General features: G+C 43.6%; 1 protein-coding gene, 1 non-coding gene and 4 pseudogenes across 2 annotated transcripts; 4 read left to right on the top strand and 2 right to left on the bottom strand.

Annotated features, from left to right (window-relative positions):
- Nucleotides 1-5,798: 5,798 nt before the first annotated feature.
- On the top strand, nt 5,799-10,230 carry LOC123081999 (DNA-directed RNA polymerase subunit beta''-like; annotated as a pseudogene).
- Nucleotides 10,231-11,340: 1,110 nt separating this feature from the next.
- LOC123082000 (ATP synthase subunit a, chloroplastic-like) lies at nt 11,341-12,264 on the top strand. The gene has a single exon (XM_044504463.1). The coding sequence runs from the start codon at nt 11,521-11,523 to the stop codon at nt 12,262-12,264; it is 744 nt and encodes a 247-aa protein (XP_044360398.1). The 5' UTR covers nt 11,341-11,520.
- A 2,253-nt stretch (nt 12,265-14,517) lies between these two features.
- LOC123081997 (ATP synthase subunit alpha, chloroplastic-like) lies at nt 14,518-52,433 on the top strand (annotated as a pseudogene).
- A 456-nt stretch (nt 52,434-52,889) lies between these two features.
- Nucleotides 52,890-55,537, bottom strand: LOC123081996 (photosystem I P700 chlorophyll a apoprotein A2-like; annotated as a pseudogene).
- A 2,842-nt stretch (nt 55,538-58,379) lies between these two features.
- LOC123081995 (photosystem I assembly protein Ycf3-like) lies at nt 58,380-60,441 on the bottom strand (annotated as a pseudogene).
- Nucleotides 60,442-61,000: 559 nt separating this feature from the next.
- Nucleotides 61,001-61,087, top strand: TRNAS-GGA (transfer RNA serine (anticodon GGA)). The gene has a single exon. It is a non-coding gene; the product is annotated as a tRNA-Ser (tRNA).
- Nucleotides 61,088-72,089: the final 11,002 nt, after the last annotated feature.

Below are 72,089 nucleotides of genomic sequence, written 5' to 3'. Positions count from 1 at the left end.
CCTTGACCGGCGTGGGTTGACCCACTGCCCGGTTTGACCCTCCCCTCTCTCTCACTGACGTGTGGGCCCCAGGCCATTAACTAAACCTAATTAGCCACTAACACTGACCAGTGGGCCCCGACCCCCCCTAATCCTTTAATTAAGCAGATAACCCCCTGTTAACTAACTGTGACGCTGACATATGGGTCCCACAGGTCAGTTTGACCTGGACGGCGCCCGTTGACCTGCTGAGGTCAGCATGAGGTCATGCTGACGCAATAATTCCTTTCTGGAATTAAAATAAATTAGGAAATGATTTATAATTCCAGAAAATGCCTAAAACTTCTAAAATTCATAGAAATTCAACCATAGCTCCAAATTAAATAAATTATATATGAAAAATTATCAGAAAAATTCAAGGAATCCATCTGTACCATTTTCATGCATGTTAGAACAACTTATAGCTGCTGTTTAGCACAAATCAATTAAATGGCATTTGAATAATCACATATGGAGTTTGAATTTGAATCTTGTATTCAAACCAACTTCATTTAATCTGTTGCTAGTTTCATTAGCTCAAAACACATTCATATTGCCATGTCATGATCATGCATCATATTGTGCATTGCATTGATTGTGTTCCCTTCTGTGTTGCCGGTATTTGTCCCCTCTCGATAGACGTGATACCGATGATGTGATCGTTGACACTGATGAAGACTCAATGTTATCTTCAGAAGTGCCAGGCAAGCAAAACCCCCTTGTTCATTCCGATAAAATCCCACTCTCTCGCTCCTGCTCTCCTTTACTGCATTAGGACAACAGCGACATATTTGTTACTTGCTGCGGTAGCTGAACCCCTTTATCCTTTGCATGACCTGTCATTGCCACAGTAAATAGATGAAACCCACTAGCATGAGTAGGAGTTGTTTGAGGCCTGTTGTGCCTACTCATTCATGTTTGTTTGTCATGCCTGCTACTGCTTAGAGTTGAGTCAGGTCTGATTCATCGGGGATGAATCAGAGGCATGTGAACATGTCCTACCGTGTGTGAGCTAAGTGTGTGAACACGATTTGGTAAAGGTAGCGGTGAGAGGCCATGTAGGAGTACATGGTGGGTTGTCTCATTGCAGCCGTCCTCAGGAACTGAGTTCTGTGTTTGTGATCCATGATTCAGCTACTACCATACATTGGGCCCTGAAATATGACCCCGCTCGACTTCTTATTCACCCTAGTCCTCTGTCCAGGAGTTGCAAGTAGTTTCTGGTGTTTGTAGCTTACTGGAGGCCATGGACAGCGCTGACCGTAGGGGTGGGCTGTGATGCGGTAGGTACGTGGCACGGTGTACCGTTTGGTATCTCGGGAACCCTGTTCACATCGTTTGGGGCTGTGAGCGAAACTCCGGCCGGATCTCCTCATGGATGGAACCCGAATAGGCGATAAACCTGGACTAGAGACTTGAGTGTTTAGGTAGGTCGTGGTCTACACCCACGTCGGCTTTCGCTTGAAGTCTGCCGAGCACATGTCGTGTGCAGACGCTAAGTGGTGGAAACATGTATGAAGAAGTACACCCCTGCAGGGTTAACATCATCTATTCGAATAGCCGTGTCCGCGGAAAAGGACTTCTGGGTTGCTTATATCAGTTCATAGACAAGTGAAAGTGGATACTCTAAAATACGCAAGATAAGCGTGAGTGCTATGGATGGCGTTCTCGTAGGGAGACGGGAGCGGATCCATAGTGGTGTATTGATATGGTGAATATGTGGACTCGTGTGCGCCACCTCAAAAGAGTTACATTGCAGTCGTAGTTCAGGATAGCCACCGAGTCAAAGCTGGCTTGCTGCAGTTAAACCCCACCATCCCCTTTGTTGATAATGATGCATCTGTAGTTAGTTCTGATGTAAGTCTTGCTGGGTACATTTGTACTCACGTTTGCCTATTTTATGTTTTTGCAGAGAGACTTCGGTCTCGCTAGTAGTTCCGCGTGGACTTCGACGTTTAGCTTGATACCTCAGCTACGATCTTGTGCCGTCGGCAGGATCTGATAGATAGTCAAGCCTCTCAGCCTTTTTCATTTATAGATGTCTGTACTCAGACATGATAGCTTCCGCTTGTGTTTTGACTTGTATGCTCTGATTGTTGGGTCATGAGACCCATGTTTGTAATATCTCGCTCCTCGGAGCCTATTGAATAAATACTTGAGTCGTAGAGTCATTTTGTGATGCCATGTCGTATTGCACATATCGAGCATATTGTGTGTATGTTATTGAAATGCTTGGTATGTGTGGGATCTGACTATCTAGTTGTTTATCTTTAGTAGCCTCTCTTACCGGGAAATGTCTCCTAGTGTTTCCATTGAGCCTTGGTAGCTTGCTACTGCTCCGGAACACTTAGGCTGGCCGGCATGTGTCCTTCTTCGTTCCTGTGTCTGTCCCTTCGGGGAAATGTCACGCGATGAATACCGGAGTCCTGCTAGCCCAGTGCTACAGCCTGGATTCACTCGCTAATGACCGACACGTTCGATGCTGGGTCATGGATGCCTGTCCCTGTAAGTCTGTGCCACTTTGGGTTTACGACTAGCCATGTCAGCCCGGGCTCCTTATCATATGGATGCTAGCGACAACGTCATATACGTGTGCCAAAAGGCGCAAACGGTTCCGGGCTAAGGTAAGGCGACACCCGTGGGAATACCGTGCGTGAGGCCGCAAAGTGATATGAGGTGTTACATGCTAGATCGATGTGGCATTGAGTCGGGGTCCTGACAGGCATGTAATATTAAGTTAAGACAGAAAATTAATAAGAAAGAAATCTTTTTTGCCAAGTGCTTGATTGATCCTCATCCCCCCATGCCATGTTGTCATTGCAAGCTGCATCCATCTTGCAAAACATATCAAACACAAACAGTAAAGAAGATTAGAGGAGAAGACATAATTGAAAGATTAGAGGACAAAACATACTTGAAGCAACATGGAGCAGCAGCGCAAGCATTCAACCCAGCAGCACAAGATAGCAAGCAACATCCAGGATCCAGCAGCTTAATGGTAGAAATATGATGAATCAAAGAGGAAGAGGTTGAGGAATAGGAGAGGCTGTTGGGTTACCTTCGAGTAAAGGCTGCTGGTGCTGGGGCTAGCGGTCGCCGAATCCAGGCGTCGCCGGCAGCGGCGTCGATCCAGGAGGCGGCGGCTCGTGCAGTACGACCTGGGAGGGAGCACCTCGTTCTCATGACAGAGAAGGTGCGGGAGACATATAGGGTTTCGTATTGGGTTGGACCGAGGCTGGTTTTGGGCTGGGCCGTGTCCCAAACGTGTCCCAGACGTGTCCCACCATATCCCTATAATTTTTTCCTTATTATTAATCGAAATTCGTGGGACACGGCTTAGTTCGCGTATCCCAGCGTATCCCGGCGTATCCCCGTATCCCGCCGTATCAGGACGGCAGTTCGGCTGATTCTGGCGTGTCGGTGCTTTTTAGGTAGAAGGATTCAAATGGATGAACTGAGCGGTGAAATCTTCCTGGTTATTATCAATCACAACATCGACCAGAATAGGCGGCGAGGTTGAGACTCAGGGGGGTTGGGAGCGGCAGGGCGGCAGGGCTGGTTTCTTGGACGGGGCGTCGGTGTGGCTGTCGAGGAGTAGAGGCCATATCTTAGAACCTGTGAAGGACAGAGAGCTAGCGAGGAGATGAAGGCGAGATGAATCGGCCGCTCACTGCTACCAAGTCGCCACCATCGCCTACCTGTACTCGGAGGCGCCGCCGCCGGCGGCTGATTGCTCTCTCCTTGTCAACCCCCCTCCTCCTCTCTCGGTTAGGCGTCTAGATAAGGTTGGGCGAGGGAGGGAGCGGCGAGGATGGTGGTGGTAGATGGCGGCAGCAGCGAGGGGAGGGGGGTCCGACCTACCACCGGCCGCCTCCGGTGCGAGGCGAGGCGAGTCGGGCGGAGGGTTGGCCTGCCTCCGGACGCCTCCGGTGCGAGGCGAGGCTAGTTGGGCGCGGGGTGGCCTGCCGCCGGTGAGGCGAAGCCGTCGGGGAGATGCAGGTAGGCGTGCGTGTGCGAGAGGATGCGGCGACCCTTTTTTTCATGGGAACCGTTATTTTACTTAGGGATGTGACTGCGGGTTAATTCCTAAAAAGCACAGGGATCTTTATGCAAAAACACTGCGACGGTGAACCCGGAGACCCAATCCGTGCTTTATTATTAGGGAGAGATTATAGGGAAAGATTATAGAGAATTCTTTGGTCGAATGGAAGGAATTACAAGACGAGGGGTATAGTGGAGATGAATGGGAAGATAAAAGGACAAATAAGAAAAGTTTTTTTGATTAGACGCATGCAATTGGCGAAACATTTTATTCAAACAAATGTAGAACCATAATGGACGGTTTTGTGCTTATTACCGGTTCTTCCTCCCGAATTGAGACCTATTGTTTATAGGTCTAGAGATAAAGTAGTGACTTCAAACATTAATGAAATTTATAAGAGAGTTATCCGTCGGAACAACAATCTTGCCTATCTATTAAAAAGAAGTGAATTAGCGCCAGCAGATTTAGTAATGTGCCAGGAAAAATTGGTACAAGAAGCCGTGGATACACTTCTTGATAGTGCGTCCCGCGGGCAACTGACGAGGGATGGTCACAGTAAAATATACAAATCACTTTCAGATGTAATTGAAGGTAAAGAGGGAAGGTTTCGCGAGACTCTGCTTGGGAAACGGGTCGATTACTCGGGGCCTTCTGTCATTTTTGTGGGTCCTTCGCTTTCATTACATCAATGTGGATTACCTCTAGAGATAGCAATAAAGTTTTTTCAGCTATTTGAAATTCGCGATTTAATCACGAAACGCGCCACTTCTAATGTAAGGATTGCTAAAAGGAAAATTTGGGAAAAATAACCCATTGTATGGGAAATACTTCAAGAAGTTATACGGGGACATCCTGTACTGTTAAATAGAGCACCTACCTTGCATAGATTAGGCATACATGCCTTTCAGCCCACTTTAGTAGAGGGGCGTACTATTTCTTTACACCCATTAGTGTGTAAGGGTTTCAATGTGGACTTTGATGGAGATCAAATGGATGTTCATCTACCTTTATCCTTGGAAGCTCAGGCAAAAGCCCATTTACTTATGTTTTCTCATATGAATCTCTTATCTCCCGCTATTGGGGATCCTATTTGCGTACCAACCCAAGACATGCTTATCGAGCTATATGTGTTAACGATTGGAAAGCGTCGAGGTATTTGTGCAAATTGATATAATAGTTGCAGAAACTACCCAAATCTAAAAGTAAATTACAATAATAATAATAATTCTAAATATAGGAAAGATAAAGAACCCCATTTTTCTAGTTCTTATGATGCACTAGGAGCTTATAGACAAAAGCTAATCAGTTTAGATAGTCCCTTGTGGCTACGATGGAACCTGGGTCAATGCGTCATTGGGTCAAGAGAAGTTCCGATTGAAGTTCAATATGAATCTTTGGGGACTTATCATGAGATTTATGCCCACTATCTAATAATGGGAAATAGAAAAAAAGAAATTCGTTCGATATACATTCGAACTACTCTTGGTCATATTTCTTATAAGGATTTAGTCGGGCCTATTCATACACTACCTAAACAAGAAAGTTAGATTCGGCAGTGCCCCTCCCCTTTCGGGGGGCACTCCGATTTCCCTACTATCATCATTATTTGCCACGCGAATCCATATTGAGATTGAGGCAATTAAGTTAATTAAATTTTCGAATCACTAACTCAGGTCCATTGTCGAATCCTACTCAGCAATTGTCGAATCCTACTCAGCCGAAAAGGGGGTACTTATGTATGGTGGAACGGGCCAATCTGGTCTTTCATAATAAAGAGATAGTTGGAACTGGTATGAAACGACTTATTAGCAGATTAATAGATCATTTTGGAATGGGATATACATCCCATATGCTGGATCAACTAAAGACTCTGGGCTTCCATCAAGCCACTACTACATTGATTTCGTTAGGAATCGAGGATCTTTTAACAATACCCTCTAAGGGATGGTTAGTCCAAGACGCGGAACAACAGAGTTTTCTTTTGGAGAAACACTATTATTATGGGGTTGTACACACGGTAGAAAAATTATGCCAATCTGTTGAGATATGGTATGTGACAAAGTGAATATTTGAAACAAGAAATGAATTCAAATTTTCGGATAACGGATCCTTCTAATCCAGTCTATCTAATGTCTTTTTCAGGAGCCAGAGGAAATGCATCTCAAGTACACCAATTAGTAGGTATGAGAGGATTAATGTCGGACCCTCAAGGACAAATGACTGATCTACCTATTCAAAGCAATTTACGCGAGGGACTTTCCTTGACAGAATATATAATTTCCTGCTATGGAGCCCGCAAAGGGGTTGTAGATACTGCTGTGCGAACAGCAGATGCTGGATATCTTACACGTAGACTTGGTGAAGTAGTTCAACATATTATTGTGCGTATAAGAGATTGTGGTACTATCCGAGGTATTTCTGTAAGTCCTCAAAATGGAATGACGGAAAAACTTTTTGTCCAAACACTAATTGGTCGTGTATTAGCAGACGATATATATACATCGGTTCATGATGCATTGCCACGCGAAATCAAGATATTGGAATTGGATTAGTCAATCGATTCATAACTGCCTTTCGAGCACAACCATTTCGAGCACAACCAATATATATTAGAACCCCCTTTACTTGCCGAAGCACTTCTTGGATCTGTCAATTATGCTATGGCCGGAGTCCTACTCATAGTGATCTGGTCGAATTGGGAGAAGTCGTAGGTATTATTGCAGGTCAATCAAATGGGGAGCCAGGGACTCAACTAACATTAAGAACTTTTCATACTGGCGGAGTATTCACAGGGGGTACTGCCGACCTTGTACGATCCCTTTCGAATGGAAAAATAAAATTCAATGAGAATTTGGTTCACCCCACATGTACCCGTCATGGGCAGCTTGCTTTTCTATATTATATAGACTTGCATGTAACTATTCAGAGTCAAGATATTCTATATAGTGTGAATATTCCCACAAAAAGCTTGATTCTAGTGCAAAATGATCAATATGTAAAATCCGAACAAGTAATTGTGGAGATTCATGCCGGAACGTCCACTTTACATTTTAAAGAAAGGGTACAAAAGCATATTTATTCTGAATCAGACGGCGAAATGCACTGGAGTACTGATGTTTACCATGTGCCCGAATATCAATATGGTAATCTTCACCGATTACCAAAAACAAGCCATTTATGGATATTGTCAGTAAGTATGTGCAGATCAAGTATAGCGTCTTTTTCACTCCACAAGGATCAAGATAAAATGAATACTTATGGTAAAAAAAGATAGGGAAATTCTTGATTATTCAACGTCGGATCGAATCATGTCCAATGGCCATTGGAATTTTATCTATCCTTCTATTTTTCAAGATAATTCAGATTTGTTGGCGAAAAAGCGAAGAAATAGGTTCGTCATTCCATTACAATATCATCAAGAACAAGAGAAAGAACTAATATCATGGGTTGGGATTTCGATTAAAATCCCCCTTATGGGTGTTTACGTAGAAATACTATTTTTGCTTATTTTGATGATCCTCGATACAGAAAAGATAAAAAGGGTTCATGAATTATTAAATTTAGATATAGGACCCTAGAAGAAGAATATAGGACTCGAGCGTAAGACTCAGAAGAGGAATATGAGACCCTAGAAGACGAATACAGGACCCGAGAGGACGAATATGAATATGAAACCCTAGAAGAATCTAAATATGGAATCCTAGAAGACAAATACGAATATGAAACCCTAGAAGACGAATATGGGAGCCCAGAAAACGAATATGAGAACCCAGAGAACGAATATAGGACTTTAGAGAAAGACTTAGAAGAGGAATATGGGAGCCCAGAGAGCAAATATAGGACCCAAGGGGACGAATATGGAACTCTTGAGGAAGACTAGAAGACGAACATGGCAGCCCCGGGGAAAGCGCAGAGGAAAAATATGGTACTTTAGAGGAAGACTCAGAAGAAGATTCAGAGGACGAATACGAGAGCCCAGAGGAAGATTCCATCTTAAAAAAAGAGGGTTTGATTGAGCATCAAGGAACAAAAGAATTTAGTCTAAAATACCAAAAAGAAGTAGATCGGGTTTTTTTTCATTCTTCAAGAACTTCATATCTTGCCGAGATCTTCATCCCTAAAGATACTTGACAATAGTATTATTGGAGTGGATACACAACTCACAAAAAATACAAGAAGTCGACTAGGCGGACTGGTCCGAGTGAAGAGAAAAAAAAGCCATACGGAACTCAAACTATTTTCCGGAGATATTCATTTTCCTGAAGAGGCGGATAAGATATTAGGTGGCTGTTCGATACCGCTAGAAAGACAAATAAAACACTCTTAAGGAATCAAAAAAAGGAAAAATTGGGTCTATGTTCAACGGAAAAAAATTCTCAAGAGCAAGGAAAAGTATTTTATTTCCGTTCACCCTACAGTGGCATATGAAATGGACGAAGGAAGAAATTTAGCAACACTTTTCCCGCAGGATCTCTTGCAAGAAGAAAATAATCTTCAAATTCGACTTGTCAATTTTATTTCTCATGAAAATAGCAAGTTAACTCAAAGAATTTATCACACAAATAGTCAATTTGTTAGAACTTGCTTAGTAGTGAATTGGGAACAAGAAGAAAAAGAAAAGGCTGGTGCTTCCCTTGTTGAGGTAAGAGCAAATGATCTTATTCGCGATTTCCTAAGAATTGAGTTAGTCAGTCCACTATTTCGTATACACGAAAAAGGTATGGTAGGACAAGTGCAGGTCCAATTCCCCATAATAGGTTAGATCGCACCAATATCAATTCTTTTTATTCCAAGGCGAAGATTGAATCACTTAGCCAACATCCAGAAGCTATTGGCACTTTGTTGAATCGAAATAAACAATACCACTCTTTGATGATTTTGTCGGCATCCAACTGTTCTTGAATTGGTTTATTCAAGAATTCAAAACATCCCAATGCGATAAAAGAATGGAATCCTAGAATTCCTATTCGAGAAACTTTTGGACCCTTAGGCGCTATTATAGCTAGTATATCGCATTTTTCTTCATCTTAATATTTACTAACTCATAATAAAATCCTGTTAAAAATATTTGTTCGTTGAAAATTTAAAACAAACCTTCCAAGTACTTCAAGAACTTAAATACTCTTTAATAGATGAAAATAAAAGGATTTCTAATTTCGATAGTAACATAATGTTGGATCCATTCCTTTTGAATTGTCACTTTGTCCATCATGATTCTTGGGAAGAGACATTGGCAATAATTCACCTTGGACAATTTATTTGTGAAAATGTATGTCTATTTAAATCGCACATAAAAAATCCGGTCAAATTTTCATTGTAAATATGAATTCCTTTGTTATAAGAGCAGCTAAACCTTATTTGGCCACTACAGCAGCAGCTGTTAATGGTCATTATGGAGAAATCCTTTACAAGGGAGATAGGTTAGTTACGTTTATATATGAAAAATCGAGATCTAGTGACATAACGCAAGGTTTTCCAAAAGTGGAACAAATCTTTGAAGCGCGTTCAATTGATTCATTATCCCCGAATCTTGAAAGGAGAATTGAGGATTGGAATGAGCGTATACCAAGAATTCTTGGGGTCCCTTGGGGATTCTTGATTGGAGCTGAGCTAACCATAGCCCAAACTCGTATCTCTTTGGTTAATAAAATCCAAAAGGTTTATCGATCCCAAGGGGTACAGATCCATAATAGACATATAGAGATTATTATATGCCAAGTAACATCAAAAGTGCGGGTTTTCGAAGATGGAATATCTAATGTTTTTTCGCCTGGGGAATTAATCGGACTATTGCGAGCGGAACGAGCAGGACGAGCTTTGGATGAATCGATCTATTATTGTGTAATCTTATTGTGAATAACAGGGCCTTCCCTAAATACCCAAAGTTTCATATCTAAAGCAAGTTTTCAAGAAACTGGTCGAGTTTTAGCAAAAGCTGCCCTACGAGGTTGCATTGATTAGTGAAAGGCTTGAAAGAAAACATAGTTCTGGGGGGATTATACCTGTTGGTAGAGGATTCCAAAAATTTGTACATCGTTCCCCACAAGAGAAGAACCTTTATTTCTAAATAAAACAATCTATTCGCGTCAGAAATGAGTGATTTTTTGTTTCTCCATACAGAATTAGTTTCTTCAGATTCTGACGTAACAAACAATTTTTATGAGACCTAAGAACCCCCATTTAACATTTAACCCTATATCATTTAAGGATACATAAAAAATATTTTTTTTACTTTACTAGACTTTTGAACTTAGAACACTAACATGTTAAATTTTAGATTTTTAAGATTTTTATTTTAATAAGTAAAACAAGTCAGTTAATTCATTAAGGTGGTTATGTTTATACCATGTATCAATGGCCAACTCTTATCTTAGTACAAGGTTCTCCCGGAACAATTATTATTTATTTCAAGCTATTTCGGATCTTTCTTAATCTTCAAAAAGAACTAAATTCCGTAATGGAATGGTAGGATTAAAAAAAGGAAGTGTGGAAAAAATGACAAGAAGATATTGGAACATTAATTTGAAAGAGATGATAGAAGTAGGAGTTCATTTTGGTCATGGTATTAAGAAATGGAATCCTAAAATGGCCCCTTACATTTCGGCAAAGCATAAAGGTACTCATATTATAAATCTGGCTAGAACGGCTCGTTTTTTATCAGAAGCTTGTGATTTAGTTTTTGATGCAGCAAGTCAGGGAAAAAGTTTCTTAATTGTTGGTACCAAAAAAAGAGCAACAGATTTAGTAGCATCAGCTGCAATAAGGGCTCATTGTCATTATGTTAATAAAAAGTGGTTCAGTGGTATGTTAACAAATTGGTCGATTACGAAAACTAGACTTTCTCAATTTAGAGACTTAAGAGCACAAGAAAAAAATGGGAAAATTCCACCATCTCCCAAAAAGAGATGTGGCAATCTTGAAGAGAAAATTATCTACCTTGCAAAGGTATCTCGGCGGGATCAAATATATGACGAGATTGCCAGACTTTGTGATCGTGCTTGATCAGCAAAAAGAGTATATAGCTCTTAGGGAATGTGCCATTTTAGGGATTCCTACTATTTCTTTAGTCGATACAAATAGTGACCCGGATCTCGCGAATATATCGATTCCAGCCAATGATGACACTATGATTTCAATTCGATTGATTCTTACCAAATTAGTATTTTCAATCTGTGAGGGTCGTTCTCTCTAGATAAGAAATCATTGATTAATAATATATAGTCAATTCTTGGGCAACTGCGTGAATTTATGGAATCACTTACTTTACTATATCTTTTTTTGCATAGAAAAAAGAAGGGGAATATTGATATATATTAGAGGGTATTGATATATATTATGATCTGATGTGCTTTCTTGGTATCCTAAATATAAGATTAATACTTCAAGTTGCTGAGTTGAGAAAGAGATGGTTGAATCAAAAGAATTCCTTTTTTTAAGTTCAATTTTTATCAGAGGACAATATGAATATTATACCTTGTTCCATTAAAACACTCAATGGGTTATACGATATATCAGGTGTAGAAGTAGGCCAACACTTCTATTGGCAAATAGGATGTTTCCAAATTCATGCCCAAGTACTCATCACTTCTTGGGTCGTAATTACTATCTTGCTAGGTTCAGTTGTCATAGCTGTTCGGAATCCACAAACCATCCTGACTGACAGTCAGAAATTTTTGGAATATGTCCTTGTGTTTATTCGAGACTTGAGCAAAACTCAGATTGGAGAAGAATATGGTGCCTGGGTTCCCTTTATTGGAACTATGTTCCTTTTTATTTTTGTTTCAATTTGGTCGGGTGCTCTTTTACCTTGGAAAATTATAGAGTTACCCCATGGGGAATTAGCAGCGCCCACGAATGATATAAATACTACTGTTGCTTTAGCTTTACTCACGTCAGCGGCATACTTTTATGTTGGTCTTAGCAAAAAAGGATTGAGCTATTTCAAGAAATATATTAAACCAACTCCAATCCTTTTACCAATTAACATCCTAGAAGATTTCACAAAACTATTATCGCTTAGCTTTCGACTTTTCGGGAATATGTTGGCGGATGAATTAGTCGTTGTTGTCCTTGTTTCTTTAGTCCCCTTAGTAATCCCTATACCGGTCATGTTTCTTGGATTATTTACAAGCAGTATTCGAGCTCTTATTTTTGCAACATTAGCCGCAACCAATATAGGTGAATCCATGGAGGGTCATCATTGAATTGACTCTTTTTGGAAATAGTATTTTTTTGAAGCTTAGCTCAATTCATGCATGGTTCCAGATAATCTGCTTGGTTGCAAAAAAATAGTTAGAAGTGCGTATGAATATATAGCCTAGAGTTGTAGGAGAGAGAATAGAATAGACTATATTATGGAATTTTCGAAGTATATATGCATTAAGGAGGGTGGAGTCAGGCTAGATCTATACTATAATATCCTTAATGTCTATAAGTGGAGTCCTCTTTTATTGAGGTTTCCATTTTAGGCAATGATTTTAGAATCCGATTCAATAGAAAAATGAGAAAATATGCAAATAAACTAGAAGAAACAAATGTATATATAGGATATTATATTATATATTCCTAGGTTAGATTCATTATCTAATCTGGTATATGGATATGGAATTCCCTTCCATGTAGTTCGGACAATTCACATTATCATTTCAATTTGATTTCAATTTGTACTTTTTAACTACTTTACTTCTCCCCAATAGAGCTTGGAAGTAAGAATTTATTGGTTGATTGTATCCTTAACCATTTCTTTTTTTTTGACACGAGGAACTGCTCAACATGAATCCACTAATTGTTGTTGCTTCTATTATTGTTGCTGGATTGGCCGTAGGGCTTGCTTCTATTGGACCTAGAGTTGGTCAAGGTACTGCTGTAGGACAAGTTGTAGAAGGTATTGCGAGACAGCCAGAAGCGGAAGGTAAAATACGAGGTACTTTATTGCTTAGTCTAGCTTTTATGGAAGCTTTAACAATTTATGGACTAGTTGTGGCACTGGTGCTTTTATTTGCGAACCCTTTTGTTTAATCTTAAAAAAAATTCTTTCGATTTCGATTAGATACTTTTTTCTTTTTTTAGTAAATTGGTATTTGCTTCCGCAATTCCAATTATATCAATACTTTAATTAATTTACTCCTATTTATTACTCCTGGAATTATCTATTTATCAGGACAGATAATACCCCATTCTAAGAAGGGCTGAGTTGAGTATTATTAATTTGGAAGATATGCTCACCTTCTTATTTCCCGTCCTTAGTTTAGGAAAGTGGAAAATTTTTTCCTTTTATTTTATGAATTTTGGAACAGAACATTTCAACAAAGGAAGTCTTTCACCGATCAAACAAGACATAAGACTTAATCTAAAAGAAATTACTAGATTGAATCTATTTGCATTAAAAAAATCGATCAAAAAAGGGCGAGCGAAGTAAGTGATCGAAAAACTTTGTTCTTTGTTCGTCCTATCTATAAGAGGAGACATATGAAAAATGTAACCCATTCTTTCGTTTTTTAGCTCATTGGCCATCTGCTGGCAGTTTCGGGCTTAATACCGATATTTTAGCAACAAATCTAATAAATCTAACTGTAGTGGTTGGTGTTTTGATTTATTTTTGAAAGGGAGTGTGTGCGAGTTGTATATTTCAAGAATAGATTGGATCTATTCGGCTGCACTTTATAATATTTTTTGGTATTTTTCAGATAAATAAGAAAAGGGTGCACGATCTTGATGAATTACTTCTGAATAAATTTAGAAATCATATGGAAGAACCATAGCATTTCACGACTCATTGGTAAATCAACTTTGATTATCTATAAACCAAGAATGTGATACCATTAACACGGTTAAAGCTAAACTGCTTGAAGTCCAAACAAAAAGAGGTACCCTTTCTACAACTATATTAGTATTAGTACCGAATTTAAACGGGAAATAGCTAATGTAAAATTTATCTGATATAGAACACTCATATCGATAAAATGGTTTGAACTATTTACTAGAAAAAGGGGCACCCTGCCCTTTTTTAACCAATGTTGAATCGACGACCTATGTATAAAAAAGAGAAATTTTTTGGATTTGAAGAAAAAAAAAGAATTCTATTAATTTTCATTTTCCATTTATTTAGTTAGTTTTTCTTAATGAAATTGAAATTATTAACTAGAGGGCAAATAAAAATAAAGAAACAACTTTGCTGACCATGATATATTTTTATCTAGGCGGAAGAGTCCTCTTAATATTTATCTAGTCCTATATAGGTTTCGGTATATTGAAATATAAACATAAAAAAGAAGATAGAGGATAGGCTCATTACTTAAAAAATATGGAAATAGCTATAGAAAAAAGGAGCGTGAGAGCCAAATTAATCGAATGGTTCATGTTTGGTTTGGGAAGAGATCATAAAAGTTGTAAACTTACAAAATATCTACTTTCATTAAAAGATTTATTAGATAATCGAAAACAAAGGATCTTGAGTACTATTCAAAATTCATAAGAATTGCGTAGAGGGACCATTGAGCAACTCGAAAAAGCTCAGATTCGATTACAGAAAGTCGAACTAGAAGCGGATGAGTATCGAATGAATGGATACTCTGAGATAGAACGAAAAAAAGCAAATTTGATTAATGGTATTTCTATTAGTTTGGAACAATTGGAAAAGTCTTAAAACGAAACCCTTTATTTTGAAAAACAAAGGGCAATGAATCAGGTCCGACATCGGGTTTTCCAACAGGCCGTACAAGGAGCTCTAGGAACTCTGAATAGTTGTTTGAATACCAAATTACATTTCCGTATGATTCGTGCTAATATTGGAATTCTCGGGTCCCTGGAATGGAAGAGATAATTAAATTAATTAGGCCTTGAACTTCTACTTTCGTTTAGAATTTAGGCATTAGTTTTCCCCTTGCTTCCGAAAAAAAGAGTCAAGAAACACTAATGGCAACCCTTCGAGTCGACGAAATTCATAAAATCCTCCGGGAACATATTGAACAATATAATAGGAAAGTAGGGATTGAGAATATAGGTCGCGTAATTCAAGTGGGGGATGGGATTTCTCGTATTATAGGTCTTGGTGAAATAATGTCACGTGAATTAGTCGAATTTGCAGAAGGTACTAGGGGTATTTCTCTGAATTTGGAATCCAAAAATGTTGGGATTGTATTAATGGGCGATGGGTTGATGATACAAGAGGGAAGTTTTGTAAAAGCAACAGGAAGAATTGCTTAGATACCCGTGAATGAGGCTTACTTGGGTCGTGTTGTAAATGCTCTGGCTAAACCAATTGATGGGAAAGGCGAAATTATAGCTTCCGAATCTCGCTTAATTGAATCTCCTGCTCCAAGTATAATTTCCAGGCGTTCCGTATACGAACCTCTTCAAACATGGCTTATTGCTATCGATTCGATGATCCCTATAGGGCGTGGTCAGCGAGAGTTAATTATTGGGGACAGACAGACTGGCAAAACAGCAGTAGCCACAGATACAATTCTCAATCAAAAAGGGCAAGGTGTAATATGTGTTTATGTAGCTATCGGTCAAAGAGCATCCTCCGTAGCTCAAGTAGTAACTACTTGCCATGAGGAGGCGGCCATGGAATACACTATTGTAGTACACTACAAAAAAAAGACACATCCATGACATTTTGGGCCGAACGAATTTTTTTTCTGTCATACATATGACTCTTCTATGACGATAATTGTGACAAAACCCGATATCATCATAGATGTGGTGGGCTCCTACTTTTATGACAAAAAATCATGACAAAAAATGGGCTTTTCGTCTTGGGCAGGCCTAAGACGCAACTGCATGACATTCTTTGGGCCGTCCATGACAGAAAAACCGTGGTAGAAGCGAGGGGGAGGAAAATTTTGGGGAGTTCCCGGTTACGGTGGGAGGTCGGGGGCCGAGCGATGCGCGTTTATCTCGTACACGTACGCACGTGTGCGCGAGGCGTTGGCTCTAACTGAACCCAAGCAAGGCATTGGGCTCTAACTGAACCCGAGCGATTGCACTACATGCTACACGTTACTGAACCCGAGCGATCGATCGATGGCTGTTAACTGAACCTGATCGAGCGATTCCTTCGCTACTGCTGCTAACTCAAGCCGATCGATGCTGCCTCTGGGATGAATAGTGAGCGTTGTGGGGGGTTTGGATGAACAGTGAGCGATGGCATTGCCTCTGGATGAACAAGACCGCGTGGTGTGGTGGAGGGTTGGATGAATAGTAGATGGTGGAGGGGTGCCCGTGTAAGGGTGGTTGAACAGGACCCGGCGGTGTGGAGGGCTGGATGAACAGTAGACGGTGGAGGGGTGCCCGTGGAGGGGTGGTTGAATAGTAGCCGGTGGAGTAGCGCGCGGTGGAGGCTGGATGAACAGGAGCCCGTGGAGGCTGGAGGAGGTCGACGGTAGCCCGTGGAGGCTGGAGGAGGTCAACGATGGAGATGAACAGTATCCCATGGAGTCCCGTTTTGCGGTACGCCACACCCCTCCCAATGAACAGGACCCCCGCTTCGACCGTAGCGCTCCAACACAAGTCCGTTTCGTCCGTTTTGCGGTACGCCACACCCCTCCCGATCAACAGGACCCCCGTTTCGACCGTAGGATGTCCGTTTTGTCCATTTTGCGATACGCCACACCCCTCCTAATCAATAGGACCCCCGTTTCGACCGTAGGAGGTCCGTTTCCTCCGTTTTGCGGTATGTCGGACCCCTCCCGATCAACAGGACCCTGTTCTGAATGTAGGAGGTCTGTTTCCTCTGTTGTGCGGTACACCAGGCCTCGTTTCCATCGCCTGTTCCGTCCAAGCCCTCTCGATGAACACGACCATGCATTCCGTTCCGACCCAGCTGGTTGGCTCCCACGCGTTCCGTTGCCTCCCGATGAACACGACACATTCCGTTGCCTCCCGATGAACACGACGCATTCCGTTGCCTCCCCATGAACACGACACATTCTGTTGCCTCCTCATGAATACGATGACGACGTTGTTTCTCCGTTCTGACCTAGCCATGTACACGAGCCCTGGCCGTACATATGCGTGAGTAGGCGTTTGAGACCCCGCCCGTATGTACACATACGTGCCCGTATTTTCTGTCTTGCACCCTGGCCGCTGTACGTACGTGTACATGCTACGTGCGCGCCTCTACTACGACACGTACGTGCCTCTACTACGACACGTGCGCGCCTCTACATCCACCAGTATATATGTATGTACACGTTCGCGACCAGAATGACAACGCTACGTATGCTTCGACCAGGTGGGTCCCGACTGTCAGGCACTTCCTTGCCTGCGAAGATGTAGCTGGTGGGTCCCAGCAGTCAGAGGGGCGAATCATTTTTTTTGCCCGGATGCACTTCCTTGCGTGCAAAGATGTAGCTGGTGGGTCCCAGCAGTCAGGGGCAAATGTTTTTTTGCGAAATACGGTGGCCCGTCCGGTGGGTCCCCGCTGTCAGGTGGAGGAATAATTATTTTGCATGTAACAAGGAGGCACTTCCTTGCTGCGGCCGTGGACCCAGCTGTCAGCCTCTCCACGTACAGTCCACGTCCGATGGAAGCCGTTCCTTGACCACATTGACCATGCCGTGCCGAGAGCACCAGGGCGATGGACGACAGCGAGGCCTAGGAAGGGGACGACGCGGAGCCGGGGAAGACGCGATAGTGGCTGCCCACACATAGAGGAGTATGAGGGTTCACTAGTTCGCTGCGGTGTGAGGCTGCCGTCGCCGTAGAATAACAGGGGGTGTGGGTGAGTAGAGGGATGGCCTGGCCAGTGGTGGGAGTAGTAGGGGGCGGTGAGGCCTCCGCCGCATCGTAGCCGGCCACGGGAGGCAGGAGCACGAGGCATGACCGGCGCTAGTTTGGGCGGCTGGAGCAAGAAAACTAGAGGTTGAAGAAGCACTACGGCCGTTGGATGGACATCGTACGATCACTAGAGCTAGAATCGTGCATATTGACTAAGTTGACAAAGCCCTCCGTCCCCGTCAACTTAGTAGGCCCACAAGTCAGCCTGCCACTATAGTGGGTCCTAGCTAACAGGGGGAGTATTCATTTTTTTGTGCGTAATAAGGAGGCACTTCCTTGCGTGCGAAGATATAGCTGGTGGGTCCGAGCTGTCAGCGGTGGTAACATTTTTTTCGCGAAATACAGAGGCCCTGTTGGTAGGTCCCTGATGTCAGGTGGAGGAATCATTATTTTGCATGTAATAAGGAGGCATTTCCTTGCATGCGGCCATGGACCCAGCTGTCGGCCTCTCCACGTACAGTCCACTTCAGATGCATGTCGGTCGTTGACCACGTTGACCAGGCCGCGCCGAGAGTACCAGGGCGGTGGACGATGGCGAGGCCTAGGAAGGGAACGGCACGGAGGCAGGGAAGACTCGGCAGTTGTTTCCCACGCGGAGGGGAGTACGACTGTATGAGGGCTTACTGGTTCGTTTGCCGTCGCCGGAGAATAACAGCAGGTGTGGGTGAGTAAAGGGATGGCTAGGCCAGCGATGGGAGTACGGTGGGACGGTGAGGCCTGCGCGGCAGCACAGCCGGCCGTGGGAAGGAGGGAGCAGGCAGTCCGGCGCTTGTTTGAGCGGCTACAGCAGGAAGAGCAGAGATTGAAGAAGCACGACGGCCGTTCGATGGACATCCAACAGTCACTGCTTGTGCGTCAACATTTTTTTAGGAAAGCCTCAAATCTGTGGAAAACAGCATACAACCCATCTGCCATTATTTCTAATAATTTACAGCTCATTTGCTAATTCTTAAGGTTTTTTTTGGAGCCCATATTCTTTTTGTTAGCATTACAGCCCATATTGTGGCCACGGTTAAAAAATTATATGAATTTTTGCATATTTCGGTGTGATTCGAACTGTTTTTAATCCCGAAATTTCGACTCACATTCAAACTGATTTTAAAAATAAATGTATATCAATATAAAATCCAACAAATTCTCCACGCATAAAAATTAATGTAATTTAAAATGTTGAAATGAAAAAAAAAAGATATTTGAAACTAATTGCCGGTTTGATCTGTTTTAAGAATGTACAACCCATTTCTCATTACTGATGGGCCATTTTCTCGGCCAGCCAAATGAAAGCTCTCCTCGTCTTGAAAGATTTGCAGCCCAACAGGCTTGACAAAGCGACTTACTTGGCAAATCACAAAAAACTGGGATGTGGCCGTGCACCCAGCTGTCAACCTCTCCACGTACAGTACTCTTCCGATGGAAGTCGTTCCTTGACCTCGTTGACCACGCCGCGCGGAGAGCACCACAGCGGTGGACGACAGCGAGGCCTAGGAATGGGACGACGCGGAGCCGGGGAAGACGTGGCAGTGGAAGCCCGCGCAGACAGGAGTACGAGGGTTCGCTGGTTCCGCTGCGGTGTGAGGCTGCCGTCGCCGCAGGGCCTTTCCAGCGGTGGGAATAGTAGGGGGTGGTGAGGCCTCCGCGGTAGCACAGCCTGCCACGGGAGGCAGGAGCATGCGGCACGACCGGCGCTACTTTGGGTGGCTGGAGCAAGAAGACCAGAGGTTGAAGAAGCACTACGGCCGTTGGATGGACATTGTACGGTCATTGGAGCTAGAATCGTTCATATTGACTAAGTTGACAAAGCCCTCCATCCCCGTCAACTTAGTAGGCCCACAAGTCAGCCTCACACAATGGTAGGTCCCAGCTAGCAGGGGGTATTCATTTTTTTGTGCGTAATAAGGAGACACTTCCTTGCGTGCGAAGATATAGTTGGTGGGTCCGACATGTCAGTGGGGGAATATTTTTTCGCGAAATACAGAGGCCCTTCCGGTGGGTCCCAGCTGTCAGGTGGAGGAATCATTATTTTGCGCGTACAGTCCACGGCCGATGGATGTCGTTCGTTGACCACGTTGACCAGGCCGCGCCGAGAGCACCATGGCGGTGGACGACGGCGAGGCCTAGGAAGGGAACAACACAGAGCCGGGGAAGACTCAGCAATGGTTTCCCACGCGGTGGGGAGTACGAGGGTTTACTGGTCCGGCTGCCATCGTCGGAAAATAACCGGAGGTGTGGGTGAGTAGAGGAATGGCCTGGCTAGCAATGAAGTAGGGTGGGGCGGTGCGGCTTGTGCGGCAGCACAGCCGGCCACGGGAGGCGGGAGCAGGCAGTACCACCGGAGCTGGTTTGGGCGTCTGGAGCAAGAAGATCAGATATTTAAGAAGCAGCACGGTCGTAATCCAACGGTCACTGCTGCTAGAATCGTTTGTGGACTAAGTTGACAAAGCCAAAGTACACGTCAACCTAGTAGACCCACAAGTCAGCCTCCAAATCTGTCCCAAATAGCATACAACCCGAAATTTATAGCCAGATTCAAATTAATTTTATATCTAAATATACCTTAATTTAAATTCAATGAAATTTTACCCGCACAAAAACAATGAAATTTAAAATATCAAAATCCAAAAGAAAACAATATTTTGGAACTAATTGTCTGTTTGCTGTATTTTTTCATTTTACAGCCCATTTATTATTACTTATAGCCCATTTTCTGGGCAAAATGCATCCCTCCTCGTCTTGAAAGATTTCCTTCCCAGTAGGGCGTAGAAAAGCAAGTAGGCCTATGTTGGTTATTCTGCAAAAAACAAAATAGCTGGCTAGCCATTTCAGAAAGGAAAAAAACAACTGGTCTGGTCATGTGCTAAACATATGAAATAAAAGCCTGGGCTAGACGGGCCATGGGTCCCGCACAACCCAGTTGATACCCTTCTCCGTCCCGAAAAAGCAAAATTACTGCGCGCACTGCTGGGTCCCTACTGTCATCCTCACCATGTACAGTCATCTCCTTATTCCTCTTGGTTGTTGACCATGTTGACAACACCAGAGGGCGGCGCCGTGGCGAGCGAACCAAGGTGGATGACGATGGTGAGGCCTCGGACGGGAACAAACAGGAGCCGGGGAAGATCACAGCCAGCCATGGGAGGCGGGAGCAGGCGGTCCCGTCTGCGCTGGTTTGGCTTTGGCGGCTCGAGGAAGAAGAGACTGAAGAAACGTGACAGACATTGAATGTCAATCCAACGGTCAAGGTTTGCACAATCGTTTGTTGAGTAAGCGGACACCAAGTAGCATACTTTTTTATATATAGAAAGAAAATCAAAGACTTGTGAAGGCGTACAGAACAAGCTAGTGTACCAGTAAAGAGACGTTGTCTAGTTTTAGAAAAAAGAAAGACGTGCTCCTGTAGCTGGTTCGAATCCAAACCTAGACTATGACTATATATGGTGCTATGCTACTTTGCAAGTAATGAAACTAACATATCTAACGTTCGCTTCTCCTCTTCTCTACTTACTCTCCCTAGCATCAAAAGCTCTGGCCACAGCAACTATGTCCGCTGGCTGCTCGTCCACCTGCTCTTCAGCAGGCAACAACCAGATATGCGCCAAGTCGCCACCCGTACCATCGCATGTGGGTCTCGTCACACCCCTGCCGGCACGCGCACCGCAGCCGATTGCTCATCGCAACCTGCTGTTGTTGGTGTGGTGCCACTGCTGCAAATCACGCAGAGTCATCCGTCGCGTCTCAACCACAATCCGCAACCCTGGCCGAGTCTTCTACAAATGCCCGAATCATGGGGTAATAATATGTTTAAGTGTTGTTCTGCTGCTTTCAGTTGCTATTTTTTTAATAGTTTGATTGATGATCTTCCAATTTGATTCGTGCAGAAAAGGGAAGATTCATGTGATTTGTATTTTTGGGAAGTTGCTGATGTGGGGGAATGCAACTACGTTGATTATTTGGTTAGCCGAGGAATCCCAATACCAGCAGGTTGGGGTGTTGGACAAGTAACTGAAGGAACGACAGAAGATGAAGATGCAGAGCAGAAGGTTAAAGATGCAGTTCCTCTGATCATGGCCAAGCAACAGCTGCTGAACGGCCTTGACAGCAATGAGGAGATGAAAGAGCTTGTGAAGATAATGGGCAAAATCGGTGTGCTCTATAGGATGATTGTCTCTTTATTTGCAGTGTATGTAGCACTCGTGATGTATTCAGTGGCTATGACATGAGCACTTTGCTGAAACTAGTAATGAATGAAATATGTGTAGCAGGCTGGGTGTAGTGTTGTGAACATCTAATGATTTCTATTAACGGAAATCAGGGGGTATCCCCCTTTTGCTCATATAAATAAATAAATAGCAGAGGCCCTGTCGGGTCAGCTTTGTTCTCATTCGAAGACGTCGAGCAAATTGCAGTCCAACAGCAAACTATGTCATCAAATTCAAGTTTCACAGCCAAATATGAGTACAACTAAACAACAATATCATCATGTTTTAGTTGTCATACAATCACCAAACACAAATCAGCATACATAACAAGTGATGTTCTCAGAGCAAAATACTAAACAACATGTTCATCAGGTTTCTGTTGTCATAGCAAACACAATTTCACATAGTAGATAAAAAACGTCTTCTGACAGGCAAATACGACAAAAGCAATGTAATCATCATCCGCAGTAGCAGCGTCAACATCTTCGCCATGTGTATCAGTCTAAATAGTAATTCCCCATGGTGTCATCTTCTTCTTCGTCCTCAACGTCCTCGAACATTGGCCTCTTCTTGATCAACTCTTGTATGTCCACAACACGACAGGCAGTCTTTTCGCCGGTGTCATTGACGTGATGGTTCTCAAAGATATTAGGAACATCTATGTTATCTTGTACATCAGGAGCAGTGTAGGCATCATCTTGTTGTGCAACTTCATTAAACGAACTCCTCTGGTCAAACCTTTGCAATACTCTCCAGTCATCGCTACGTGCAAATGTGTCTTCTAAGAAAAATATCCGTGTTGCTTGATTTGCCAAAATAAAAGGCTCGTTGGTCTGGTACACCGCCTTGACATTGATGGATTTGAATGAATCATCAGCTCTGGGTTTTGCGATCCTGGAAAACAGGTTATACCAACGACAACAGAACAGAACCACACACCGATGATCCTCAAAACTGGAGATATACTACAACTGAACAATGTCTGCTATGTTAGCATACATTTCAGTTGTCTCTTTGTCATCAGTATCCGTGCTCATGATGGCACTGTTTTGTGTCTTCCTGCCTTCGTCTCGTGCAAGGGTGTTGTAGCGCACATCTCCAACAATGCAAGATTCATAATGTCTTACCCGAGTATTAGGACCCATTGCTAGTGAGTAAAGGGCATCATCAACTGCCTGCCCATCCTCCCGCATCTTCTTAACCTATGGTTATAAAATAGACAAGATGATCATGTTATGTACTCAATATATTAAAAAACTGACAGAGCACACAGCCATCGAACTTTCGAAGGCCATCGCAACAACAAAGATCGAGTATAAAACGGTGTAGAGCTATTTCACCTAACAGATTAGCTACTAGACCATGGCAATCTACGTCATAATAAATGTATGGTAGGATATTTTAGCAACTAATCGGCCTTGGCATGCCATCTCAGCTAAGCAGATTGAGTGCAGAACAGGGCAAGGAAGCTTCTTAAGCAGAGCATATTGACAGTAAACTACTTCGACAAACAGTGAGATTAACAACGTCTATCAGCTAACATTCAGTGCTACACCGACATGAACGGGGCCTCAGTCTAGAATGCGCGTGCCATGGGAGAAGCTGACCGACGTGCGTCTCCACACGAACATCGCCAGCGGTGGCGGCGCTGACCGTCGTGTGCCTCCACAAGAACATAGCCAGAGGTGGCGGCGCGGCTAGAGGACGGCAGTCTACGAGAGCGTACTGTGGGAGTGAGAGGATCGCTGAACCGTGGCGCCTACATATCGGCGCGGCGGGGAGGGCGGCTTTGGCGAAGCAAATGGAGTGGAGGGCGACAGGGGGGAGGGGGATTTGGGGAATATTATTGTCTAGTTGGCCGAAGGGCCGTTGAATTGGATTTCGGGGGAATTTTTGGGTGTGGGGGGGGGGAGGATTTTCGCGCGGTGGGTGGGGGAAGTTTGGCGCATGGTCGGTTTCTCCAAGTGCAGTCCCACATGTCAGTGAAGAGGCATGTCGAAGCGCGTTCCGTTTGCGTGAGCCGTGTGCAGGACCGAACGTGTGTGGGGTGCAATGCGACCGCGACAGGAGTGCTGTGAGTGTACCTCCTTTTTTCCTTTTAAACTAGGTACTTCGCCCCCTCAAAAAAATTGTTGCTTCGTGCGATCCATCGATACTACTACTAGTAATCCGGTAATCCCAACTAAAACGGCGCAGCAGGGTCTTTTCCTGCGCGATATGCTGGGAGGTTAGCTTAGTTGGGTTTTTAGGACGAGTAATGCTACACCTACGTAATCCTAGTTACGTAATTAACGTAATGTGAAATGTGTGATCTGTTGATTTTAGATTGGGGGGAGGGAGGGGCCCACCACCATGAAAATCAGGGAGGAGAGAGAGAGGCAATTTACGTTAACCCTTTCATAGGTTCCCGTAGATGTAGAAAGATGTGAAATGCGTGAATGTGTAGTAGACGTGCTATTGGAGTGCCTAAGATAATTTGGGTATGTATAGACCCTATGTGTTTATTTTACTTTGCATGTTAGATTTGTCTCGGTTCAGTAAAAAGCAGAGTTGGTGATGATGGTGTGCCTGTCATCCTGCAATATAGGCCGTCCGATCTATATCTAACGGATAGGAAGGAAACTATGACAATTTACCCGCACTCCTCTCCACATTTGCAGATAAGGCTTTCCCTCGTTCATCCTTTTCTCCCACAAGATCTTGATCTTCCGTGCAATGCACCGGCATCTTGCTAGTACTCCTACAATATGTATATTATTGTGAAAGTTCATATACACCGGCCGAGATTAATGCAAACACGACAGATTTTCATTACATTTCGAACTTTTATAGGACAGAAAAATAAAAGAAACCCGACCCTAAACCTATTCTGCGGCAGCGACCAACGTCGTCCATCTGCGATCTCTATGTATAGGGGTGGGGTTCAAGACCCGTGAAGTGAAGGTGCGGTCTCCGGCGAGGAAGAGTAGAACACGAGATACGGACCGTCCAGTTGGCACACCATGCCCTGCCACCTCCCATGCCCTACTCATCCTCGGAGGAGTCCCCGACCTCGGCGGTGCCGGACGTTGGACAGCGGCAAGTAGGACGCGTGGCTGACGGTGCTCCCGTCGTCGGCCGCTAGCGTGGCCACCGCTTGTGTGGTCGCGTCCGCGTCCGGCTACGCCGCTATTGCGTCGCGAGAGGCGACTTGAGCGAGGGCGGCGACCTTGAGCTTCATCCCCGAAGACAAGCTCTCCCGTAGAGCGTTCGCACTTGCGGTCATGGAGGATGCGGTGCCAGGTAGGAGGACGATGCGCTATGGTGTGGAGGTTAGCTGGGCGTTGCCGCTTTAAGTAGCACATTCCGGTGAGGCCAATCGTCTAGGTGCATCATTAAGTAGTCGGAGTTGGTTCCTCGGGCACCGAGCCTCTTAACGACGACATACGAACGGACGGCATGAATGCGAGCAGATGGCGCCGGCTGGGAACGCACCGCGCGACGGCGCGAGGGACGAGGGTTTTGGTGTGCCAGGGTAGTCAGCTGCGGTCGTGGCAACGTTGGAGATTCCCTTTTCTCACATGCAATCCCCGCATGTCATTGAAAAAGCAAGACGACCCGGCATGGTCTCAGGTCCAGAGGATGCAGTTGGCCGCGCTACACCACTCCGCGGATGCGTCGCGGCGCCCCGTGCATCCTTGACGAGCCGGGTGTTGGGGTGTGTTTGGATTGTGGCCAAAGTGCACCTTAACAAAATTTTGGTCATGACCCAAAGATTGGTCTTTGTTTGGATGGTTGCCATTTTTTGGCATGCCAATGAACTCTAGCCAACTCTAGTTCATTTTTCTTGCCAATGTCGGCCAAATCATGGGCAACCAATACCTCAACCAAAATTTTGGTCATGACCCAAAGATTGGTCTTTGTTTGGATGGTTTCCATTTCTTTGGCATGCCAATGAACTCTAGCCAACTCTAGTTCATTTTTCTTGCCAATGTCGGCCAAATCATGGGCAACCAATACCTCAACCATAATTTTGGCTACCCAATGCTTTGATGGGGCAACCTTGGGCACAAACCAAACATACTGTTGGTCGTGCCACAGCACTAACGCCACCCTCGACACACTGAAACCGACTGTGTCTAGCTACGATATGAGCGTGTCGCTCACCGCGGTCGCCGTGTCCAGAGGCGGTGCTGGAGCTGCGCCCTGTTGTTGGCCCCAACGACCCACATAAACGGTTGTCAGTGGCGAGGAGGTCATGGGCCAGCTCCTCCATTGGACTAGTCTACGCTACGTCGTCCCGAGGGGTGTGCCCCACATGTCGGTTTCCCTATTTTCCCAGCCATATTCGAGCGTTAGTGCTCCGCGTTGTGCATTAGGCCTTTCACTATGTAGACCAAGCGAGATAACTTATTGTTTATTTGAGCCGTTCAAGTATAATCATGTGGAGTTTACTTATTTCTCATTCCTCTCCAACCCTCTTCTCCATTGATCCTGTCGCCCTCCAGTCGAGTCCATCCTCCCGCATGCCTCATTTGAACATTCCGCCGAGTATCATTCGCATGTACCCACCCTAGTCCTCTTTCAATAGATCTTCGGACCCCGAGATGAAATTGAGAGCGAATGAGTGGGGGCACGTGATACCTAAGGCGGATTCAAAATTTTGAACCGGTGATCATAGCATCTGCAAATCATATATAAAGGGTATTCAATGTTTGTTTCATTTTTGAACGTACAATATACTCCCTCCTATCCTTTCTAGTTTACATATAAGTTTTATTTGTAGTCAAAGTATCTCTACTTTGATCAAAAAGGTATCAACATTCAACAATGCCCAATCAATATTGTTAGATTCGTACGTACTCCTAGATTTGTACTCGAGATGGTTTCCAATTTGACTATTGACAATATTAATCGTACATGAGATGTATAATGTGAAAATTATATCATTGGAAACTCCTTTCACATACGAATTTGACCGTATGCTTTGTGTAAGTTGCATGTCATATATTATTACTCTAACATTTGGTCAAAGTTAGCCTTGAAAAACGCATTAGACCTGTATGCTTTGTGTAACATGTCATATATTATTACTCTAACATTTGTGTAAGTTGCATGTCATATATTAGTACTCTAGCATTTGGTCAAAGTAGTATAGTGGAAGTGGATCCTCTGACGTAGGTATCCCTACCTTACCCTCCCTTTTGGTCACTTACTGGCGGATCCCATGCTTTCTAGGCCCCACATGTCAGTTACTCAATGGGTTCGGCCACGTCAGGGATCCTCATCCGTAGTATACTCCCTCTGATTTTATTTACTCCGCATAAAACGGAGGGAGTGGTGGTATAATAAATGACGCAGGCGGGGGAGGGGGAGGGGCGTCGGTTTTCTCTCAACTGCGGTCCCACAAGCGAGCGAAAACGCAAGACGAAGCGCGTTCCATTCGGCGAGCGACGTGGAGGGTCCAGCGTGCCGGGCTGCAACGCGAACACGACAAGAGCGATGTATAGTCAAAACCGATTGACCGGTCGTCACCAAAACCACTATTCACACCAAAACCTTCGTTGCTTGGCCTACGCCAGCCACTGCCCTAAAACTACAACAAATCTCCAGCCCATTCCCCCACCTTTCGATCCCCTAGCCCGCATCAAGCGTCCCCTAATTCACCGGAAAGCCATGGTGCGCCACAAGATCACTTACTACAAGATGCTGATGCCGGAGCGCCGCGCAGAAATCGTGGCGGCGGTCGGCGCCATAGACCGCCGTTCCCAAGCTCACTTTGCGGCGGGCCAATCCCCGAGTTCTTTGGAGCCAAGCTACGAGGAGGAGGAAGCCGATCCAATGTTCATGGCGGAGGTCGCGGCGCAGAAGGCCCCCAATGGGTATGAGACGATGGACGTCGACTTCGTGCCGGCGTCCGAGTCCCCCATGGTGCAGGCGGACCAGCGGTTCAACATGGAGGAGGACCGGGAGGCAGAGGCTCAACTCGGCGCAGAGCACGCGCATGCCACTGCCATCGAGGCTCTCCTGCAGGCAGAACCGAATGTCGTGGATGTGAACCGGGCGGCGGAGGCTCAACTTGAGGCGGAGCACGCGGATGCCGCTGCCATCAAGGCCCTCCTGTAGGAGGAACCGGATGTCCTGGACTTGAACCGGGCGGCAGAGGCTCAACTCGACGTAGAGCGCGCGGATGCCGCTCTCATCGACGCCCTCCTGCAGGCGGAACCGGACGTCCTGGACTTGAACCGGGCGGCGGAGGCTTGACTCGACGTGGAGCGCGCGGATGCCGCTGCCATCAAGTCCCTCTTGCAGGCGGAACTGGACTTCCTCGACTTGAACCGGGTTGTGCTCTTGTCCTCGCAGAGCGCCCGCACGCTCCGCTTGAACGAGTAGCTGGAGGCCGAGGACAACCACGGTGCGGAGACACACGTCGGTAGCGACAGCTGGTTCGTGCCGGCAGCCAAAGACGACGAGGCCGTCTCTTCCGCGAGTACTGATAGTTTTTCTTTATGTTGTTGTTTTTATGGATCTTTTGCTGTGTAAAAACATATATTTGTTATGCAAGTTGCCTGAATTGGGTCAGTCTACCATTTCAGGCGGTTGGATGAATATCCTACGTCTCCTAACCCTTCTTTCCTTCTTCCTCACCTCTTCTTCTTCCCCAACAGACCACCGCACAGGCCATACTGATACTCCCCAACATGCGGTTGAATAAACATACTCTATGAACGAAAATTATGTGTCAGCGATAGGATGGCTGAGTTTGGTTTGTTCACATGCGACAACACGTGTCAGTGAGGGTGCGTTCCCTTGGTTGGGTTTGCGGCGTGCAGGAGCGACTGTGTGAGGGTGCGGTGCGACCGCGGCGTGCAGGAGCGACTGTGTGAGGGTGCGGTGCAACCGCGACAGCCGTGCGCAAGTGTACCTCCTTCTCATTTTGAAAACTTTAGGCAAGCTTGGCAAAAATGTGTGGCGAAGTTTGGCAATGCAAGGCCTAGACCCAAACAGGATAAGTACGTACGTACTAGGAGTACTAGTGTTAAAAAAGAAAGGCGGGGTTTTCCTTCGCGGGATTTAATCGATACAAATCCTTGTTTCACATGTCAATTAATGCATATTTTTTTCTCCAAAGACCAAAGAGCTAACCATCTCACTCCTCATCGCTTGATTAATGCAGTGCCATGCAAACCAACTGTTTCACTTCCGCATGCATGCATGTTGTCTCTCTCTCTCCCATGTCCATTTCTCTACACGCATGTGCCTCTCGCTCTCTCTCCTGTTTCTGCATGCAAGCAGCTCTCTCTGCCTTGGGAAGATGCGAAGCACATGGGAAAGAGAGATGGGATTACTGCAGGCATGCATGCAGTGGAAAGGGATGGAGGGCCCAGTTGGAAAGAGCAGCGAAAAAATGCCAATGCACAGAGCATTGCATGGAAAACGAAATTTCTTAGACGCAGACAAAAAAGGACCAGAGGGAGTACTACTAGGAGTACTAGTGCGGTGAGATGGTTGCTTGAAGAAGACGATGGAGAAGCGGAGTCAGCGAAGAGTGAAATGATGGTTGCTTCGTCCATGCTTTTGTGATTTGACGCCTCACTGCTTTGCGATTTGTGATAGAAGGGACAGGGGAGTAGACTCTGTGCTCTATACTGTACTACATGTGTCCAAGGATGGGAGAAAGAGGAGAGACGTTGCATTTTTCTATTCCTTCAGTCAATCAATTAGGGAGCTTCGGTTCCATCTTTTTGGCTTTGGCAACACTGTCCACAATGGTTCTCACGATGCCAAAAACTATTTTCACATTTGGCTACACATTGTGGATGCCCTTAACCGTACCACTTGGTTTTGCTCCTGTGTGCTATCTATACAAATCTCAATTATATTGATCTAAAAAATTATAGAATCAAGATTAGTAAAAAGGAGGTGATTTTGCTGCGCGGATGGCGGGGGAGGTTTCTTATTTGAGAAATGCTACATCCACGTAATGGTTTACATAAAGTTACAAACTGATGTGATGTGTGACTATTTGATTGGATTAAAGGAGAGGATTAGGCCCACCCCACCTGAAAATCAGGGGGGCATATATAGATTAGATGGAAAGTATACGTAGCAGCTACGTAGACCTTTGTAACTCTAGGATTAGGCTTCTTATTTTCGGAGGACGTTGTCCTGGCGGTTTGCTAACATGTAGTCCCACATGTCAGTGCTTTACCAAGCCGATCCGCGTCCCACATGAGGCAGAACAACGACAGAAGCAACACGTGTTTAAGTTGAATAATATGAGGAAGAAGCGGATTCAGCAACGAGTGAAATGATGGTTGCTTCGTCCCTCCAACTTAACTGCAGAAAAGGTGCAACTTTGTGATTTGACGCCTCATTGCTCATTACTACACCGGCGCCATGACTGGGGTGCTTCACCTCGGCTGCTCTGCACTGTATTCCGGTATGGCACGTGGACCCGGTAGCTTGATGTCCCACATGTCGGCGAAAGGGACTAGAAGATTTATGAAAGCAAGCACTCCACTCTTACAACGGAGGAGTAGACGACACGACGGCCCAGTGAACTGTCACTTGTACTGTACAGTACTATAGTTTTGTTGTTTCGCACGATCCATCGATACAAACCCAATTAAACAGGAAAGGGCGGGATTTTTCCCGCGCGGTAGATGATACTGGCCATACATTTCAAAGGCAATTTTAATGTATGCAAACTGAATAATTATAAGTAACAATATGATATCTAGTAAAACTAAAAACACATATGAATTATTGTGTTAGAGTGTAGTAGTAGTGATGTATTGCATACTGTAGTTGTTAGGTGTAACATGCGAGAACGTGTAGAGATGTAGTTTTGGAGGGCCTACAGAGAGAAAAGCGTAATACGGTCACCGAACTTCAGAATAAGCTGATTACGGTCACTATATACGTTTTGCGGTGATTATACGGTCACTTGCTCACAGTTCAGCATCGGATTGCACTCTGTTGACTGGCCAAATAGTCTGCGTGGCGCCATGTTGACTAGTTAAATTGACCACGTTCCTTGTGGGTCCCACCTGTCAGTTCGCATAGGCAAAAGGTTAGATAAACACAAATTTACGCAGGCGCGACAAGGCTCCAACCCGTGCGCGGGAATCACCTGGTTGTGTATGTGTCTGTCGGGGCCTGATGTGTGCGCATGCACGTGTAGGTTGAGCACTTGAGCGTGAGAGTGTGTGTTGGTCGTGTGGTGTACTGGTGTGTGCATGTAGTGGCGGAGCCAGAAAAATAGGATGAGGAGGGCCGAGTATTGTTCAACCTTGTCGGGGTGGGCCAATCCATCAAAAACATCCATTTTAGCAAAAAAAACACTGCTACTATTCATCTATTAGGCCTAAATCACAGATGTTAGGGGGGGGCAGGGCCCTGGCTGGCACCCCCTGTCTCCGCCACTGTGTGCATGCATGTGTGCGTGTGTGCGTGTGAGTGTTGCGTGTGTGCGTGTGAGTGTTGCATGTGTGCGTGGTTGCGTGTGTACGTGTGAGTGTTGCGTGTGTGTGTGGGTGCATGTGTTTGTGTGAGTGTTACGTGGATGCAGTTCGTGTGCATGCGTGCATGTGTGTATAATCACCACACCAGCTCCTGTGTGTTAAAACAGACGGCTCAGCATACCAATACAAGGCCACCTTGTCCGCTGTGCCCGCGGTCATGACTTCGAACCACCGTCCAAATATATTTTTTATTGTTTGTTTTCATTCTTACTAGCAAGATGCCCGTGCGTTGCACGTAACATCAAGATGCATTTGTATGACTTGTTTATCTTGTGAGAGAAAAGGATGAACGAGGGAAGGCCTTATTTGCAAATGTGGAGAGGTGTGTGTGTACCTTTTTGTAAAATTGCCATAGTTTCTTTCCTATCCGTTATATATAAATCGGACGGCCTATATTGCAGGATGGCAGGCACACCATCATCACCAACTCTGTTTTTTTATAAGAGTGTATTTTATGTATTTTATAAGAGTGTAGATGTAGAGTAGATACAAGTCGACAGGTGGGCATGATGGTAGTGAGATAATGTGATGCAACACTAGAGGTGCCACGTGGAGCGTTTAACTGGTCAACTAGTCATGTCATGAGCAAATACAGAGTTGTACAGTGAGCCCGTGACTGTATAATAGCCACTAAACGTAAATGGTGACCGTAATGAGTGGATTCTGAAGTCCAATGTACGCATCGTGCTTTCTCTTCAAATACAATGATCGTCATTGCATATATCGTGAGAGAAAGATGAAACATGCGTGAATTTTCTGGGGGCTTACTTTTAGAGGACCTGGAGATAGTTTTGTGTGCATACGTGAAAGGGGCGTATAGGGGGGGTATGCGATGGAGAGAGATATGCTCTTCGTTTCTCTTTATTATGACTAACTTTGTATATAGTATAAAAATATACAAAGTCACAGTGCGGAATAAATATCATTGTGGGCACCATGCAATGCAAATTAGCGTTCGTACTCCTCCATATAACTTTGTAATGTTGTATATATGTAGAAACTCTAAAATAATTTTTTGGCCACACTTTATTCAAAAGGAATTTGTATGCGAAATAAACGTGAAGAGAGGGCTTTTTAGATCAATGGGGTACGTGATGTAACATGTGTGAATGTGTAGTTGATGCATTTGGCAGGGCCTAGAGAGGTATGTGTGTGTATTACATATTCGAGAGAGGCCTGGATAGAGGGGCCGATGGGGGGCGTGGGAGAGATAGCACGAGAAATGAGAGTGGTCTAGAGAGAGAGAGATGAATATGACGTCATGACAAGATATTCCATTCCCTTGAGTGTGTATATGCAAGGGGGGAGGGAATAGAGGCACCAGGAGAAATTTTCTCTGTGTGTGGTGTTTGTGTTGGTATGTGTGGGTGTGAGAAGATAATGAGACATGGGGGCAGAGGGTGTGTCACCGTGTGAGTTCCGGTGGGTCGTGGTGAGGCCCTTCGTTTGGTTCCGTCCTGCGCCACATTGGTTGGCCCGTGACGCATTTAGGAAGACCCATGGACGACTAGTCATACAAGACAAAGATAGCAGAATTGTGAAGGACTCTGTGTCCACTGACAAAGCCGGCTTGGATTTGTAACCCTAGGTTCTCGGACTAAGGTAACCCCTTTATCTTTGATATTACTATTCATCCAACCTAACTTTAAGGGGCATCCTACAGAATGCTCTGCTATAATCATACTCGTTGATTAGGAAGAGAGGTGTGAGACAATGCGTGAGAGACAGGCGTAAAGATAATGTGTGTACATGAGACACATAGGCAGGTCCATGAATATAGAAAGGGTCGATGAGGATTGTGCGTGTGTATGTTTGCGAGAGGAAGAGTGCTTGTGATAAAGGTTAGTGGAAACAGTTGTAAATGGTTACGAGAGGGAGGGAAGGTTATATCTAGAGCATGTGTGCGAGAAAGACACCTCGGGAGAGAGTGTGTGAGCATGTGTGAGAGACCACTGATGGAGAGTGAAACTACACGTAAAAGACTGCTCTACACATTGATTAAAGATATAAATTGTATCCAAATATTAGGATGGGATCATGATATTTGCAATTCGCGTAAGGAGCGGTCATTGATCCATCAGACATCTAGATTCTATTAAATTTTGAGCATGTCTATGTTATTATTCGACACAATTGATCCACATAGTTAGCATTTTGAACTCTAGACAATGCATCACTTTAGCAATCGAATATAAACGTGAGTATAGTTCATGTTGTGTGTGTAAAGCACATTATACATACGAAAGTTACACAATGGACATTATAAATAGCTACCTATGAACTAGCATACATTTGAATTCAACTTAAGGTGGTTTAAAAAAAATCGAATTCAACATGAAGTCCATTCAATTATTTGAATTTGATATCATGGTATTTGTAAACCATACCTAAATTATGGGAGCACCAATCTTTGTTCTGATTTTGTACATAATAGCATATGTAGTCGTGTACAAAATAGATTCAAATTTAGCTCCTCCATTCCAAAATAATCATAGTTATAGGATTTTCAAGTGTCAAAATTTCAAAAAGAAGCGGATAATTTAATGAGGTTTTCAAACATACAAGGTCAAATATAAAGTTGTCTATTTAGGTCAATCCTCATAGTTCAAGAGTACTCTAAACATGAATGCTTGTGTTTCAAAATTTCGAACGAAGCACCAAAAGAGCCTCTACTCGCCCGAAACCGCGTGGGACCAATGTTTGGTAGTACAAGGAAATTACTTTTCTAATAACTCCAACCCGTGAAACCTACCGGTCCGACGTCCAAAGGTCTAAACCGGGGTAGGTTTGTAGCTTCATCTAGACGCCACGCAACCGCATTCGAAAAACATTCATACACAATGGCCGGCTAAGCACACATGCGCACGGCCGAAATCGCTCCCGCCCACTATTTGGGACACCTAGGATTACCATCCTACCCCCAACCCGCAGTAGGTCCGAAATTTAAGAGGGGGGCAAAGTTTGTACTTTCCCCAAATTTCAAACAAGCGCGTCCCATCTTCTGTTCAAAAAAGCCAAAAACAAGCGCGTCCTAGACCGAAACATGGTTCCCCCCAACCGTCTGATTCCCCATTCGTACTCCATGGGCGCCAAAACTACCTCTCCACCAGCCGCGAAACCCCGGCGTCCTCCGTCCGCCACCCCATCCCACCCATCAACCGCCGCCCTCCTCCATCACGCCGGAGCCGATACCCCGACGTCGTCGTCCACCGCAACCTCAATCGCAACGCCCTCCACGGCTAGTAGTTGAAGCCGAGGTCGAGCCGTCCGTACCCGAGCCAGTTCAACCACGCCGTCCTGCGCCTCACCGCTGCTGCTCCAACTTCGCCACCCTCCACCGCACCAGAGTTGTTCCTGCTACGCCATCCTTCGCCGCCTCGGATCTGCTTCCCCTCCGCCGACATACGGCCACCGCAACACAGTCAACAATTTGGCCATGGGTTCGTCCAAGCCTGCACCCTCCAGAACATCGGTTTCCCCGGTATAAAGAAGAAGATCGGCGCAACATGTGGAGGTGACCACATCGGCAACCGAAAAAGGTACTCTTCTTCCCTTATTCGTGCAAAAATTACATCTCTGCTTGCATGGTATTCATCCCACAGAAGACACTAGTTGACCGCTTCTTCTTGATACTAGATGTTCCTAGTAACTCGTGATGCACAAGGTTTCTCCTCATATACTATTTCACCTTAGCTAGAGGTCAGTCGCCCCCCTGAATTTCAATTTCTGGCCAGTTGATTCCCAATTAACGGAAGCATTCCCCGGCGTAACAGGCACTAGTACGCCTATTACGCCGGGGAAGCAGTGCCTTGGTGTTTATCTTAGGGGCGTGTGCGGCCTAGAGCTACTAGCACCCGATCTGGAGGTCGGCCGGGATTAAAGGGATGGCCTGGGGGCGCTGCCAAGCACGGTGGTGGTGTGAGGTCGATCGGAGGGCGGGGCGGCGGAGGCAGGGGTCTGGGCCGGTGGTCGCTGGCGGTTCGAGAAAGATCGGTAACAGTGACTGGCAGGAGGTAGACAAAGGCTACCTGCCAGTTCCTTATAGATCGGATGGTTCATTAAAAAAACGACTGACCTATTTATTTTTAGTCGACTGTTATCTTAGATATGACCACATGTGGTGGTGTGCTGGAGGAGTGCCTGCATTTCCTGTGCTCATATATTACAAAATCATACGCAGTAGAATCTAATTTTGTTCGCCATGCAATGTTGTAGAGCTATCATATGTCTCCTATCATTTATTTTTCAGCCACGTGTTATCTGCTACTTTTACAGTGCACTAGTTCTGCACACACTTCACCCTTACTCTCACTATTATGTTTTTATGCAAGGGTATTTCAGACTCTGCTGCCATGAGAGAAGCCAAAAAGAAAAGAGAGAAGTCGCTCCAGCTTCGTATGCGGGTAGGCAAGACACGTTACAGCACTATAAAGGGTGCGGTGTTAGCAGATGGAGACGGTAAACGTAGCTCTGGAGTTGATGACCTCGCTCGCAATGAACCACCATCCCAGGTGCTTGCTTTAACTTCGCGTTGTCATATGTGGCTAGATGTTCCATATGGTGTCTAGCTTGTATTCGAAAGGCCGAAGTCGGTAAGATAAGGAAAGATATTTTTTTACATGAACCACCATCCCATGAGCACCAGAAGACAAATTGCTAGTCAGGGCACTGGCCGAGCCAGTGACAAGCCCAGCAAAGATAGGCATCACCTGGAAGCCAACTAAAAAGCTGCGATGGTGGCGAAGCAGCCCGCCTCCCACCAGGCTCTCAGGTCCTAGATGATCATGCTCACCACTCCAGCTGGATGTCTAGCTTGTATTGCTTCGAATTTGGTTAAATTGCATCTGCTTAGCTTACACATTATACCTTTGAATATGACATGCCTTTCTGTTTTTGGTACATACTAGTACATTTGTGTATTAACCATGTTCTTACATCAAACTAATGTTCTTGTGTATCCCTCATCAATCACTTATGACGAGGCAGGCAGGCAAGGGGACTACTCCTCATTTAAAGAATGCAGCGTCAGCCTCCCGACATGATTCTCAAGAAACAGAAATGCTAGATGAAGATAGTGAGCGTAGCTCTGTAGTTGATTACAGCATTACCCCTACACTAGCATCACAGGTGCTTGCTCTAACTTGGCAGCGTGATATGTGGTTGCATGTTGCATATGGTGTCTAGATTGTAATTCTTCCAATCTGGTTAAACTGCATGTGCTAGTCTGCTTAGCTTATACATTATACATGTTAATGTGACATGCCTTCATGTATTTAGTACATAGTACATCTGTCTATTAAGCATGTCCTTACATAAAACTATTGTTTTTTATATCCCGCATCAATCAACATGACGAGACACCTTTAGTATATGCAGTGCGATATTAGTTGCATCTTTCATATGATTTATAGCATGCGCTGCTTCTAATTTGCTGAAATTCCATTTATGATGGTACACTTTTAACTTGGCAGAGTCATATTGGTTGCATATTTCATGTGGTGTCTAGCTTGCATTGCTTCTTATTTGCTGGAATGGTTTCTGCTTAGTTTACACAAACAGTTGTGAACATGCCATGCCATCCTGTTTTTTGTACATATTCCATCGTGGTATCATGTGTTTGCCTTACATCAAAGTAGTGATTGTCAGTATCATGCATGAATGTGTTCTGAAGAGAGAATTTTATTGCTTTTTCTTGTCGGTTTTACTTGACAATTCAAAATCAATAAAGCGGAAGGAAGTTAGCAAGGCAGCGGATAAAGGTGCTCCTTCCGAACGGAGGGCCTCTACAGTTTCTACTCCTCCACACCCCTAAGATGATTGCCAAGACAACACATGCATAGACACTCAACAAAGTTGTGTTTATGATGAGCACATCTCCCCTAGTGCAGCATCATCGGTGCTCCCTCTAACTTGGCACTGTTATATGTGGTTGCATGTTATGTGTGATGTCTAGCTTGTATTGCTTCTAATTTTGTTGAATTCCATCTGCTTACTTTACACATTATACTTGAATAAGACACGTGTTCCTGTTTCTAGAACATACAATATTTGTCTATCACACCATGTTCTTATATCAAATTACTACTGTTGTGTAACCTACAACAATCACTTGTCATAAGACACGTTTGACTTTGGAGTGTGATATAGGTTACATCTCACATTCTTTTCTAGCTTGTACTACTAATTTGTTGAAATGTCACTTATGACGAGACAGTTTTAACTTGGTAGAGTGATATTCGTTGCATCTTTCATATGGTGTCTAGCTTTCATTGCTTCTAATTTGTTGAAATGCCTTCTCCTTAGTTTACACATCATAAGCTGTTTATATGCAATGATGTGAATATGCAATGGCACTAATGACGAGAGACCTCTAACATGGTAGTGTGATGTTGTTTGCATCTTGCATATGATTTATTTCTTGTACTACTTCACATTTGTTTAAACGCCATTTATGATGAGACACTGTTAACTTGGCAGTGCGATATTTGTAGCATCTTTCATATGGTGTCTACCTTCCATTGCTTCTAATTTGGTGAAATGTCTTCTTCTTAGTTTACACATCATACTTTTGGTTATCTCTTCCGTCCTGTTTTTCATACATATTACATCCTCCTATCATGTGGTTGTCTAACATCAAAGTTTAGTTCGTCTGCATCACGCATCAATTTGTTCTGAAGAACTAAATTGTTATTCATTTTTCTTGTCGGCTTGACTTAACATGGCACAGAGAAAGAGGAAGAAACACAGAATGGTAGGGAATTAGAAGCGCATGAATCCTGGAGATTCTGCTGGTATTGATGGTGCAATAGAAGGTCAAAGTCTAGCGGAAAATTCTACAAACACGGCATCCCATGCTACACGAGTTGCAAAAAAAGCCAAACAGAAACAAATAGCTACCACCAAACAAGCAGAGACAACCCTATTTCTTGCAACACCTACCACAGTACTACTAGCTACACGGCTTACTCGTGCGTCAACTGAGCTAGCAGCACGTTCCCAAGATCCCTTGCCACCTGACACTACTTCCCAAGCACTCTTGACACAAGACGAGTTGGCAATATAAGATGAACCTTGTGAGCTTCAACAGCAAGAAGGTAGTTGCTGGAGTCAAGTTACAATTGCATGCTTCTTTATATGTAGTCTCACAGTTTGATGTACACTAACACTTCCTATGTTTGTTGTTGGACTAGCACCTAGGCGCAAGAGGAAACAAACATCAGGGATAATGCTCGATGGGTTAACTAAATCTAGAGGAGGAAGAATGGAGATCCGTTTCGAGGCAGGTTTAAAAAGGCCACGTGATGCTACAGAGTCAGCCAAGTTAGTATCAGAGGCAGCGGTTGCCGTTAGGTGTCATGTACGTATCCTCCCAACATGGATTCAGTACAGGAATGACAAAGACGAAACCCAGTTCAACACCTTCCTCGACCATTTATCTGTAAGTATGGTTATGTATGGAAACTAGTAATATCGTCTTGCTCTATCCCATACTTTCTAGGTTGCTGATAATGAGACTCCCATAATTTTCAACAGATGAGGTTCAAGTTGGATAGCCAAGATGATGCAACCAGACAAGCTTGCACCCATGTTTTCAAGTCTGCTCTGCGACAGTATCGGTATAACTTGAGGAAAACTCACTTTGAAGGCAAGGCTAACAGTGAACTTTCCCAAACATCTCCAGTGGAAAATATATCAGATGAAGACTGGAGGGGCCTTGTTAAACACTGGTCTGATCCGAAGTATCAGGTACATTATATATATGTGATCAGATCACATGTTGAAGTCCTATTTACGCATGTGCCACATAAATCTATCTTCTTGTAGGTGAACTGTTCAAAGAACAAGGCCAACCGTACAAAAGTGAAATTCCAGCAGACGACAGGATCTCGTAGCTATATTGCACACTGCGAGGCTCTTGTAATTAGCTGTTGTTTCACTCTTTTCGCTGTACCATATTATCAGATCTATATTCACTTGTTCGAAATGCAGAGGAAAGCCCGCAAAGACCAAAAAGTACCTGAACCAAATGTTGTGGAAATCTTCAAGGACTGTCACACCAGCAAGAAGAAGGGCATGACTACGCCAGTCAAAGCCGCTATTGTAAGTCCTTAATCCTCATGCCTTTTAACTACTACTTACTCTGACTTGTGCCTTGAACTGCATGGTTTGCTGCCAATGTCTATTACTCTTTTCAATTTTATACACAATTGTCTTAGTGTATCATTGCACCTTACAAGGTTTAAAAGAGAGGAGTGATGTTCCTTTGATCTTGACCCGTAATCTAGTTCCGTGCTGGACTTGCCCACACAACGTTACAATTGCCTGTTTGTCTGTTCTAAGTTGGTTTGCGACATGAATGATGTCATACTATGCTTACCGTATTATAAACTTCATCTCTTTATCCTTAGCCCTCAATATAATGTGAAGAAATAGACAATACATTAGCGATGGTACATGGTCATATGTTTGGAACCTGGTTTTATTATGTACTTTGCAATAAAATACAACTGATATTTTACATGGGTTCACCAGAATAAGTTCTGTATATAGACCAAAGCTATTTTGTTTGGTTTTGCTGCCTCCTTAATATCTTCTGTTCTGGTACTACTAATATAAAACCTCAACTTTTCAGCGAGCTCTGGAAAAAATGGTGGAACCGTCACCATCTAAAGGTGGTGAGGCAACTATAACCGCAATGTCAGTTCTTGCTACAGTGGGTCAGTACATGTTCACTAACAGTGCCAAAAGCATGTTCCTGCGTAATACTGGGTTGGTTGTTAAGGCAATATCATCCAAACTGCCTCATGATCAAGATATGCAAGCTCAAAGCAATGTTGTATCTGCGCTCCAGACACAAGTCCATTCCCTAACAGAGACCCTTTGTGAAACAAGGAGAAACATTGCTCAATGTCGTCAAGATATGCATGGTTTTGAAACCAGACTATCAGACATTTGCTATGTTGTTTAGGAGCCTAGGGGAAATGAAGGCAAGGGTTATGGTGCTCCATCGGACAATACAACATGAAAACGTAATAGTCGGATCAAATGAACTGAGCTTCTGAACTTCTGGTGGTGCATTTATCTGCTAGACTGTTAAGTTTTATGCCAACCTTCCTTTTGTTATATAGTTATAGTTTGTTTTGGTGCGATACAAAATTTATTCTTAACGTGCAGCCACCGGCTGAAGAAAATAGCAAGCCATTTTTGTATAGTGTAGGGTGTTCCCTATATTTGCACTGATGGCGATCTTTGCTGCCGAGTGGATGTAATCTGTGCAATCGCCTTAATAGCCTAGCGTTAGTTTCAGCCTTATTTATTTCCTAGTCTTCTTTTTCCCTGGTTTGCTAGTGGCCGCAACTACCATGGGCCATATACGGGCCGTAGGATCCATGGGTCTCCTACGGGCCGTCGATAAATGGGCATGTAATCGGTGGGCCTCGGGCCGTCGGATAAATGGGTCTACATGGGCTGTAATCGAGCGTAATTGGTATCGGCCCAGCACGGTAACAGGCCGTTAACAGGGCGTAGGACAGTAAAGGCTTAATTATGTCACAGGCATAATGGGTCGTTAATGGGCCAGAATATAGGACGGGCTGGAAACGGCGCAACGGGTTAACAGGCCAGAAACGAGCCAACTCTTACCATGGGCCGAATTTGGCCCATTAGGGTAACAGGCCAGTAACGGGCCGACTCTTGCCATGGGCCGAATTTGGCCCATTAGGGGAACAGGCCAGTAACGGGCCGACTCTTGCCATGGGCCGAATTTGGCCCATTAGGGGAACAGGCCAGTAACGGGCCGGAAGTAATCGAGGGCCGAAAAGGAGCCCAAGAACATATGGGCCGTCAATAGGCTGAAAGCTAACACAGGCTGGAAATTACTGCTCATTATGGGCTAGAGTCACCGTGGGCCTGTAAAGGGATGAAAGATACGAAGGCCTCATATTGGCCGAAAGACGTCGTGGGCCATACATGGGCCGAAAGTGAAATGGGATGGTGTTATATTCAACGGCCCACATGATGTTGTTGGGCCGATTTCCTTTAGGGCCTAACGGGCCATGAGTTAACGGGCCGTAAAATGGGCTATTTGCGAAGAGACCATTAACAGGCTTTTCACGGGCCAGCCCGTTAACTTTTGACGAAGTCAAACGGGCCGGCTTTGTAAGCTAAATGGGACAGTGGTGGGCCGTGGCACGTGTCGACATATCATAGGCGCCTATCTGACCCACTGACGAGCTGACACGTGTTTCGTCCAGCCAATAAGAATTTTACACGTGGAAATTTCCCATTGGTCGGGGTTGTTAACGGGTTATCGGATCCAAAACCTGACCAGATAGCTTAACGGCGTTCCGTTACGGTGGATGCCACGTGTCGGTCACCCTTGACGAAAGCACTTCTGTGACGCGTGATTTATCATCATGGTGAAGGAAATATGCCCTAGAGGCAATAATAAAGTTATTATTTTATTTCCTTATATCATGATAAATGTTTATTGTTCATGCTAGAATTGTATTATCCGGAAACATAATACTTGTGTGAATACATAGACAAACTAAACATCACTAGTATGCCTCTACTTGACTAGCTCGTTAATCAAAGGTTATGTTTCCTAACCATAGACATGTGTTGTCATTTGATTAACGGGATCACATTATTAGGAGAATGATGTGATTGACATGACCCATTCCGTTAGCTTAGCACCCGATCGTTTAGTATGTTGCTATTGCTTTCTTCATGACTTATACATGTTCCTATGACTATGAGATTATGCAACTCTCATTTGCCGGAGGAACACTTTGTGTGCTACCAAACGTCACAACGTAACTGGGTGATTATAAAGGAGCTCTACAGGTGTCTCCAAAGGTACATGTTGGGTTGGTGTATTTCGAGATTAGGATTTGTCACTCCGATTGTCGGAGAGGTATCTCTGGGCCCTCTCGGTAATGCACATCACATAAGCCTTGCAAGCATTACAACTAATGAGTTAGTTGTGAGATGATGTATTATGAAACGAGTAATGAGACTTGCCGGTAACAAGATTGAACTAGGTATTGAGATACCGACGATCGAATCTCGGGCAAGTAACATACCGATGACAAAGGGAACAAAGTATGTTGTTATGCGGTTTGACCGATAAAAGATCTTCGTAGAATATGTGGGAGCCAATATGAGCATCCAGGTTCCGCTATTGGTTATTGACCGGAGACATGTCTCGGTCATGTCTACATTGTTCTCGAACCCGTAGGGTCCGCACGCTTAACGCTATGATGACAGTTTCATTATGAGTTTATATATTTTGATGTACCGAAGTTAGTTTCGAGTCCCGGATGTGATCACGGACATGACGAGGAGTCTGAAAATGGTCGAGACATAAAGATTGATATATTGGAAGCCTATGTTTGGACATCGGAAGTGTTCCGGGTGAAATCGACATTTTACTGGAATACCGGGAGGTTACCGGAACCCCCCGGTAACCTAATGGGCCTTAATGGGCCTAGTGGAGGAAGAGGAGAGGAGGCCTAGGGGCTGCCGCGCGCCCCTCCCCCCAGTCCGAATTGGACAAGGAGGGGGGGCGGCGCCCCCCTTTCCTTTCTTCCCTCTCTTCCTTCTTCCCCAAGTCCTAATCCAACTAGGGAAAGGGGGGAGTCCTACTCCCGGTAGGAGTAGGACTCCTCCTGCGCGCCTCCTCCTAGGGCCGGCCGCACCCCCCCTTGGCTCCTTTATATACGGGGGCAGGGGGCACCCCTAGACACACAAGTTGTTCTCTAAGATCGTTCTCTTAGCCGTGTGAGGTGCCCCCTTCCACCATAGTCCTCGATAATATTGTAGTGGTGCTTAGGCGAAGCCCTGCGATAGTAGAACATCAAGATCGTCACCACACCGTCGTGCTGACGGAACTCTTTCTCGACACTTTGCTGGATCGGAGTCCGGGGATCGTCATCGAGCTGAACGTGTGCTAGAACTCGGAGGTGCCGTAGTTTCGGTGCTTGATCGGTCGGGCCGTGAAGACGTACAACTACATCAACCGCGTTGTCATAACGCTTCCGTTGTCGGTCTACGAGGGTACATAGATCACACTCTCCCCTCTCGTTGTTATGCATCACCATGATCTTGTGTGTGCGTAGGAAAATTTTGAAATTACTACGTTCCCCAACAGTGGCATCCGAGCCTAGGTTTTATGCGTTGATGTTATATGCACGAGTAGAACACAAGTGAGTTGTGGGCGATATAAGTCATACTGCTTACCAGCATGTCATACTTTGGTTTGGCGGTATTGTTGGACGAAGCGGCCCGGACCGACATTACGCGTACGCTTACGCGAGACCGATTCTCCCGACGTGCTTTGCACAAAGGTGGCTAGCGGGTGTCAGTTTCTCCAACTTTAGTTGAACCAAGTGTGGCTACGCCCGGTCCTTGCGAAGGTTAAAACAGTACCAACTTGATAAACTATCGTTGTGGTTTTGATGCGTAGGTAAGAACGGTTCTTGCTAAGCCCGTAGCAGCCACGTAAAACTTGCAACAACAAAGTAGAGGACGTCTAACTTGTTTTTGCAGGGTATGTTGTGATGTGACATGGTCAAGACATGATGCTAATTTTTATTGTATGAGATGATCATGTTTTGTAACTGAGTTATCGGCAACTGGCAGGAGCCATATGGTTGTCGCTTTATTGTATGCAATGCAATTGCGCTGTAATGCTTTACTTTATCACTAAGCGGTAGTGATAGTCATGGAAGCATAAGATTGGCAAGACGACAATGATGCTACGATGATGATCAAGGTGTCGCGCCGGTGACGATGGTGATCATGATGATGCTTCGAAGATGGAGATCACAAGCACAAGATCATGATGGCCATATCATATCACTTATATTGATTGCATGTGATGTTTATCTTTTATACATCTTATCTTGCTTTGATTGACGGTAGCATTTTAAGATGATCTCTCACTAATTATCAAGAAGTGTTCTCCCTGAGTATGCACCGTTGCAAAAGTTCTTCGTGCTGAGACACCACGTGATGATCGGGTGTGATAGGCTCTACGTTCAAATACAACGGGTGCAAAACAATTGCACACGCGGAATACTCAGGTTATACTTGACGAGCCAAGCATATACAGATATGGCCTCGGAACACGGAGACCGAAAGGTCGAGCGTGAATCATATGGTAGATATGATCAACATAGTCATGTTCACCAATGAAACTACTCCATCTCACGTGATGATCGGACATGGTTTAGTTGATTTGGATCACGTGATCATTTAGAGGATTAGAGGGATGTCTATCTAAGTGGGAGTTCTTTAGTAATATGATTAATTGAACTTAAAAATTTTCATGAACTTAGTACCTGATAGTATCTTGCTTGTTTATGTTTGATTGTAGATAGATGGGCCATGATGTTGTTCCATTGAACTTTAATGCGTTCCTTGAGAAAACAAAGTTGAAAGATGATGGTAGCAATTACACGGACTGGGTCCGTAACTTGAGGATTATCCTCATTGCTGCATAGAAGAATTACGTCCTAGAAGCACCGCTGGGTGCCAGGCCTGCTGCTGGAGCAACACCAGATGTTATGAACGTCTGGCAGAGCAAAGCTGATGACTACTCGATAGTTCAATGTGCCATGCTTTACGGCTTAGAATCGGGACTTCAACGACGTTTTGAACGTCATGGAGCATATGAGATGTTCCAGGAGTTGAAGTTAATATTTCAAGCAAATGCCCGGATCGAGAGATATGAAGTCTCCAATAAGTTCTATAGCTGCACGATGGAGGAGAACAGTTCTGTCAGTGAGCATATACTCAAAATGTCTGGGTATAATAATCACTTGATTCAATTGGGAGTTAATCTTCCAGATGATTGCGTCATTGACAGAATTCTCCAATCACTGCCACCTAGCTACAAGAGCTTCGTGATGAACTATAATATGCAAGGGATGAATAAGACTATTCCCGAGCTCTTCGCAATGCTGAAAGCTGCGGAGGTAGAAATCAAGAAGGAGCATCAAGTGTTGATGGTCAACAAGACCACTAGTTTCAAGAAAAAGGGCAAAGGGAAGAAGAAGGGGAACTTCAAAAAGAACAGCAAGCAAGTTGCTGCTCAAGAGAAGAAACACAAATCTAGACCTAAGCCTGAAACTGAGTGCTTCTACTGCAAGCAGACTGGTCACTGGAAGCAGAACTGCCCCAAGTATTTGGCGGATAAGAAGGATGGCAAGGTGAACAAAGGTATATGTGATATACATGTTATTAATGTGTACCTTACTAATGCTCGCAGTAGCACCTGGGTATTTGATACTGGTTCTGTTGCTAACATTTGCAACTCGAAACAGGGACTGCGGATTAAGCGAAGATTGGCTAAGGACGAGGTGACGATGCGCGTGGGAAATGGTTCCAAAGTCGATGTGATCGCGGTCGGCACGCTACCTCTACATCTACCTTCGGGATTACTATTAGACCTAAATAATTGTTATTTGGTGCCAGCGTTGAGCATGAACATTATATCTGGATCTTGTTTGATGCGAGACGGTTATTCATTTAAATCAGAGAATAATGGTTGTTCTATTTATATGAGTAAAATCTTTTATGGTCATGCACCCATGAAGAATGGTCTATTCTTATTAAATCTCAATAGTAGTGACACACACATTCATAATGTTGAAGCCAAAAGATGCAGAGTTGATAATGATAGTGCAACTTATTTGTGGCACTGCCGTTTAGGTCATATCAGTGTAAAGCACATGAAGAAACTCCATACTGATGGACTTTTGGAACCACTTGATTATGAATCACTTGGTACTTGCGAACCGTGCCTTATGGGTAAGATGACAAAAACACCGTTCTCCGATACTATGGAGAGAGCAACAGATTTGTTGGAAATCATACATACAGATGTATGTGGTCCGATGAATGTTGAGGCTCGTGGCGGATATCATTATTTTCTCACCTTCACAGATGACATAAGCAGATATGGGTATATCTACTTAATGAAACATAAGTCTAAAACATTTGAAAAGTTCAAAGAATTTCAAAGTGAAGTTGAAAATCATCGTAACAAGAAAATAAAATTCCTATGATCTGATCGTGGAGGAGAATATTCGAGTTACGAGTTTGGTGTACATTTGAAACAATGCGGAATAGTTTCGCAACTCACGCCACCCGGAACACCACAGCGTAATGGTGTGCCCGAACGTCGTAATCGTACTTTGCTTGATATGGTGCGATCTATGATGTCTCTTACTGATTTACCGCTATCTTTTTGGGGTTATGCTTTAGAGACGGCCGCATTCACGTTAAATAGGGCACCATCAAAATCCGTTGATACGACGCCTTATGAACTGTGGTTTGGCAAGAAACCAAAGTTGTCATTTCTGAAAGTTTGGGGCTACGATGCTTATGTGAAAAAACTTCAGCCTGATAAGCTCGAACCCAAATCGGAGAAATGTGTCTTCATAGGATATCCAAAGGAAACTATTGGATACACCTTCTATCACAGATCTGAAGGCAAGACTTTTGTTGCTAAATTCGGAAACTTTCTAGAGAAGGAGTTTCTCTCGAAAGAAGTGAGTGGGAGGAAAGTAGAACTTGATGAGGTAACAGTACCTGCTCCCTTATTGGAAAGTAGTACATCACAGAAACCGGTTTCTGTGACACCTACACCAATTAGTGAGGAAGCTAATGATGATGATCATGAAACTTTAGAAGAAGATACTACTGAACCTCATAGATCAACCAGAGTAAGATCCGCACCAGAGTGGTACGGTAATCCTGTTCTGGAAGTCATGTTACTAGAACATGACAAACCTACGAACTATGAGGAAGCAACGATGAGCCCAGATTCCGCAAAATGGCTTGAAGCCATGAAATCTGAGATGGGATCCATGTATGAGAACAAAGTTTGGACTTTGGTTGACTTGCCCGACGATCGGCAGACCATAGAGAATAAATGGATCTTCAAGAAGAAGAGTGATGCTGACGGTAATGTTACTGTCTGCAGAGCTCGACTTGTTGCGAAAGGTTTTCGACAAGTTCAAGGAGTTGACTACGATGAGACCTTCTCACCCGTAGCGATGCTTAAGGCCGTCCGAATCATGTTAGCAATTGCCGCATTTATGATTATGAAATTTGGCAAATGGATGTCAAAACTGCATTCCTTAATGGATAACTTAAAGAAGAGTTGTATATGATGCAACCAAAAGGTTTTGTAGATCCAAAAGGTGCTAACAAAGTGTGCAAGCTCCAGCGATCCATTTATGGACTGGTGCAAGCCTCTCGGAGTTGGAATATACGCTTTGATAGTGTGATCAAAGCATATGGTTTTGTATAGACTTTTGGAGAGGCCTGTATTTAAAAAAAGTATAGACTTTTGAAGTCATGCTACTAGATCATGATGAACCTACGAACTGTGGAGAAGCGATGGTGAACCCAGATTTCGCAAAATGGCTTGAAGCCATGAAATCTGAGATGGGATCCATGTATGAGAAGAAAGTGTGGACTTTGGTTGACTTGCCAAAAGATCGGCAAGCAATTGAGAATAAATGGATCTTAAAGAAGAAGATTGACGCTGACGGTAATGTTACTGTCTACAAAGCTCGACTTGTCGCAAAAGGTTTTTGACAAGTTCAAGGGATTGACTACGATGAGACCTTCTCACCCGTAGCGATGCTTAAGTCTATCCGAATCATGTTAGCAATTGCCGCATTTTATGATTATGAAATTTGGTAGATGGATGTCAAAACTGCATTCATGAATGGATTTCTGGAAGAAGAGTTGTATATGATGCAGCCGAAAGGTTTTGTCGATCCAAAGGGAGCTAACAAAGTGTGCAAGCTCCAGCGATCCATTTATGGACTGGTGCAAGCCTCTCGGAGTTGGAATAAACGCTTTGATAGTGTGATCAAAGCATTTGGTTTTGTACAGACTTTTGGAGAAGCCTGTATTTACAAGAAAGTGAGTGGGAGCTCTGTAGCATTTCTGATATTATATGTAGATGACATATTACTAATCGGAAATGATATAGAATTTCTGGATAGCATAAAGGGATACTTGAATAAGAGTTTTTCAATGAAAGACCTCGGTGAAGCTGCTTACATATTGGGCATTAAGATCTATAGAGATAGATCAAGACGCTTAATTGGACTTTCACAAAGCACATACCTTGACAAAATTTTGAAGAAGTTCAAAATGGATCAAGCAAAGAAAGGATTCTTGCATGTGTTACAAGGTGTGAAATTGAGTAAGACTCAATGCCCGACCAATGCAGAAGATAGAGAGAAAATGAAATATGTTCCCTATGCTTCAGCCATAGGCTCTATCATGTATGCAATGCTGTGTACCAGACCTGATGTGTGTCTTGCTATAAGTCTAGCAGGGAGGTACCAAAGTAATCCAGGAGTGGATCACTGGCCAGTGGTCAAGAACATCCTGAAATACCTGAAAAGGACTAAGGATATGTTTCTCATATATGGAGGTGACAAAGAGCTCATCATAAATGGTTACGTTGATGCAAGCTTTGACACTGATCTGGATGATTCTAAATCACAAACCGGATACGTATTTACATTAAACGGTGGAGCTATCAGTTGGTGCAGTTCTAAACAAAGCGTTGTGGCGGGCTCTACATGTGAAGCGGAGTACATAGCTGCTTCGGAAGCAGCAAACGAAGGAGTCTGGATGAAGGAGTTCATATCCGATCTAGGTGTCATACCTAGTGCATCGGGTCCAATGAAAATCTTTTGTGACAATACTGGTGCAATTGCCTTGGCAAAGGAATCCAGATTTCACAAGAGAACCAAGCACATCAAGAGACGCTTCAATTCCATCCGGGATCTAGTCCAGGTGGGAGACATAGAGATTTACAAGATACACACGGATCTGAATGTAGCAGACCCATTGACTAAGCCTCTTCCACGAGCAAAACATGATCAGCACCAATGCTCCATGGGTGTTAGAATCATTACTGTGTAATCTAGATTATTGACTCTAGTGCAAGTGGGAGACTGAAGGAAATATGCCCTAGAGGCAATAATAAAGTTATTATTTTATTTCCTTATATCATGATAAATGTTTATTGTTCATGCTAGAATTGTATTATCCGGAAACATAATACTTGTGTGAATACATAGACAAACTAAACTTCACTAGTATGCCTCTACTTGACTAGCTCGTTAATCAAAGATGGTTATGTTTCCTAACCATAGACATGTGTTGTCATTTGATTAACGGGATCACATTATTAGGAGAATGATGTGATTGACATGACCCATTCCATTAGCTTAGCACCCGATCGTTTAGTATGTTGCTATTGCTTTCTTCATGACTTATACATGTTCCTATGACTATGAGATTATGCAACTCCCGTTTGCCGAAGGAAAACTTTGTGTGCTACCAAACGTCACAACGTAACTGGGTGATTATAAAGGAGCTCTAGAGGTGTCTCCAAAGGTACATGTTGGGTTGGCGTATTTCGAGATTAGGATTTGTCACTCCGATTGTCAGAGAGGTATCTCTGGGCCCTCTCGGTAATGCACATCACATAAGCCTTGCAAGCATTGCAACTAATGAGTTAGTTGTGAGATGATGTATTATGAAACGAGTAAAGAGACTTGCCAGTAACGAGATTGAACTAGGTATTGAGATACCGATGATCGAATCTCGGGCAAGTAACATACCGATGACAAAGGGAACAAAGTATGTTGTTATGCGGTTTGACCGATAAAAGATCTTCGTAGAATATGTGGGAGCCAATATGAGCATCCAGGTTCCGCTATTGGTTATTGATCGGAGACATGTCTCGGTCATGTCTACATTGTTCTCGAACCCGTAGGGTCCGCACACTTAACGTTACGATGACAGTTTCATTATGAGTTTTATATATTTTGATGTACCGAAGTTAGTTCGAAGTCCTGGATGTGATCACAGACATGACGAGGAGTCTCAAAATGGTCGAGACATAAAGATTTATATATGGAAGCCTATGTTTGGACATCGGAAGTGTTCCGGGTGAAATCGGCATTTTACTGGAATACCGGGAGGTTACCGGAACCCCCCCGGTAACCTAATGGGCCTTAATGGGCCTAGTGGAGGAAGAGGAGAGGAGGCCTAGGGGATGCCGCGCGCCCCTCCCCCCAAGTCCGAATTGGACAAGGAGGGGGCGGCGCCCCCCCTTTCCTTTCTTCCCTCTCTTCCTTCTTCCCCAAGTCCTAATCCAACTAGGGAAAGGGGGGAGTCCTACTCCCGGTAGGAGTAGGACTCCTCCTGCGCGCCTCCTTCTAGGGCTGGCCGCACCCCCCCTTGGCTCCTTTATATACGGGGGCAGGGGGCACCCCTAGACACACAAGTTGTTCTCTAAGATCGTTCTCTTAGCCGTGTGCGGTGCCCCCTTCCACCATAGTCCTCGATAATATTGTAGTGGTGCTTAGGTGAAGCCCTGCGATAGTAGAACATCAAGATCGTCACCACGCCGTCGTGCTGATGGAACTCTTCCCCGACACTTTGCTGGATCGGAGTCCGGGGATCGTCATCGAGCTGAACGTGTGCTAGAACTCGGAGGTGCCGTAGTTTCGGTGCTTGATCGGTCGGGCCATGAAGACGTACGACTACATCAACCGCGTTGTCATAACACTTCCGTTGTCGGTCTACGAGGGTACGTAGATCACACTCTCCCCTCTCGTTGCTATGCATCACTATGATCTTGCGTGTGCGTAGGAAATTTTTGAAATTACTACGTTCCCCAACACATGGAAGTGGACACTTCCGTGATGATAATTTTGGTAATGTCATGGAACACTTCTACGACAACACAGGTATGACTATCTTGATTCTGTCATAAATTTGTCATGGATGTACATGCATGACAAAAAACACGACCTACTGTGACAAACACGTATCATCACGAAAGTGTATTTTTTTGTAGTGGTAACTGAAATGGCGGATTCACCTGCTACATTACAATACCTCGCTCCTTATACGGGAGCAGCCCTGGCTGAGTATTTTATGTACCGCGAACGACATACTTTAATAATTTATGATGATCTCTCCAAACAGGCACAAGCTTATCACCAAATGTCCCTTCTATTAAGAAGACCTCCCGGCCGTGAGGCTTATCCAGGGGATTTTTATTATTTGCAGTCACGCCTTTTAGAAAGAGCCGCTAAATTAAATTCTCTTTTAGGCGAAGGAAGTATGACCGCTTTACCAATAGTTGAGACTCAATCTGGAGACGTTTCCGCCTATATTCCTACTAATGTAATCTCCATTACACATGGACAAATATTCTTATCTGCGGATATATTCAATGCAGGAATTCGACCCGCTATTAATGTGGGTATTTCTGTTTCCATAGTAGGATCCATGGCTCAAATTAAAGCCATGAAACAAGTAGCTGGCAAATCAAAATTGGAACTAGCGCAATTCGCAGAGTTACAAGACTTTGCACAATTCGCCTCTACTCTCGATAAAACAAGTCAGAATCAATTGGCAAGGGGTCGACGATTAAGGGAATTGCTTAAATAATCCCAGGCAAATCCTCTCCCAGTGGAAGAGCATATAGCTACTATTTATACCGGAACAAGAGGATATCTTGATTTGTTAGAAATTGAACAGGTAAATAAATTTCTGGATGAGTTACGTAAACATCTAAAAGATACTAAACCTCAATTCCAAGAAATTATATCTTCTAGCAAGACATTCACCGAGCAAGCGGAAATCCTTTTAAGGAAGATATTCAGGAATAGCTGGAACGGTTTTCTCTTCAGTAACAAATAAATTTTGCATGTCTACTCTTGTTAGTAGAATAGGAATCGTTGAGAAAGCTTTTTCATTTGAATCATGCAAAAAAGTTTTCTTTGTTTTTAGTTTAGTATAGTTATTTAAAGAATAGATAGAAATAAGATTGTGTCCAATAGGATTTGAACCTATACCAAAGGTTTAGAAGACCTCTGTCCTATCCATTAGACAATGGACGCTTTTCTTTCATATTTTATTCTTTCTTTTATTTTTTTGCTTCTTCCGAGAAAAAACTATTAGACCAAAACTCTTTTAGGAAATCAAAAAATCCAGATACAAATGCATGATGTATATATTATATCATGCATATATCATAAAGAAGGAGTATGGAGCCGGTAGTGGGAATCGAACCCGCAACCCCAAGGTTATGAGCCTTATGAGCTACCAAACTGCTCTATACTCTTTAACTAAAGATGGGTAACTAGTGGATAAAAGAGGGTTGGATACGCCCCTCTACCAATATCTATACAAATAGAATGGTCCATTTATACAGAATGGTAAAGAGGGCTCCTCTATGATTATCAATTCCACAAATCCATACAAATATGAAAGGGTATTTTGTCCTTACCAACTGGATCTTGTTGCACCCGGTAACAAACACTCATAAACCATTTCTCGAAGTACGTGTCCGGATAGCCCAAAATGTCGATAGTTAGCTCTAGGTCTTTCGGTCAAAAAACAACGTCAATGAAGGCGTGTAGGTGCACTATTACGCAGTAGGGATTGCAATTTTTCTCGCATTTTCATTTTTTTCACTCAAACTCAAGGGAGAAACTTTGCTTCTTATCTTTTTTTAAAGATTGACGAATCAAATGATATTTCTGTTCTAATTTCTGCCGCTTCTTCTCCTTCTGAATCAAACTTTTTTTGCCATAATGTGTCGTTGCTATTATTGCCAAGTATACGGTTCTAATCCTAGATGGAAAAATAAATAGAAAAAGAAATTTAAAAAGGCAGATCCTCCCTCTCTATCAAGAGTAATGAACTAGGTGCTGATACAGTACAAAAAAACAAACTAAATTAACCAAACTTGCCTGATGTCGAGGCAATCAAGAAAGCTGCATAAGTGAATATATAACCCACGGAAAAGTGAGCTAATCCAACCAATCTTGCTTGCACAATGGAAAGAGCCACGGGCTTATCTCTCCAGCGAATTAAATTAGCTAAAGGTGTGCGTTCATGAGCCCATGCTAAAGTCTCAATTAATTCGTGCCAATACCCCCGCCAAGAAATTAAGAACATAAATCCAGTAGCCCAAACAAGATGTCCAAATAAGAACATCCACGCCCATACCGATAAACTATTCATCCCAAAAGGATTATATCCATTGATAAGTTGTGAAGAGTTTAACCATAGGTAATCTCTGAACCATCCCATCAAATAAGTGGAGGATTCATTAAATTGTGAAACGTTGCCCTGCCATAATGTGATATGTTTCCAATGCCAATAAAAAGTAACCCACCCAATGGTATTTAACATCCAGAAAACTGACAAATAAAATGTGTCCCAAACAGAAATATCACAAGTACCGTTGTGCCCTTGGCCGTCACAAGGAAAACTATTTCCAAAATCCTTTTTATCTGGCATTAATTTGGAACCGCGTGCATCTAAAGCACCCTTTACTAAAATCAATGTAGTTGTATGCAAACCTAGAGCAATAGCATGATGAACCAAGAAATCCCCAGGTCCTATTGTTAAGAAAAGCGAATTACTATTCTCATTAACAGCATTCAACCATCCGGGCAACCATAGGCTTCGACCCGCAATGAAAGCGGGCCCATTCGTTGAAGATAAGAGTATATCAAACCCATATGTCGTCTTGCCATGAGCAGATTGCATCCATTGGGCAAATATAGGTTCGATCAAGATTTGCTTTTTTGGAGTACCAAAAGCAAGCATGACGTCATTATGAACATAAAGGCCCAAGGTATGGAATCCTAGAAAGAGGCTAGCCCAACTTAAATGAGATATGCTAGCTTCTTTATGGTCTAACATTCTTGCCAATACATTATCCTCATTCTGTTCCAGATTGTAATCCCTAATGAAAAAATAGCTCCATGAGCAAAAGCCCCTGTCATGATGAACCCTGCAATATATTGGTGATGTGTATATAAAGCAGCTTGAGTAGTAAAGTCTTGTGCTATGAATGCATAAGGAGGTAAAGAGTACATATGTTGAGCTACTAAGGAAGTAATAACCCCTAAAGAAGCTAGAGCAAGACCTAACTGAAAATGAATCGAATTGTTGATTGTGTCATAGCACGCCCTAATCGACCCCCCGGAGGAGTATGCCTTCTAAAAGATCTTTAATACTGTGCCCAATTCCGAAGTTAGTTCGATACATGTGACCAGCAATGAGAAAAATAAATGCAATAGCTAAATGATGGTGAGCCATATCGGTCAGCCACAAACTTTGTGTTTGTGGATGGAATCCCCCAAGAAGAGTTAGAATGGCAGTTCCCGCTCCTTAAGCGGTACCAAATAAATGATTACTCGAATCAGGGTTTTAGGCATAAAGATTCCATTGAACCATCAAAAGGGGTCCCAACCCCTGGGGATAGGGTAATACATCTAAGAAATTATTCCATCGAACGTACTCCCCCTGGATGCGGGAATAGCAACATGAACTAAATGTCATGTCCAAGCGAAAGAACTTACCCCGAAAAGTCCTGACAAATGATGATTGAGACGACATTCCGTGTTTTTAAACCATGAAAGGCTTGGTTTCCATTTGGGTTGTAGATGTAACCAACCCGCTATTAAGGACAACGTAGAAAGAAATAATAGAAAAAGAGCTCCAGTATAAAGATCCTCATTGGTGTGTAATCCTATTGTATACCACCACTGATAAACTCTAGAATAAGCAATATTCACTGGACCAGCAGCACCTCCTCGAGTAAAGGCTTCCACAGCAGGTTGACCATAATGAGGATCCCAAATCGCATGAGCAATAGGTCTTACATGTAAAGGATCTTGTATCCATGATTCAAAATTTCCTTGCCAAGCTACATGAAACAGATTTCCGGACGCCCATAGAAAGATTATTGCTAATTGCCCAAAGTGAGAAGCAAAAATGTTCTGATAAAGACGTTCTTTAGTAATATCATCATGACTTTCGAAATCATGTGCGGTAGCAATACCAAACCAAATACGACGAGTAGTGGGGTCCTGAGCTCAGCCTTGGCTAAACCTGGGAAATCTTAATTCCATAATGCCTTTCAAATCCTCCTAGCCACTATCCTACTGCAATAATTCTCACTGAGAAGAATGCCCATGTCGTGGCAATTCCATCCAAAAGGTAATGGGTTACTCCTACAACGCGTCCTTGTATAATGCTCAAGGCTCTAGGCTGAGTAGTAGGAGCAACTTTTAATTTGTTATGAGCCCAAATGATAGATTCAATGAGTTCTTTCCAATAACCACGGTCGCTGAATAAAAACATTAAACTGAAGGCCCAAACAATATGAGCACCTAAGAAAAAGAGACCATATGCAGATAATGAAGAACCATAAGACTGAATGACTTGCGATGCTTGTGCCCACAAGAAATCTCGAAGCCACCCATTAATCGTAATGGAACTCTGTGCAAAGTTTCCCCCTGTAATATGAGTTACCACCCCTTGATCACTTATAGTACCCCAAACATCTGATTGCATTTTCCAACTGAAATGGAAAATGACTACCGAAATTGCATTGTACATCCAGAATAAACCTAAGAAAACATGATCCCAGGCGGATACTTGACATGTTCCCCCTCGGCCAGGCCCATCGCAAGGAAAGCGAAAACCTAGATTTGCTTTATCGGGTATCAAACGGGAACTCCGGGCAAATAAAACACCTTTCAAAAGTATTAATACAGTCACATGTATGGTAAATGCATGAATGTGTTGACTAAAAAATCTGCGGTTCCTAATGGAATAGGTAACAAAGCCACTTTGCCACCTACTGCTACTAACTCGCCGCCTCCCCACGTTAAGCTAGTACTTGTTGTTGCACCATGAGCTGTTACGCCAGGTGCAGTAGCATGGATATTTTGTACCCATTGAGCAAAGATAGGTTGTAATTGTATGGCAGTATCCGAAAACATATCTTGTGGATGGCCTAAAGCACTCATGGTATCATTATGAATGTACAAGCCAAAACTGTGAAAACCTAGAAATATATATACCTAGTTAAGGTGGGATATGATTGCATCGCGGTGTCTAAGGACGCGATCTAATAGATCGTTGTCTCGAGTAGTTGGATCATAGTCTCTTACCATAAAAATTGCTGCATGTGCAGCAGCACCGACTATTAGAAATCCGCCAATCCACATGTGGTCTGTGAACAAGGAAAGTTGTGTACCATAGTCAGTAGCTAGGTATGGATAGGGAGGCATAGAATACATATGATGAGCTACAACAATGGTTGTAGAGCCTAGCATAGCTAGGTTAAGAGATAATTGAGCATGCCATGACGTTGTTAATATTTAATAAAGACCCTTATGGCCTTGTCTTGTAAATGGGCCCTTGTGAGCCTCCAAAATATCTTTAAGTTCATGGCCAATACCCCAATTGGTCCTATACATATGACATGCGATTAGGAAAAGAATAGTAATAGCTAAATGATGGTGCGCAATATCGGTCAGACAGACACCACCGGTTACTGGATCTAGTCCTCCGCAAAAAGTCAGAGATTCTGCGTATTTGGACCAATTTCAAGTGAAAAAAGGGGTTGCTCCTTCGGCAAAACTAGGATAAAGTTGAGCCAAAAGGTCCCGATTCAAGATAAATTCATGAGGAAGTGGTATCTCTTTAGGATCCACCCCAGCGTCATGAAATTGGTTAATTGGTAAAGATACATGAATTTGGTGCCCCGCCCAAGAAAGGGACACAAGTCCTAATAATCCCGCTAAGTGGTGATTCAACATGGATTCTACGTCTTGGAACCAGGCCAATTTGGGAGCGGCTTTGTGATAATGGAACCAACCAGCAAAAAGCATTAACGTTGCAAAAATCAATGCACCAATTGAAGTACAATAGAGTTGTAATTCACTAGTTATTCCAGATGCTCGCCAAAGCTGAGAAAAACCAAAGGTTATTTGGATTCCTTAGAAACCCCCTCCTACATCACCATTCAATATTTCTTGCCCCACTATAGGCCAAACTACCTTAGCACTGGGTCCAATGTGAGTAGGATCACTTAGCCATGCTTCATAATTGGAAAAACGGGCGCCATGAAAGTACATGCCACTCAACCAAAGAAAGATAATGGAAAGTTGCCCGAAATGAGCACTAAAGACTTTTCGAGAAATTTCTCCAAATCCCCAGTATGACTATCAAAATCGTGAGCATCAGCATGTAGGTTCCAGATCCAAGAGGTAGTATCAGGGCCCTTAGATAGTGTTCTTGAGAAATGGCCGGGTCTGTCCCATTCCTCAAAAGATGTTTTTACAGGATCCCTATCCACAACAATTTTTACTTCTGGTTCCGGCGAACGAATAATCATTAAGTCCTCCTCTTTCCGGACAAGACATAGAAAGAGATTCGCCAACTGTCTTTCTAGTGAATCTTTGAAAGATATATATTTTGAAAGATAGATTTCGAAAGATAGATATTGTGATTAGTTCTTTTCTTTACTATCTACCATCCTTCTATTTTTTAGTTATTCACTGGAGCAATTATATATTGAAGTCAATCCGAGGCAAGAGTTTGGGTCATTATGACATAAAGATTAGGTGCCTAACAGACATTGTTTATCTTGAAAAACAAATATTTCTCGATGTAAGAAAAAAATCTTTTTTATTTTTAATTTCAGAAACTAGTGTATTTTTTTTGAGGGCATAAGCTCCTATCTATATCTACTTTGCTTGAGCATAATATAGGGTTTTTTATTTGATTCTAAATTCCAAGATAACTCATTAGAATTATTAATAAGATGGTCATAATATATTAGCAATATTTAGATTGCCCACTCTTTTATTCACTTTATTACTTCTATTCTAGACCCTATCCCTATGGTTTACTCTTATGAAATATCATATAAAATAGAAGGTATAAGAAATGGATATAATGAAATTCTTGATTCGATCTTACGACCTAATTTATTAGATTAATGGATCAACAACCAATCCACCCATTTTATGAAAAAGAAGGAGCATGGTCTTATTCAAATTCAAAGCGCTTCGTAATCTTCAACCAGTTCTGTGCTTCAATATAATTTCCCGGAGTAAGCGCTATAGCTTGTTTCCAATATTCAGCAGCTTGATCAAACCAAGCTTCCGTAATTTCCCAATCACCCTGTAGAATGGCCTATTCTCCTCGGTCGGAATAGGAAGTTCCTTCCCTTAGAACCGTACTTGAGAGTTTCCTACCTCATACAGCTCAGAAATTGCTATCTGAATTTCCCCTATCTTAACTGAATTCGATATCAAAAATTGATCCAATTTCTTCTTGGTTTAAGCAGAAGAAATAAATTGCCTAAGTTTCAAACCCTAATTTTTTTATCAATAATCAGTTTGTTTTTTCCCGCCTTCAGAAGAATGAAGTATAGATAGATATAGAGGCTTCATTCAAATTTTCTGAAAGGTAACTATCCCGGTTTGATATATGAAATGTCTATAGAATCCTTGAAAAAGACTTTTTCCCATAAGAAAGAAAAAGGAACTATCTTTGGGATCTGATACTACACCGCTGCTTAATCCCTTAGTGGATCGGCTCTATTACATAAGCGGATTCCTAAATTTTGCCCCATATCATGGGATAAGTAAGCAGTTTTTTTAGTTTTATCGACCCAGTCGCTCACTAATTGATCTTTACGGTGCTTTCTCTATCAATTTGAGAAACTTTATCCATAGAGTAGTAGTATAGGCCATACTTTCTTCGTTTTTTGATTCTCGTGAAGTGTCCTTCCTTCCTACAACTGATAGGGAAAATCGTTGTTTTTACGATCCCTATGTAGAAAGCCCTTTTTCTAGTATTTACTAGAAAATTTGATCCTCTTTTTTTCCTATAGTGGAGATAGTCGCACGTAATGACAGATCACGGCCATATTATTAATAGCTAGCGGTAAGAAGGGGTCCCGTTCTATTGCCCGTAAATAATATTCCAAAGCCTTTATATGCTCTCCATTGCTTGTGTGTATAAAGCCTATGTTATAGAGTACATAAATTTGATCATAGGGATCGATTTCTAGTCGTGTAGCTTCATAATAATTTTGCAAAGCTTCCGCATAATTTCCTTCGGATTGAGCCAACATCCGTTACGGTCGTTCATTCTATTCAAAAAATCTCCGTTCCAAAATTGTACATGAGGTTTTCATCCCATACGGCTCCTCCCTTCTGTACATAATAGTACTAAGCGAAATAATCTATAGCATCAAAATAGAATTAGTCCCGTCTCATTATGAACCAAAAGGGGCTGGTATTTTTCCAAGAAATCTCTAGCCAACCTTCCCACAAGAGGTTTTTCTTAACACCAATGAATTCTTTTAATGCTAGAGGAAAACGATAGCTCCAATAATTTCTTTGTTCTCAACGCCTCCTATTTAGAGGAATTAGCTACTTCAACGATCTTTGATGGTTATAGGGGTATCCAAAGTACAAACCTGATGGTTGTTTGTTATCCCAGCCATTCTTCCCAGCCCTGATACCGATCAGGAAAGGGGTAATTTCTAACAAAGTTTTTCTCTTTTTGATTCCTATTTCTAGGTGTAGTGCTTTTCTCCCCTATGCTGCCTATGAATACTAATAGAGTAGGATTGGCCTGTAATCCATACCATACCATATCCTGTAGGTGTAACCTTTCGCTCAATACTCAAATCTACAATTGAAGTATCTGAAGCCGCATCAATCGAGGATACACGACGAAAGGAATTGTTAGTTTGCGTCACCTTCCCGAAGCATGGGTTTGTTTGGTTTACAAATTTGGTTCTCTCTATGCCAACCCCCTCTCTTTTTCGTAAGACTGAGATATAGGTAGGGCTAAAAAAAGCAAAAAAAGAGTCAAATCGCACCATCTCTATAATAAGTAAATGCCTTTTTTCTCCTGAGGTTGTCGGAATTATTCGCAATAAAATATTGGCTACAATTGAGGAGGTCTTATCAATGAAATTTCCATTTACACAGGATCTAGGCATAATTCCCAACCCATTCTATATAGAATTGTTTTAATTTCTTCACAAAATAACATAAAAACAAACACATTCGATTCTTATAATTATAAATAGATTGATCCATATGCTCTACTCTAAATCCATATGTTTAAATGGATAAGAAGAGATATGAAATATTTGACTAAGACTGGATTTCATTCTGCTTTCCTATTTCTGAACAACAACTTATGTTAAACTATTTTGTGTTTTCAAAGTTATTAATTGTCTCATACCCTATTTTTGATTTCGATAGTATGGTGTAGCGTATATTATGCAAACGGAATTCTAAGGTTTCTTTATTTTATTATGCAATAAGAAGATTTCTTCCATTTTATTTTTCTTTAGTTGCGGGAAAACCCAAATTAAAACTTTTATTTTATAGCGAGTGCAATTTCTAATAAAAAATCATGTATCCTTCCACTTAGATCAAAAGGAATTTTTCCAATAGAACTATGGAACCCCCGAGTGGTTGCGGTTGTACCTGTACTGCAGGAATAAGAAAACTCGCCATCCACTCAGTTTATTCGCCATAATAAGTTATGTAGGAGAGATGGCCGAGTGGTTCAAGGCGTAGCATTGGAACTGCTATATAGACTTTTGTTTACCGAGGGTTCGAATCCCTCTCTTTCCGTTTTTCTTAATTCATCAACGTTAAGGATCACAATGTATCAAATCAAATAACAATATTTTCCACCAATAATATAATATCTTATATTATATTATTTTGATTTAATAGAAATTAGAAATTCTCTATAGCAAATTACCGTGGTATGTAAAATACACATAGAGGAAAAAAGGAAAAAAAGGATCCTAATCCTAGGGTTAATCAATTTTAGCTAGTTGATGGGAAAATACAAATTAATGGTAATGGTCTTAGGGCGATTTAGTTCGGGGAAAGGGGAAGGGGAAGAAAAATCTATGAACCTTTCCTTTTATCGTTAAGTTCAAGTCTGACGAGAGTAATATTCTACAACTAACAACTCATTTATTTTGAGACCGACCCACTTCCTATCTAGGATTTTATTTACTAGTCCTTTATATTCCAACGTGTCAATCGCCAAATGCTTTGGCAATTTCCCCGGGTCCGATGAAGTAATATAATTTTGAACCAGACCTTTTTATCTTTGGTTATCTTTCGTAGTAATAATATCTCGGGGTTTGCAACGAAAACATGGTATATTGACTATATGAACATTAATTAAAATATGTCTATGGTTGACTAATTGGCGGGCCCCGGGAATGGTTGAAGCCATACCCAATCGAAAAAGGATATTATCCAAACGCATTGCAAGTAATTGTAGTAAAACCTGGCCTGTTGACCTTTTTTCTTTTCCAGCGATATGTAAATATCTAAGTACTGTCAGACCATAATGAAAACGCAATTTCTGTTTTTCTTGAAGACGAATACGATATTGCTCCTTTTCCCCACAATTGAATTTTTTTTAAGATTACTTTCGGATTTAGGTGTTTTTCTAGTGAGTCCTGGTAAAGCTCCCAGATGGCGTATTTTTTTAAACGAGGTCCTTGATAACGGGACATGAAGACTCCTTTTTTTATTTTATTGAAATTTCATTTTACACAATTAATTTCATTGTATTTACATTACAGAATACATCGAAATTAAAACCGAATTAGACTACAGGATAAATAGAGTAAAATCAACAGAGTAAAATCAACTAAATAGAGTCGAACTAAACTGCTAGACGACGTTGAGTGATGAACTCAATGATTAAAAAAACTAAGAGATGGATGCAATTACACAAGGAATCCTGGTCTCAAAGAAGAGGGGAATGGGGATATGGCGAAATCAGTAGATGCTACGGACTTGATTGTATTGAGCCTTGGTATGGAAACCTGCTAAGTGGTAACTTCAAAATTCAGAGAAACCCTGGAATTAAAAAAGGGCAATCCTGAGCCAAATCCGTGTTTTGAGAAAACAAGGGGTTCTCGAACTAGAATACAAAGGAAAAGGATAGGTGCAGAGACTCAATGGAAGCTGTTCTAACGAATTGAGTTATTACGTTGTGTTGTTAGTGGAATTCCTTCTAATTCTAAATTAGAGAAAGAGGGCTTTTATACCTTATACATTTAATAAACATGTATAGATACTGACATAGCAAACGATTAATCACAGAACTCATATTATATTTGTGACGCCTGGGTAATTAAGCTACAGTAAACCTTTGTTAATGGTGCCATGTCATTGCAACTAGTTTGCTAAAGCTCACTTAATCCAAACCAAGTTTAAATTCAAAATTGAAAATAAAGTCAAAATAGAATTTCTTCAAATTGCAAAACTAAAATGTTGGGGATGTTGTCAATATTCACTAGGGAATTGTCATGTAGAAACAAACAGACTTAGACTCACAGATAAATTCCTAGGAAAATAATAAAGGGTCCAGCAGCAATTATTTTGGCCTTTTCAAATAAACCAATATTTAAGCCTTTCAAAATAATCCGAAGATTTGTGGGTGGTCCCTAAACACTATGATTGAATTAGGTGCTAAATTCCATTTATTACAAAAGTCATTTGGTACTAAACTAAAATGCTAAACAGTGGCAAAATAGAAAACAGAAGATATAAAAGAAAATTAAAGAAAGAAAAGAGAGGTGGACCTAAAGTACTGCTCTCTTTGGCCCACCTAACTAATGGCCGGCCCAGCCTTCCTTCCCCCATCTCTGTTGTCTTCTCCCTCCCCTTCTGTGGCAGCATGCCCGAGCCCGCGCACGCGATGCGCCGTGGGATGGACGACACGGCGTCGTCCCCCTATAGCGCCGACAGCTACAAGGCCTCCCGCACCTCCACCACGAACCCTAGTCCGCCCATACTCTTCCCCCTTGTCTCACCCCCTTCGATTTGAGCTCACCCGTGAGGACCAGTGCGTGTCGCCGTCGCTCACATGACCACCGGCTTCCCCTCGCCGCGCCTCGGTGCTCAGGAGGGCCACCGTCGTTCGCTACGCCTTCTACATCACCAGATTGGAGCCGGGACGCCCCCGTCTTCGTCTCTCACATCTTCTTCCTCATTTGCGGCTGACGCGCGCCATCGCCCGATCCAGACACTCCGGTCCACCCCGACCCTCGACAAGCTCGCCATCCACCCCCTCGCGGTGAGCTTTGCCGTCCGTTCCCCTCTTTTCCCCGTCGAATCGGACGTCGTAGACACCCGCGCCTCCAGTTCGGCGTGTTGAAGGCCGCGGTCCTGTTCCCGTGCCCGCGCCAATCCCGCTGCCGTCCTTGACCTTGTGGTCCGCGTCTGCGCGCTCCCGCCTCTGGCCGCCGCCGCCGTCGTGCGCGCCCTGCGCACCCCTTGCCACGCTCACCCGCGTGAGGCCGCCTATCCCTGCCTGCTGGTCACCAGCGCCCGTGCTGTGGCCTCCCCGCCCGCGCAACCCCTCTCACCGGCGCTGCTGCTCCACACCCTACCGCGCGGCTCACCTGCGCTACCGCTCCACTCCCCCTTGCTCCCCGCTCCGCTCCGCTGCACCTGCTCGCCGACCACCGCTGCCCCGCGTCCCCGCGCCTCCACTTGCCGCGGCGGCTGCCGCTCCGGCCGCCTGGCCAGCGCCGTGGCCCCCGGCGCCCCGCAGCCCTCTGCCGGGTTCGGCAACGCCCAGACGCCTGCTGCCCGTTTCGCCCAGCACCTGCAAACCCCCTGGGCCACTTACATGCAGGCCCAAGTTCCCTGACCTTCAAAAAAAGATTAAACCAATATATAATAAAAAATATATTAAATAAATAATTAGATTAATTAATTAACTTAGTTAATTATGTTTACTTAACCTAATTAGCTAGTGTTAATTAATTAAAACCTAATTAGATTAAACAGTCTATGACAAACGGGCCCCATTTGTCAGTTTGACCAGTCGACGGTCACAGTTGACTGCTGACGTCATGATGACGTCAGCAACACTATTCTAGATAATGTTGATTTAAAATAATTAAATAATCCTAAAAATGATTTAAATCTTTTAAAATTAATATAAAATAAACCGTAGCTCAGATGGAAAAACTGTGTACATGAAAGTTGCTCAGAACGACGAGACGAATCCAGATACGCAGCTCGTTCGTCCGCCATGCATCCCTAGCATAGCAAACACACAACTTTCCCCTCCGATTCATCCGTCTGAAAACGCGAAACACCGGGGATACTTTCCCGGATGTTTCCCCCTTCGCCGGTATCGCCTCCTACTACGTTAGGGCACATCTAGCACCGCTCATTGTCATGGCATGCATCGTTATTCATCTGTTTGCATTGTATTCATTGTTTCTTCCCCTCTTCTCTCTGGTAGATTACGAGACTGACGCCGCTGCTGGTGCCCCGATCAACTATGTTGTTGACGACCCCTACTTGCTAGAGCAACCAGGCAAGCCCCCCTTTGATCAACCCGATATCGCCTATTCTTCTCTCTACTGCTTGCATTAGAGTAGTGTAGCTTGTTACTGCTTTCCGTTAATCCTATCCTGATGCATAGCCTGTCTTTGCTACTACTGTTGTTACCTTTACCTGCAATCCTAATTGCTTAGTATATGATGCTAGTTTTCCATCAATGGCCCTTCATTCATGTCCGTCTGCCATGCTATACTATCGGGCCGTGATCACTTGGGAGGTGATCACGGGTATATATACTATACATATTACACGTGATACATGTTGTGACTAAAGTCGGGTCGGCTCGGTGAGTACCCACAAGTGATTCAGAAATGGGGGTGAAGGGGTAGGTGGTTCCATCCAGGTAGTGGTGCGCCTGGGTTCCTGACGGTCCCCGACAGTTACTTTGTGGTGGAGCGACAGGGCAGGTTGAGACCACCCAGGAGAGAGGTGGGCCTGGCCCTGGTCGGCGTTCGCGGTTACTTTAAAATAACACGCTTAACGAGATCTTGGTATTTGATCTGAGTCTGGCCACTGGCCTATGAGCACTAACCAACTACGCGAGAACATTTATGGGCACTCGACATCGTGGTATCAGCCGAAGCCTTCGTGACATCAGCGACTGAGCGGCGCGCGCCGAGTTGGACTGGAACGCCTGCTCTTTTATAAGGGAGGCTAGGTCTGCTCACCGGCCGCGTACGCAACGTGCAGGTGTGCAATGGGCGATGGGCCCAGACCCCTTCGCCATAGGATTTAGACTGGCGTGCTGACCTCTCTATTGTGCCTAGGTAGGGCTGCGACGTGTTGATCTTCCGAGGCCAGGCATGACCCTGACAAGTGTGTCCGGACAAAGGGGATCGAGCTGTTGGGAAATGTGGTGCACCCCTGCAGGGAAGTTAATCTATTCGAATAGCTGTGATTTTCGGTAACAAGACGACTTGGAGTTGTACCTTGACCTTATGACAATTAGAACCGGATACTTAATAAAACACATCCTTCCAAGTGCCAGATACAACTTGTGATCGCTCTCTCACAGGGCGACAAGGGGAGGATCATCGGGTAGGATTATGCTATGCGATGTTACTTGGTGAACTTACCATATACTCTCTTCTTCTGCTGCAAGATGGAGGTTACCAGAAGCATAGTCTTCGATGGGACTAGCTATTCCCCTCTTATTCCGGCATTCTGCAGTTCAGTCCACATAAGCTACCCCTTTTCCATTTGATACCAATGCATACATATGTAGTGTAGCTCCTTGCTTGCGAGTACTTTGGATGAGTACTCACGGTTGCTTTGCTCCCCCTTTTCCCCCTTCCTATACCCGATTGCTACGACCAGACATTGGAGTCCAGGAGCAAGACACCATCGTTGACGACGACTCCTACTACTCTGGAGGTGCCTACTACTATGTGCAGGCCGTTGACGACGATCAGGAGTAGTTTAGGAGGATCCCAGGCAGGAGGCCTGCGCCTCTTTCGATTTGTATCCCAGTTTGTGCTAGCCTTCTTAAGGCAAACTTGTTTAACTTATGTCTGTACTCAGATATTGTTGCTTCCGCCGACTCGTCTATGATCGAGCTCTTGTATTCGAGCCCTCGAGGCCCCTGACTTGTAATATGATGCTTGTATGACTTATTTTATATGTAGAGTTGTGTTGGGATATCTTCCCGTGAGTCCCTGATCTTGATCATACACGTTTGCATGTATGATTAGTGTACGATTAAATCGGGGGCGTCACAAGTTGGTATCAGAGCCAACTACCTGTAGGAATCCCCCTTCCACACTACTTGGCTGAAGTCGAGTCTAGTTAGTGAAAATTGTTTTACTAACATGGCTGTGCGGCCCATGAGCCCATGTCGCCATTGGGTGGTATTAGGATCTTTTATTCCTCAACCTATACTCTGGGATTCTGATCTCTCTTCTATTCGGGTTAAATAATTTTAGTAACTCTGACTCTAGGTTCTCGTAATTACTTCCTCCCGGAGAGCCCCTCGCTCCAGATGATTGCTTGGTGCGCCGAAGGATTCCGAAGATACTCTCCGATGTTATCCCGAGAACTTGTTCTCATTGTGTTTGCAATTCCCTTCAACCGTTAACCCCTATAGAAAACTACATGCACTTGCCATTCTTACATTAGTCCCCAGTTGCTCTTGTTATTACAAGATACCCTGCAATACTCGTTGTTGTTCCGGGAACAATTTGTGACTTCTGCCTTGTAGTTCTTTGCCACCTGAATACCCTTACAGATAATTTCTCGCACTTATCAAGTATCCTCTCATCCCCAGTTGATTCATGTATTTCACAAAAGTCTTAGAAATACCATTCGATCCTCGAAAATCCTCAACAACTTATTGCTCTTGAAATTCTTGCTTGCTTGCATTAGGATTAACCTCATAAGTCCGTTAATCTTATTGGCATCCTTAGTCATTATCAATATGAGTTTATTGAATCAATATGTTGCGAATGCTTGCAATCCTTAGTCAGATCCTTCTTTTCATCCTTCTGGCTCAGACGCCATTTTAAACATGAGCTGGATCTCGACCAATCAAATTGCCATCGATTGTGCCTCTAAGGCTATTCAACTTATCCATCCCTAATCAGAGCATTGCTTCTGATCCCTTGTCTTGGAATTCATAATTCCTTTGCATTTGAGCTTTGAGTTAGTCAGTTGTTTCTATAATCTGATCTCCTTGCATTCTTTCTTCCTCTGGTTGAGTACCGATGCTCACATAAGATCCCTTGTGGACCACCAGATCCTTTGCTGGATTTTGTCTGACACCGTCCTTCATATTCATTAAACTTGTGAGCCTTTCATCGGATACCTAATGCCTTTGGTAAATTGTATCCCCTGCTTTTGTCAACCATGCTCTGCTCCTGAGCTTGAGTTATTTGCTCCTGGAGTTGCTGGTATGAGTTCATAAGATGCCCCGATGGGTTAAAACTATGCCTTCCTAACTCTGTGTGGACCCTAAAGATTTCACGGGTCATAATTGTCTAGTATTTTACTAGGTAAAACTTTCGACTACTAATGTCATCTTCGAAAAGCGAGAGGAGAATGGAAGGTTATACATTGAAGAAGTGGGAGTCGACCTTGAACTTTGTGTTCATACCCATGGACACGATGTAGATCCTATCATGGAAGCTTCTTGTAATAATAACTATTCCCTTGGTATAATAACATCTGATATCAGTGAATTGATCCTTTGCAATCGTGCTTCCGACCATGTTCTCCTTTAAATACCATTTCTCGTACAAGTTTAAGCACTTGTCTTATGCAGAGTAATACACCAGTCCAACCTCTACTTTGATTTGTTGTCGAGTATTACCCCTGGTATCTCAAGATTATCACGGAACTGCATAACTTCTTATGAGTTCTTCATCAAGTGCTACATTCTCACCGATTCCAATATTTCACTGGCTCCGAGTTATTAAACACTCAGAGACACCGATAACTGACTCGAGTTTGCACCACGATTAAACAACTCTTGGTAACCTTCATTACTTACGAGTTTGAACTCGATCATGTCATTCCTAGCCTGCTTTGCTATATCCTTGTTGTGCCGATTTTAACTGTGCTACCTGGCCCTTCTTCCCGGAGCAAAAATTTTGACGATGAGCTAAGCTTATGTCGATCTTCCTCGTCTTATCGTTTCACCTTCAATAACAAGCTTGGTTTGGGTATTGTGTCGTAACCTTGGTCCCATTAACCTTTCGCTTCCTTTGATTTGATGCCATCGTTGATCGATTACATCTTCATGAAATCTCTCGACAAATGTGTCATGATCATCGTCAACATTTTGACTCCTTCCAGGATATCAATCGAATTCTTGATGAGAAATACCATCCTTGCCCTTAATGATTTGTTTAATCATCAGTCATTTTATTCCCTTCCGTTCAACACAAAATTGTTCGTGTTTTGTGTTATACCTTGAGTTCATGGCTATCCAGCTTATCTTATGTCCTACCTTGAAGTAATACCATCTTATATATCAAGAATATTGTGAGAACTTCACCACCTCTTAAGAATTCTTGATACAATTGATACCTATCGCCATCTCCCTTCATTTCTTAGTCCCCGTGTTATTCCTAACCGGAATACCAACAAATGGACTGTGATGTGAAGAATTCAGAACTTTTGGGAACCCTATTGCTTGTAAGTTAATGAATGATAGTTACATTCTTTGTGTACTGGATATCAAATCACCCTTCCAACATTGATCTTGCTACCTAAGCCCATATTTCTGGTGCACCTTTCAATCAATGCTTAATTGTGTATGCATTCCTCGAGCATACACCATTATATCATTTGATCTGACAAATGTTATCTCCTTGTTCACATAATTGTGGAAATCCATCTTTTTGGAAATCTTGAGGATTGTCGCTGAGACCATCAGCCACCCCTCATTCTCTCCTTGGCTTAATGACGAATTCTTGTTTCGGAACTCTCTGCCATAGTTCGTTCCCCGAGAGTCTTACGATGTCACCTCGTTAATTTGTTCGCACCTTTTCTTCTCAGGCATCATGAGCCTGAGGTATCCCGACACCAATCAGATCTGAATCTCGGTCAGATATGATGGTTGGAACATATTCCCAAGAGTTATAACACTGGTCTTTTATATGAACCGGTAAGATGTCATGCCTAGCACACCTGGCCGTAGGATCTATTGTTATAGTTCCCTTCTTAGCAAGGTTAGTGATTCTTCCATGAGGAAATCGTAAGACTTATTCTATAAGTTGTTCTTGATGGATCCTTTGTGCATCCAAATTCTGACCATTACTTGATGGCCATGTCAATGCTATCTCGAAGCATACCTGTGGTACTCCGGTTTCAATAATAACATTTGAAGCGCAATGAAAAAAATTCCTTATCAATTATCCAAACACCGTTGTATGGGTAATGCCATGAAATTTCTCTCCCCTCATCTAAAGGGTTTTCTATTTATATCTTGTCATGGATATCATGCTCTGCTTGTCCTTGGGAAGGATATACCCCTGAAATATGTGTTTAAACACATTTTCCTTTCCATTGTTCTGTTTAATCTGATAACCATATTTTCCTTTCTGTTGTTTGGTTTAACCTTTCTTGTGATCTACATGATCTAAGCAGTAATAATTCATTGCTTATGTAAACACCTCGGTGTACAACTCTGTCAGTGAGACCCTGTTTCTACTGTTGATGACTTTCCGGTAACCGCCGATGGACGAGAACTTTACCTATTGGTTCGCCTCGTTCAATGAGCAGGAAAATGGTTCTCATCGTCCCTCTCCCTTGGTACCGATGTTGTTGCCGACATAACCGACAGGCTATTCTCTGGCATGCCTTGCTATCATAACCGTGCAAGATATCGCTGCACCTCCTATTTCTAACCCACAAGGTGGGCCCATAACCCAAAATTCCACAGGATCGAAACCTGACTCTCCTGTACACCCCTGTTGCCAAAGTATTCCTCACGTTTGACCCCATATGTAGTTCAGGTGTCACCTTCCTAAAGATGACCTATTCTAGTATCAGATGCGATACCTATTCCCGCTGCTCTGAACCCCTTTCATGCCTTGATTAAGACATCGAACGGTTGACTAACCGCTTAAAACTTCTTACCGTACCTTCTTGATCGACTCTCAATGCATTTCATTTGACCAATTCGAGAGTTACTTATGTGATCATTCATGGGATAACCCCCAGATGATTTCCCCTGATAGCATTCTATCGTTGTCGGGCTGCCCCTTTCCTATTCGTAAGTACGATGGAGTTCACCAAGAAAGGCTGATGACTTATCCTGATAACCTAAAGCAAAGGAATGGAGACACCAATGGAAGCAGTCAACTTCTTCGAGAAGATCAACCAAGACCGAGAAGATCCATTAGAATTTCGTAACCAAATCCCTCCCCCCTTACTCCCGCTCCCAAATCTCGGGACGAGATTTCTTGTAGTGGGGGAGATTTGTGACGCCTCGGTAATTAAGCTATAGTAAACCTTTGTTAATGGTGCCATGTCATTGCAACTAGTTTGCTAAAGCTCACTTAATCCAAACCAAGTTTAAATTCAAAATTGAAAATAAAGTCAAAATAGAATTTCTTCAAATTGCAAAACTAAAATGTTGGGGATGTTGCCAATATTCACTAGGGAATTGTCATGTAGAAACAAACAGACTTAGACTCACAGATAAATTCCTAGGAAAATAATAAAGGGTCCAGCAGCAATTATTTTGGCCTTTTCAAATAAACCAATATTTAAGCCTTTCAAAATAATCCGAAGATTTGTGGGTGGTCCCTAAACACTATGATTGAATTAGGTGCTAAATTCCATTTATTACAAAAGTCATTTGGTACTAAACTAAAATGCTAACAGTGGCAAAATAGAAAACAGAAGATATAAAAGAAAATTAAAGAAAGAAAAGAGAGGTGGACCTAAAATACTGCTCTCTTTGGCCCACCTAACTAATGGCCGGCCCAGCCTGCCTTCCCCCATCTCTGTCGTCTTCTCCCTCCCCTTCTGTGGCAGCATGCCCGAGCCCGCGCACACGATGCGCCCTGGGATGGACGACACGACGTCGTCCCCCTGTAGCGCCGACGGCTACAAGGCCGCCCACGCCTCCTCCATGAACCATAGTCCGCCCATACTCCTCCCCCTTGTCTCACCCCCTTCGATTTGAGCTCACCCGTGAGGACTAGTGCGTGTCATCGTCGCTCACATGACCACCGGCTTCCCCTCGCAGCGCCTCGGTGCTCAGGAGAGCCACCATCGTTCACTACGCCCTATACATCACCAGATTGGAGCCGGGACGCCCCCATCTTCGTCTCTCGCATCTTATTCCTCATTTGCGGCTGACGCGCGCCATCGCCATCGAGACACTTCGATCCACCCCGACCCTCGACGAGCTCGCCATCCACCTCCTCGCAGTCAGCTTTGCCGTCCGTTCCCCTCTTTTCCTCGTCGAATCGGACGTCGTAGACACCCGCGCCTCCAATTCGGCGTGTTGAAGTACGTGGTCCTATTCCCGTGCCCATGCCAATCCCGCTGCCGTCCTTGTCCTTCTGGTCCGCGTCCGCGCGCTCCCACCTCTGGCCGCCGCCACCGCCGTGCACACCCTGCGCGCCCCTGGCCACGCTCACCCGCCCGAGGCCGTCTGTCCCTGCCTGCTGGTCACCAGCGCCCGTGTTGTGGCCTCCCCGCCCGCGCAGCCCCTCTCGCCGGTGCTGCTGCTCCACACCCTACCGCGCGGCTCACCTGCGCTACCGCTCCCCTCCCCCTCGCTCCCCGC

Source organism: Triticum aestivum, chromosome 4A, assembly GCF_018294505.1.
Source record: "Triticum aestivum cultivar Chinese Spring chromosome 4A, IWGSC CS RefSeq v2.1, whole genome shotgun sequence".
Taxonomy (NCBI): Eukaryota; Viridiplantae; Streptophyta; class Magnoliopsida; order Poales; family Poaceae; genus Triticum; species Triticum aestivum.
The sequence above is the reverse complement of the archived record's forward strand: the minus strand, read 5'-3'. Positions and strand labels throughout refer to the sequence as shown.

Excerpts from the sequence above, each read along its gene's own strand:
- LOC123082000 (XM_044504463.1), top strand. The coding sequence starts at position 11,521 with ATGAATATTATACCTTGTTCCATTAAAACACTCAATGGGTTATACGAT.